Below are 72,089 nucleotides of genomic sequence, written 5' to 3'. Positions count from 1 at the left end.
ATTCCATTCCTAAGTCTCAGTTTCAAATACCTAGGGAAACATTTTACCCAGAACCCCCAGTGACTACACGTATAAGGACACCAGAAAATTTTCCTAGCAGGCAACACACAGTCATCACACTTTCCTCAGAACTAGAGAAAAAACAGAGAATGGGGTGGGGGATAAATCCACCCAACAAAGATATAACCAGATATCAGCACCTAGAACTGCAATCTTCCCAATCCCCAGAATCTAGATGCCAATGATAAGATAGTCAATAACATCCAGGACAATATGTCTCCAACAACCCTACCACAGCAGCCTTTGAATATTCCACCATAGCTGAAACACACATGCACACACACACAAAACCTTAAAGCAGTCTGTATGTATACGATAGAGGTTCTTTTTTTCTTTTGCTTCTCATTTTTATTGAATATAAGAAGAGAAACAAAATCTATAGGTTATTTATCAGAATATCTTCTTCTTTTATGAAAGAGATACATTTGTAGAATTCCATGCTTTGTGTAGAGATTTTACAGCACCACAGGCTTTATGGCCTCTTTACTCAACTAATAATTTCACTATGCTGGCCCAGTAGCCAACCCATCAGGAACTCCTGAGAACTTCCAATGTGTCCAGCACTGTGGTGTGAACAGATGACACAAATTATCGCGATAATAGTCTCTGGCCATCCAATGCCACAGAGTCCTATTAGAAAACAGCAAGAGTGGTATGGAACAAAGTTCCAAATTAGATAGAGTTAAGGCTGACTGATTTGGAAGACTATATTGTAGAAATAATAACGTGCCACCTTTTGAAGAAGCCCGGCTGTCTGATGACAATGTTGACTTTTGATCTTGTATAAGTCAGCCCTCACAGATTAAATGTGAAAAATAAAATCTATCCAATGATGCTTAAATTTATCTCAGTTAGGAAAGTGTTAAAGGCCGTTATAGAAGGGGAAGACCAATGACTAATGAAAGAACCGGAGAAGTCTTTTTGAGAATAAAAATATTCTAGACAGAATTTTAAGGAATGTTGCAGTTAGGGAAGTGGAAAAATTAGAAAACGCCACAATCAGGACATGAGCAATGTTTTGATGAAAATTTGAATACCTTATAAATTAAAATATCACCATACTAGAAAGATCTGGAAGAAAAAGAAGAAATTATACCCAAAAGGAGGAAATGGCAAGAAAATAATTAAACTTAGGGTTGAAATTAATAAAACAGAAACAAACAAGTAGTACAAAGAATTAATGAGGCAAAGAGTTGGTTCTTTGACAAAATCAATAAGACTGGCAAACCCTTATCCAAATTAAGAAGAGTGAGAGAGAGAAAGAGAGAGAGAGAGAGAGAGAGAGGGAGAGAGAGAGGGAGGGAGGGAGGGAGGGAGGGAGGGAGGGAGAGAGAGAGAGAGAGAGAGAGAGAGAGGGAGAGAGAGAGGGAGGGAGGGAGGGAGGGAGGGAGGGAGGGAGGGAGAGAGAGAGAGAGAGAGAGAGAGAGAGAGAATCCAATTTAGAAAAATCAAAAAAAGACAACAGACACCAAAGAAATCCAGAGAATAATAAATGCATACTTTAAAAATCTACTTCAACAGACTGGAAAATCTAAAAGAAATAGATAATTTTTGCCACAGGTAACACTTTCCAAAGTTGAATCAAGCTCAAATAAGCAATTTAAAGAGGCATAGAACCCATAGCGAAATGGAAGCAGTTATTAAAGTTCTCCCAACCAAAAAATAAAAAAGGCCAGGGCCAGATGATTTTAGCACAAAATTCTACCAACTTTCAAAGAAGCATCATTGTCAATCCTCCTCAAATTTTTCCAAAACGTAGAAACAGAAGGAACATTTCCCAATTCATTTATGAGGTCACAGTTACCCTGATACCCAAACCACAGAAAGTCTCAGCAAAGAAAGAGAATTACAAACCAATGTCTCTTATTAACACAGATGCAAAAAATCTCAACAAAACACCTGCAAACCGAATCCAAGAACACACTGAAAAGATCATTCACCATGGTGTAGTAGGCTTTGTTCCAGAGAACCAGGAGTACTTCAACATATGTAAATAGATAAATGTAATTCACTATACAAGCAAACTGAAAGACAAAAACCACTTGCTCAGAAAAGCCTTTGACAAAAATCAAACACTATTTCATGATAAGAGTCTAAAGAAGTTAGGGATACAAGGGACATATCTCAACACAATAAAGGCAGTTTACAGCAAGTCTATAATCAATATTAACTTAATTTTGAGGGAAGTGAAACACTCTGCATGATACTGCAATAAGATATGATGTCATTTGTCCAAACACATAGAATGAACTTTAAGGGCCATTGGTGTTTACAGGTGATGGAGATGGGTTGACTTAGCTTCAGCCATAGCAAAAATGGTATTGAGGTGGAAAATGTTGATAGTGAGGAAGGCTGCAAACATGTGAGAACCAGAAGTAGATGATGGGGGCTGGGAGATGTCTCAGGGGTTGCTCTTCTTGCAGAGGACCTGGATTCAATTCCCAGGATTCACAGGATGGCTGACAACTGCCTGTAATTTCAGTTCCAAGGGATCTGATGTCTTCTTCTGTCTCTGGGGCACCAGGAATGGGCTTGGTGCTCATAACTACATTCAGCCAAAACATTCATATACATAAGCTAAAAATAAAATATTTATTATTTATTAAAGTAATAAAACCCGGTAGGAAATCAGAATTTTCTTCTTTCTGTGAATCTAAAATTTATATAATCTATAAGAAAGAGGTATCTGTATTGAGGCTTCATATTTGATCAATATACAAAATTTAGTTGCACATCGCTACCATCAATAAACATCTGGAAATCACAATTATAAAAAATTTTCTATAATTGATCTATATTTAAATATAAACATGGTGAGGTTGTTTCCACTATATTTTCCTCTAACACTTTCAAAAATGCTTGTTTTTTTATACACTAAAAATAACAAGATTTAGAGATGGAGGGAATTTTTACAAATTTGCCACTAACAAAACAATTCCAAACCTAGTTAAAATGCAATATACCTTAAAAAAGATACTACAAGAGCTAGGAAAATGACTCAGAGGGTGAGAACTTGCTGAGCAAGCATGAGTTCCTCTGCCAGCCTAGCTCAGGACAAGTGAGAGACCCTGTCTCAGGGGAATAGCGTAGAGAGCAACATCTTCATCTAAGCCCCACATGTCCGTGTGAGCACATGTACCTGCACAGATGCACTTGTAGTTATGAGCTAGGGCTACAAATCAATGGGAAAACACTTGCCTAGCCTATGTTGAGGCATTATGTTAATTGCTTTTATCACAAAAGTACATATTGTTTCTATATAAAGATACCCTATAACAAACCTTATTTATTAAAATGGCAAAAGGGAAAAATAAATATATACTATAGGGAAATGTTGAAGGTATTATGGAGATATGAACATAAATTATGGAGATAAGAACAAACTGAGCAAAAACAGCAAAATGCATCAGAAGCAGCACAGGCAAGAGCACGGAGCAAGGCTGGCATCTCAGTCCATCTGCGCTGCTATAACAAAGTATATGAGGCATGGAAACAAACTAAGCAAGGAAATTTGCTTGTCTGACTGTTCTGGTGACTGAAATTGCCAAAAGCTTCTCTGGTAACATCACAGCACGCTGGTGATGCAGGATGAGAACTGGCCATGTACAGTAGTCACTCTGCTTAGCTTCACTTTCTAACAACCCAAATGAGTCCACTTCTGCAGGTGAGCACCCTTCACTGCCACTTTGGGAACCCAGTTTTCAGCACATGAGGAAATCCATTCAAACGTGTCCAGTCTATCACTGGGTCAAAGGGTGATGAAGGGGAGTTGTTTGGAGTCATGTTTTCTCAATTGCTTCCTGTGCTCACATAAGCTGATCTACTTTGTGTTCAATGCTGCTAACAGGCGATTATAGAACACAAACCTGCTGGAATCCCCATGAACCAGTGTGAGCTCACTCTAAACGATTGCCATCACTCTGCTTGCATTAATCACTCAGGAACTATTTTTGTTGCATTTACAAATATGGATTGGACAGACTCTACCTGGGAACACATCCAATAAATGTTGTTCAACAACAATTTGGGAAAGTTACATGGTGTTTTTAATAAACTGAATTTTGGATTGTATTTATAAATATGAACACCCCAAATTCGAAAGGTTTCCCAAAATTGATGAATTGATAGATGCAGAACAATGAAAATTATAATAGGCTTGTTTAAAAAATATTTAAAATTGATCATAGGATTTGTGTGAAAAAATGAAAATCTCCAGGAGTCCAACCTCTGTAGGTTTAAGACAAGAATTCTTTTTTTCTTTTTTTGACTTTTCAGGACCGGGTTTTTCTGTAGCTTTGGAGCCTGTCCTGGAACTAGCTCTTGTAGACCAGGCTGGCCCCAACATCACAGAGATCCGCCTGCCTCTGCCTCTCAAGTGCTGGGAATAAAGGCGTGTGCCAGCACCGCCCCGGACTGAGAATTCTTGACACGCATGTGGTTCATATACATATCTGCAGTCAAGCACGCAAATGCATAAAATTAAAATAAACAAATCTTTTTATAAGGATTAAAGGATAAGAGGTCATGCCCTACTGCTATAAAAGCTAAATGGTAGTAATTAAGAAACTACCTAGTGTGGTGTGATGTAGTGTTTGGTTAGTGAAGAAGGGCAAAGGTCTCAGAAAGAGGTTTAAGTACACATTTAAATTGGACAACTGATATTGTAGCTTCTTGTAGAGAGGATCCTAAATCAGTAAGTGATTAGGAGGCTGGAACCAAAATGATATTCAATCCCGCTTTTCCCATACACAAAAATCAACTGCTGACAGAATCAAAGTAAAACTATGAAAGAAAAAAAATAAACTTTTAGAGGAAAATTGTTTTATTTAAAGCAATTTTGATAACAAATGAGAAATTTCTGAAATAAGAGAAATTAAAATAAATCATAAGCGGAAAAGATGAATAGCTTCACTTTTATCAGAATCGATAGTTCTGTTTTCCTAAAGACATGTAAAGAACATGGAAGGACAAGTCATACATGAACAAATGATATTTGAAACCCATGAATCACTTAAGGACTGCTGTTGACTAGTGATTTAACAACAAAGATAAAGAATGCAGAAAAGAAAATAGACAAAAGCGTGGGAAGGCACGTCACAGAAGACAAGATACAAATGCTGGACTGAGCTCCCAAGGTCCAAATGAGGAGCAAAAGGAGGGAGAACATGAGCAAGGAAGTCAGGACTGTGAGGGGTGCACCCACCCACTGTGATGGTGGGGCTTACCAAGGCCAGCTGGACTGGGACTGATGGAGCATGTGATCAAACCGGACTCTCTGAACGTGGCTGACAAGGAGGGCTGACTGAGAAGCCAAGGACAATAGCACTGGGTTTTGATTCTACTTCATGTACTGGCTTTGTGGGAGCCTAGTCTGTTTGGATTCACACCTTCCTAGACCTGGATGGAAGAGGGAGGACCTTGGACTCTCCACAGGGCAGAAACCCTGACTGCTCTTTGAACTGGAGAAGGAGGGGAGGGGGAATAAAGGGAGGGGGAGGGAGATGGGAGGAGGTGGAAATTTTTAATAATAATAATAAAACAAAATTACAACTAAGAGTAAAAAAGAAGACAAATGGCCACGAAACACAGAAAAAGATGCTCAACCTTATTAATCATCATAAGAACCTGCATTATGATCACATACCATTTTCTATCAACATATTCATACAAGTAAAACGTGTTATGGTTTATCTCTGTCAACTTGACTGCACTGAAAGATGAGTAGGTTTGTAGAGTTTGCCCTCTCAGGATGTGTGTGAGGAGGATCACAGAGGCAGCCAGGCTGTTCACGCTTTGACCAAGCCAAAGGTTTAACACACTGATGGATTTCCACTCTGAACAGTTCCTGAGAAGCTGGTAGACTGTGGAGACGGAGCCAGGCCCCTTATTTCTCCTGTCTGCTTCCCGGCTTCCACAAGGCAAACAAAGCAGCCTTCCTCCCTGATGTCCTTCTGCCAGGATTTGCTGCCTCCTGAAGGGGCAAGCAAGGCAGTCAGCTGGCCACAGACAGTAACCTCTTACTGTCTGAGCCAAACTTTCTTCTTTCTTTTAAATGGCTGTTTTTGTATGCTCTTCAGGGTAAGAAAATGCTAACTAATACCATCTGAACCAAATTCTGGAGAGTGTATTTGCCCAATGAGGCTGTTCTATCAAAATACTTTAGATTGTAAGGTATTCATTTTCTAAAGTTCTGGGTGCTGTAAGGACAAGGTTAATGTTATCATGGATGTGAACTGCTTCCCTACAGGCATGTATAGGAATGTATGGGTACCAATTGGTGGTGCCATTTTAGAAGGTTCTGGAACATTTTAGGAGGCAGGGCCCACTGGCAGAAGTAGGACAATAGGGGCTGGTCTTTGAATATGATATCAGGTTCTGGTTCCTGTCACAATCTGGAATTACTGGTTTGCAATGCAAGAACAGCCTTTGCCACATACTCTGGTCTCTGTGAATCTGGCTGCTCCCCACACCCTCTCTGCCATAGTGGAATGAAACTCTTAGAAACCATGAGCCAAAATAGACTTAGTCCTCCATGAAGTCGTTTCTTTCAGCGGTTGGGATCCTAGAGAAGTAGGCAACACCGCGGTGCCACTAACAGGTTGTTTTCTGGGGAGCCCTTCCCACCTCACATGCATGAGGCCATCCTTCCGCCACCGTCTCAAGGCCTGTCCCTTCTATACAGGTGCAGTGAGGCCTCTGATTTCTTTTTTCTTTCTGGACAGACTCATTACAATACAACCTATTGCATTACAAGCACATCCTCATGGTATCATTTAGCGCTAATTTGTTCCACTGGAGAGTCTACCCCTAAAAGCAGTAACATTGGGGGTTCATTGGTAAGTATATGAAATTTGAGGCACACAAATAAGTCCATAACAATGATATGAAACCACACAAACTCACACTCTTCCAGGGGTGAGGTGTGTGCAGAAAATTGTTTCTGTTATTTTTGAGAACATTTGGACAACCCTAGGAGAACTGAAGTAGTGTGTTCCCTGTGGCTTAGCAATTTCCTTCTCAGGATGAGAATTTCACAGACTGGTCAGATTTATGAAATAGAAATACAGGGATTTTTAGGCTAAACTAAAAATTTTAGCATAAATGTGCCCCAAATATTACATGTGGTATATTTATTTAAAATATTTCATTCATCAGGTGACTTATATTTTGTGTGTTTACTCTAGGTACTTGGGAAACACATAGAAAATATCTATGACCATGGAATCATCATTTGTAACACAAAAACTCTATGAACTGGGAAAATCCACACCAGATGCCTGGATACAAACTCAGCATGGGTTGTTGGGAAGTAAACTGTTTGTGATATCCTAGATGAATACCCTCTACTTGATACAGAGAGGAAGAAAACAAACACCAGAATAAATGAAACAGGGAGTGATTATGTGGTTGCAGCGCAAAACGACATGAAGGGAAATAACTCATTGTTTAAAATTTGTGGAAATGCCAGAAAACTGTGCAGCAAAGCAAAAGGAAGATGAATAAATGCTCAAAGCAGCGATTGCTCCTTGGAGAAAAAGGAGATGTGCTGTGTGCCAACACACGGGACTTCCGAAGTGTGGGTCATATTTTATTACTGAAAATATGAATTTATGTTTTTGTTTTTATAATTTTAAAACACATTCATATATACACACCCATATACATTTTGGAATGTTTGAAAAACAGCTTTATATTTAGGAATAAATCATCTCCTGTTTAATGAAAGCTTAGCGGATGCCTCTAGTGAGTGTATTTCTTATTCATTATTTCTGAACTGTTATATTCCAGACCATTTTCAAGGGTCTATCCTATTTCTCCACAAACATTAATCCTGATTTGGCATTGTGTGTCCACTTGCTCATTTTGTTGTTTGCACCATCAACCTGCCTGGAATGAAGACAATCCTGACTGGGTGAGCACTCCGTTGCTGTCTCGTGTCCCTGAGGAAGACCTAGTGTCACACAGAACATGCTTGAGAAATTGTGAACCAGGTTTCAGAGCCTAGGTCTCTTCCTATATATCGCCTATGAGATGCTTCCTATTCTAGAGAACACACTCCAGTTCTCAGGCACTCCTTGCTCCTTACATTGAATTTTTGTATCCACAACCATCAAATGTACTCTGCTGTGAAGAGATGACAAAAAGGCAGCCGAATAGGAAACACTGAAGTGCGTTATACATAATGAGGGTAATTACTGTTTCGTAGAGACTTTTGTTTCCATTTTGTGTATCTTTGTATATTAATGTAAAATATACTTGTTACTATGGCTGCAATCAAAACACATGTAATCTTCTGATACAGATAACTCAATTTTTTCCTACCCTAGTGGACTTTTTCTAATTCCTCACTTCTTTTAACTTTTAACAAGATTAAGAATGGTGGTAAAAGTAACACAAGAATTATAGATGTCTTTCAGTTTTGTTACTAATTCAAATGTTTACTCTCCCAAATGGAGCTCACAAATTGTTACATTAGTCCAGTCTGCTCTGTTGAATGGAAACACAGAGCAGTACTTGCAACCTGTGTCTTGCCTGACTTAGTTAGGGTTTCAATTGCTGCCATAAAACATCATGGCCATTATCACATGGCAAGGAAAGAGTTTGCTTTGGCTTACAACTTCTCCATCATTCAGGAAAGCCAGGGCTGGAACCCAGGGTCCGGAATACGGGGGCAGGAACCCAGCGGCAGGCTAATTCTCACATCCTTTAAAAAGGAAATGATGGAGGAAGGTCATTGGTTAAAAAATAAAGAAACTGACGCCATGAAGCAAGCTCCCAGGTCAGACATGCTGAATCTTTCCCGGTAAGACTGATGCTACTCAGATTATTAGAGATGGGTTGATCGGGATGTGAGAATTAGCCTGTAAGGGCTAGAGTTAATGGGCCAAGCAGTGTTTAAAAGAATACAGTTTGTGTATTGTTATTTTGGGTAAAGCTAGCCAGTGGCGGGAGCTGGGTGGTGGAACACAGCCTGCAGCTCCTATCACAACAGGGAAAGGCAAGTTCTCTGTGTTCAGAAGCTTCCAAGGATTGTAACTGCAGCTCCAAGAGCTTTCTAAAACTCAGTCTTGCTTGGTTTTCTAGTGCTGTGATGAGGGTCACAGCTAAAGACAACTTTGGGAAGAAATGATGGATCGGGCATACAGATAGCAGTCCACCACAGAAAGAATACGAGGCAAAACGCTGAACACAAGAACTCAGTCAGAGACCACCAAGAAACACTGGCTTGCTCTCCATAGCTTGCTCAGCCTGCTTTATTATACAAGCCAGGATGACCTTCCCAGAGGTGGCACTGCCAAAAATGGGCTGAGCTTTCCCACATTAATCATTAATCAAGAAAATTCTCCATAGACTTGCCTATAAGCCAAAGCGATGGATTTATTTTCTCAATTGAGGTTCCCTCTTCAATACAGATTTGGTTCAAGATGACAAACCATGACCAGCATAGGCACAGTTCTTTCCTTATATTGATTATGGAATTTAACTCTTTGGCATAGACAGACTCCCCTCTCAAAAGCCCCACCTCCCCCTCCTCATTTCCTCTCCCAGCATCTTTCTCTACCTTGACTCAGTGTAGTAAACTCCTCACAGGACTCTTAAAGCTCCCATCACCTGTCCTCACTCACAACTCCAGAAAAACAGCCCTGAAATAGAATTTGCTGTCACTTCCTTCCTAGATCCTAGGACATAGCTGGACTGCAACTTCTAACCCCCTGTATTCCCTTGCCACCAGCTTGCCATCATCTCTCTGAGGACATGAAAGATTTATTCACTATGTTCTCCCAACACCCAGCCCACTTCTGTGTGAATATTTCATTTTGGAATTGACTGAAAAAGTACATAAATAAATTCCAAATACAATCATAAAAAATTAATTCTGAAAAAAACATTGGATCAGATCCTCTGTAACTAGTTATTCCAAATGTATCTGTTATTAAGCAGCTTCTGTGAATATGCACCCTTCAGGGATAACAGCAGCTTACACAGACTTCTCGGAGGTACACGAAAAAGCTGTGGAATTACACGGTGGTGGGTTGTTTAATCTCTTCCAGAATCACACTGATCCCATCGGTGGATGGACCACTCTTGCCATGGTAACAGTCCCTCGAGCACAAAAGCTCAGCACTCTGAAAGCAATCACTCAGGGATACAATTCTTGCCAAATGCAAATCCTGATTAGCTGGGAACGTGGACCAGAGAGAGAGCCCACGGAACAAGTGATACCTCGTGTTGTGCTTACTGATGAAATGAAAAGATGACCAAACTGTGAATCTGTATTGTAATTATCACCACAAAGACTGCTACACAATACTCGGTCCAAACAAAAACCAAATATGAACAGTGTGTTCTTTTGGGGGGAATCATGATGTAGCAACAGAGTCAACATGTTCTAATGTCCTTTCACCCTGCTCAAAGATTTGGCGCCTCCAACCTGCAAAAGAATTTACAACTTCTTAAGGTAAACACTCGAGAAATCTTTAATACTTTGAAACCAAGAGTTACAGAGGCATGCAAATACTGCTATGTATGTGGAATGGTGGACAGATAGGAAGGGCCACTCTTAATCTACAGCGCAGCTGCAATGCTGGAGTACTAGAACAACTGGGAAGGGGATGTGCCCCTAGAGACACCTAGCCATCAGCTAGAGCGATTGCACGCATCAAGACTGAAATACTTGCTTTTGAACATACTTAGGCCCTCTGCTTTGGAAAATTTCAAATTCATGAGAGGAATAAAGATTATTGTGTGATTTATAAAATCTATAACAATGAACTATAAATGTTTGGAAGGAACTAGGATGCTAAATTGCTACCACATGTATTCCTCCTTGCCTGTGTGGGAGTGTCTCAGGTTTCATTTTATTTTTGTCAATTTGGTATATTCTAAAAATGAAATAAACTAAATTAATTACTTCATTCAGCAAACATCTGTTGGGTACCTATTACTCTATCCTCTTTTTTGGTGTTTAAAATTATTTAATTCTATTTATTTTTATTCATGTGTGGGAATCAGTTCTCTCCTTTTGCCATGTAGGTCCTGGGTTTGAATTCAGATCATCAGGCCTGAAAGCAAACCCTTACTGCTGAACCATCTGACCAGAACACTGGTCTATAATATCTGAGACCTTCTTTATGGTCAGAATGTCTTTGTAGACTGGTGTTCTAGTGCAAGAAGTAAGACAGTCAATAAACAACAAGTTTAAGAAAAGACAGTAAGTGGTAAAGGATCATAAAATAAAGATAATATCATGGTGAAAGAACATAAAAATAGAGCAGGAAATTGCCTGATAGCTTGAGTTGGGTCTAAGTGCCATACAAATCTTAAGCAAAGAATGAATAAAAATTAAAATTGTGCAGTTGCCTATAAAGGGAAATTCTGCATCGCTAGGGGCCTTTTAAAGCTCTGTATTATTTATGCTTCTCTGGAACAATAGAACTGGTAGAATGACTGCATGTATACCTGCATATCTCTCTCTCTCTCTCTCTCTCTCTCTCTCTCTCTCTCTCTCTCTCTCTCTCTCTCTCACACACACACACACACACACACACACACACACAGAGAGAGAGAGAGAGAGAGAGAGAGAGAGAGAGAGAGAGAGAGAGAATTTATTAGAGTGTCTTCCAGACTGTCATCTGACTAGTACAACAATGTTGCTCTCCCAGCAGAAAGACCAATAATCTGAGAGCTGTTCAGTCCAGACGGCTGGATGTCCTTGCTGGTCTTCAGTCTGTATTGGAATCCTGAAGACTTACATGAAGTGATTCCTCAGCATCAGGGTCTATGTACTTACCAGTGAGAGTGAGGACAACCAGGCCCAAAGCAAAAACTACTTCTTCCATGTCCTTCTGTAGAGGCTGCCGCTAGAAGTGTATCCCTTACTTAGGATGGGTCTTCTTACCTCAAATGATCCAGTCACAGAAGTCCTCCACAGATATGACACATGCTTGGTATTTAGCTGATTTCAGATGTGGTGAGGATGACAACCACCATTAATCACCAGAACATCTTTAATCTTTTTTGAGGGAACAAAAGCCCATATGGTTAGTTTGATCATTAAGTTAGTGCAATGGAAAGTTAATGTCTTATCAGAGCACAAATTTATTTTTGTTGCAAAAAGCACAATGAGAAGAGAAGCAGTAACCCAGCAAGTGGAGAAGCCAGGCTCGTGGAGATATTTTTTCCTGACTGTCAAGGTCACCCTCCATCCTGATATCCAGCAGATGATAGAGTATGGAGAGCTAATGGATGTTTGTAGGTCTGGGTTAGGTTACTGACTCCCCACATCCAGAGTAGGGGTACTCAAGGATGTGAGGTTTTCTGTGTTAAAATGGGATTGGCCCTGTGCAAACAAGGAAAGTTAGTGGCCATTGGACAGTTATGGTCATGCTACACAGGTCAGGGTCAGAAGTCAGTTATGTGAACTGCTATAAAATAAAGGGGCTTAAAATTACAATTAAAGCAAGTGCCAGAACAGAGGGGATGGAGTCGGACAGGAATGGGAACAGATCAGGGGTGACAAGCTACTGGAAGAGCTTTGTATTTTAACTTCAATGAGGGAAGAGAAAATTAGAGAAATTAAAATAACAGAATGTTATACATGATTGTACCACCGTTTATTAAAACATGAACCATATTTTAAATAGTAAGGATTCCTGTGAACATTTAAAAGTATGCACACAGTTGATGTCATTTGGTGACGTTATTACCTCACCCAATAAGAGACCCTGTGAGGATTGGTAAAATGTCTTGCATAGGCTCATGTATTTGGACATTTGCTCCTGAGCTAGTGCTGCCACTTGGAACATTCTGGAACCTTTAAGAGGTAACACTTGACCAGAGTAACTCATGTGTCCCAACTTTCTAAGCTGGTATTACCTCCTTGCTGTTTTCTGCTTGTGAGTTAAAGTCAGTGTAACTGCTTCATCTCCTTAAAGCAATACAGCCATCTCATCTCCTTAGAGCAATGCAACTGACAATCTCATCTTCCTGTACCATGACTTCCCTTCTGGTGGGGTATGTCCTCTCAAACTGGGAGCTGAAATAAACCTTCACCTTGCAGTTTCTTCTAGAGAGATATTTAGTCACAACACGAAAGGGACTAACACACCCTTGCTACTCTTTCTTACAGAGGTAGAAACTGAGATACACTGAGATTCAACAACTTGTTTGGAGTCATTAAGCTAATTGGTGGAGCCCTCAGGAAAGGAAGTGATGTAGTTTTGTTTGTCCTGTGTGTGACCCTTCTTGCCTAGCACAGCTTTAGCTCTCCTTTAAGAGAGATGTGTTCAAATGACCATGCCATTGCTCAGTGTCCTCCAGAGGAAGAATGGCCAACACAGGAACACACTAGATGACATTGCGATGAATCAGAAAGGGAACTGTGTGACAATGTAAACTCCATCTCACTCCACCCCAACACCTTCTTGCTGTTTTTCCTCTTCTTTTATAGTGTCAAGTTATCCTAGCTGGGCATTGGTGGCACACACCTGCAATCCAAATATTTGGGACATGGAGACAGGATGGTTGGGAGTTTACCAGCATCCTCAGTTACACTGAGAGTTTGAGATCTTCTTGGACTTCATGAGAACCTCTCTCAAAAATCAATCAACCAATTCCCTTGCTTCTTATTATGAAACGCTTGCTTTAATTCCATATAAATTTTGCTCTATTCTCATCTTATTAAATATGACTTTGTAACTTTAAGTTCATGCTATTGCGAGGAATTTAAATAACAAAATCAAAATTTTGGAGAATCGTGCCATCTGCTCTCATATGCCATGAATTATAAAACAAAGGTAAATAATCTCTGGGAATCTAATCAGCTGAATTCCATAGTAGGGAGAGTAAACATTAATTATAACTTCTAACCAAGAAATGCTAAAGGCACCGAAGGATAATATGACACACAGCTCACTACCTAGTTAAACTCACACAAATGAGACACCCAGGAAAGAGCCTCAATCAATACTTTTGACTCAGCATGAGTGGTGTTTAGCAATGCTAACATTAAGAACAAAACAGTCAGAAAAAAATCCACACAGGCAACAGGAAAGAAAATTTACAGACAAGGCTAGGACAAGACAGCCAGAGAAGCTGAGCAGAGGCAACAAAGACAAAATATGAATCTTGAAATGAATGAGTGGTCCAGAAGTACAAGTCCTGAGAACTGTGCATGAAATGACGAAGATCACCAAGTCCCACAAAATCTCCATCAAGGAACGTGATATTTTTCATTTGATTTCTGAAAAAAAATCAGTTGGCATTTTTTATTGACAGATAAAACATGTGTATGTACATGGAAAACAATTCATGCTCATCTCTCATAGGATTTCCCCCTTCATAGAAACAGGAGAATTCTGCCTCTGGTAAGCTTGAACACTAGGGAATGTTCTAGTACCTATCTAAAATTTCTAAACCTCCCTCTAAGCATTGATGAGGGTATTTAGTTACCTGAGCACAAATGACACATTGCAGGGACGTAATTAGTGCACTTTCATTGCCTTTGGAAATTAGAGGAAGCATGCCTTTGACAACCTGATTAGTGGGCCATGGACTTGGCTCCAGGGTGGGCAGCAAATCTGTTAAGCATAAGAATTTATTTATTTTTATCAGTATATAATTACCAGGGAGTGATGGAATTAGGATGCATTCATGGACTTTATAACATTAATTAGCTTCTTGTATGGTGAAATTGCTGGTGGCCATTAGTAATCAGGCAAAAACAAGTTTGAAGCAGGAGTTAATCAATGCAGGCTAGCTTCCTTATTTTAGGCCTTAATTGTGAGAGGAAAAGAAAAATATGTTTATATAAATACCAAAACTTCTCCAATATGTCAGATGATATACTGAGGTTAGAAAAACATGATTATACTTCCATTAACTTAAACCATTAAATTATTATCTGTATGACAGTGTTTTTACAGCTTCCTGCTGTGCACGCACTCATAGACACACAGATATAAATAGTTTGAGATTGAATACCGAGTTTTTAAAATTTGACAGTATGCATATTGTAAAAAGTGTGGTGACACCTAATGTCACTGACACGTGACTCACATTCTGTCTGCTGGCCTTTTTAGTTGTTTTAGCATAAGAATATGGAAAGTAAGGCATCCTAAAGGGGGAATGGGAGGGCAGAGAGCAGCTGACTTGGGGACATTTTGGCTGGTTCTGAAGGCATAAGCCTTGCTTGTGCATCTGCAGCAGACGGTCCTGCTGTCCCAAGGCACAACCCTTTTCCAACTTCTGATTTCAGCTACCACTGTGGGGTTCCCCCAACAGAGGCTTAGCCTCACCCTGGCATCTGGCACCTCCAGTTTCTTCCTGGGTTGTCCAGCTTCCTGCCTGAGGTCTTCCCCAAAGCGTTTCTTTTTTAATTTAGGAAAAAACAAGACAAAACATGATGTAGCTGAGACCAATTAAGTACTACTGTCTAATCCCATTTGTTTTGTTAGAGAATAGATTCTGGCAAGTATTAGACATTTCTGGTTTAACAATATGGGCATCAAGAGAGGGTGGCAGAAGAAGTGTATTGTGAAATCAGAAGGGGAACTGCTACAGGGCCGGAAGGAACCCAGCAGGAGGAGCTGGGGAAGCAGGGAGTAGTTTGGGCAAATAAGAACAACATATAAAGCCGGGCGGTGGTGGCACATGCCTTTAATCCCAGCACTCGGGAGGCAGAGGCAGGCGGATCTCTGTGAGTTCAACACCAGCCTGGTCTACAAGAGCTAGTTCCAGGACAGGCTCCAAAACCACAGAGAAACCCTGTCTCGAAAAACCACACACACACAAAAAGAACAACATATAATATACAAACGTATGAAATGTCACAGTGAAACTCATGTCTTTGTATGGTAACTAAATACTTGATTGAAAAAATAATATGGGTGTCAATAATCATTTATGGTTAAGTAACAATGTGAGCAAGAGCCATGGGTCCCAGCATTTGTGCGAATTGAACCAATTGATTCTTAACTAGACTTCAAATGAAGAAACTAAGCAGTATTTTCTAGTGAAAGCAACAAATATCACAGTGAATGAAAAGTTTCACCAGTTGAAAATCCCAGCACCAACAAACGAAGGCTTCTCCAGAAACACATGGCAGGAGCCAACCAACAGGCCACACATTTGCACAGAGGAGCTTTACAGAAGCCAACTGACTGGCATTACATATGCACAGAGAAGGCCATCAGCATCCTGCTTTGTATGACACTTAAAGCCAAAGGAAGCCTTAAGTGCTGTGGATGTCCTTTATCCAAGTGTGGAATGCCCAAACTACACATCACTCTAAACCCTAGACACATGACACTTGCCCTGTATCCATGCTTCTGAAGAAGTCCATTTCACACGTTAGGTTTAGTAAGAAATTAACAACAGCAACAATAAAACAAATCCATTATAACCATACACTGTTCTGAAAGTTCTGTGTATCCTTTCACTGAAGACATGGTTCTCTCCTGTACTATATTTACAGAGTGTGGCTGACTAGGTTGCTTTATTGCAGTTGAGCGCAAACTCAACTAGGCTATGTGGAGACTAACCAATATGACAAGTTAGACCATTCAGTGTGCTCCTTGCAAGCTAAAGAAGTGACTCCATGGGTAATAACACTTGTTCTGTAAGCATTAAGTCATGAGTTCACATCCCCAGGACCAACGTAAAACCCAGATGTAGCTTCCCATGCTTGTAGCTCCAGTGTTGGGGGTGGAGATAGGCGTGTTTCAGGAGATGGCTGGTATCTAATGAAGAGTGGATTAAGAATATATGTTACATTTACACAACAGAGTACAACACAGCAGAAAAAAATAATGACATCTTGAAATTTGCAGGCAAATTGATGGACTTAGAAAACATCTTATTGAGTCAAATAACCCAGACCCAGAAAGACAAATATCACATGTACTCACTCATAAGTGGCTTTTAGACATAAAGTAAAGAAAACCGGCCTACAATTCAGCCAGAGAATTTAGACAATAAAGAGAACCCTAAGATCTAATTGGAAGTAGAAAAATAAATTGGGAGCATGGGGATCATGGAAGAGGGTAGAAGGGAAAGAAGAGTGGAAGGGAAGAGTGCCAATAAAAAAATACATAGTTCAATAAAACCAAGAAAAAATAAAACATTAGTTAGCATAGCACTTGTATATTTGGAAATCTGGGGGGGCAGGGAGGGTGGGGAGAGGAAAGCACGTGTGAAGTAACTGGGTAGCATTGTCTCCTCAGCTGCACCTTAGTCCCCCGTTCTATCATGCTTCGTGAGACTCCAGTTTGACAGCTTCTTTTTTTTTAATTAATCAATTTATTTATTTATTAAAGATTTCTGCCTCCTCCCTGCCGCCGCCTCCCATTTCCCTCCCCCTCCCCCCGATCAAGTCCCCCTCCCTCATCAGCTCGAAGAGCAATCACGGTTCCTTGACATATGGAAAGTCCAAGGACCACCCACCTCAATCCAGGTCTAGTAAGGTGAGCATCCAAACTGCCTAGGCTCCCACAAAGCCAGTACGTGCAGTAGGATCAAAAACCCATTGCCATTGTTCTTGAGTTCTCAGTAGTCCTCATTGTCCGCTATGTTCAGCAAGTCCGGTTTGCTGAACATAGCGGACAATGGGATAAAACCGGACTTGACAGCTTCTTACAACTAGCCATTCCCTTCCCTTGTCTCCATTCTGTGCGCTATTTTCTCTTCTTCCATTTTCCTGGAGACACCCTTCTCTTCCATTGTTTTCTAAAACACATTTTCTGATGCTTACATTTCTCAGCAAGCTGCTTTGAGAGCATAGTTTCCCACACTCACACCTCATTCTGTATTTGGGGAGGGGAGATCAGGGAAAGAATCTTTATTTGAGGTGAAGGGAGCAGTTCTTGGTTGAGTATTGTCTCCAGAGTGGGCCTGAAGCACGCATGTGGCTCTTCCTGCCTGAGAATCGTAAGGAACCATGGAGGATAGCAATGTGTTCCACTCAGTCCTACACAGAGCTGCCTGGCCACACTTGACCCCAGTGAACTCCATGTCCTTGAATTTGTGCCTACCAACAAGTTCAACATGCATTGATTTATAGGCGTGTATATCTCTGTCCCCTCGGGGAGCGGGTAGAAATCTTGAGATGTACTGTACGAAGTCTCACACAGCATCCTGCATTTGCAGGAGCTTTTAACCTAATTTTTTGGGGAATGGAAGGTGTTGAGGAGTTTGAGCAAGTGACTAAACTACCGGGAAGAAGCAAAATGGGGTGGGGGGTGGGGCCTGTGGATTTTGTACTTCTTGCTGGGTCCAAATCTGCAAGCTGTGTTTCTGCCATACATTATACATCGAGGTACTGGCTCACATGCTAACATACTGACATCTCCATGCTTTTATTAATTGGCAATTAATGCCAAAAGTGAGAAGCGGGCATTCACAAGGAGCCTAATTAAAGACTACATCATTGTCAAAATGTCTAAAAGTCAGAAACCCAACAGGCAGGAGTCACGGCCCACTGAGAATTTGTTCATGTTCAAATCCTCTGCACTATGGAAACTTGTCAAGCAGCCTGGAAAATATATTTTCCTGGGTTAATATTGGTGTATTTAACACAATCTTAGTCAAGTCCATGAAAGAAAGAGAGAAAAACTCTTCTTGTTTTGTTTTATTTTTTTTTTTTTGAAACAGGATTTCTCTGTGTATTCCTGACTGTCCTGGAACTTACTCTTTAGACCACGCTGGCCTTGAACTCACAGAAATCTGCCTGCCTCTGTCTCCTGAGTGCTGGGATCAAGGGCATGCACCAATACTTCCAAGCAAATAAAACCTTTTTAAAGCAAAAACATTTGACATATATACCTATACTTCAGGCCCAAGCCATGTTGAGGAAGCTTCATTCTCATAATTAAAAAGAAGTGCAATAATGAATACATTAATGTTTTCATTATTATGTAATAATTTATTAATATATAATGAACAAATACATTAGATGCTCAAAGGTATACTCTGCCACTCTATGGTATAACTTAATTTTTTAAATGCCATAATTTATTGAGAATTTTGGCATTTTTCAGAAGTATAATTGAATCTCTAGTGTGTTAGTTAATTGTAGCCCCCCCAAAAAATTACTTCTCTATTTTTAACCACTCTGAATTTAAATTTTCCTATTTAAAGTTGGCATGGAAGCATGCTGCCCTGCATCACGATGCTAGAAGTAAAGGAAGTCACTTTGTCCTCTTGTAATGTTTCTTTACTTTTCTCCCTTTTGCCCTTTGTGAGGGTCTGAATCCCTCAGTCTCCTGCAGGCGATGCTGGGGACGATGTGTAGCAGAGCTGCCTGCCACTCTACATGGATCATTTTTCTAAATGATTGCTTAGAAACTTACAGATATTAAATAAGGAAAAGGAAGAGGGGCTGTGGGAAAGGGAAGAAGTTGGAGAACCTGGAGAAAGAAGAAATTCTCTCCATCTCCACAAATATCTCAGCGTGCCAAAGGAGCAAAGGAGAAGCCTGTGGATGAGGAAAGCAGGGGTGTTTGCTGCTCCCTGGAGGTATCCAGGAAGGGGGACATGCTCCCAAGAGGAAAGGCTGCATGCCCCAGGCAGACTACTGAGAATACGAGAGCCCTTGCTGTAGCCCCCAGCTAGGGTGAAGCATGGAGAGAGCTGAGTACACTAGGCCAGAGGAGCTACATGGGTTAGAGGCGACACACTTGTCAGTGATCAGTGAGCGAGGGCCCCTCACCTTATTTTCTTCGTTTTTTTATCTGGCCCCAGGCAGTGGCATGACTCAAAGTTTGGGGGTGAGAAAATCAGGAAATGACTGACCTTAAAGTTTCCTGCTATGCAGAGAGATGAGCATTAAATAAAAGTGAATTGATTTATTTATAATAGAGACAGGAAATACTTATGGTATGTGTGAACACGTGAAATGAAATTTGAATTCAGCTCATATATAAACGAGGTAGTGTTATTTCAGGTGTGCAGAAGTTGCTCTGTGAATAGTACCCATTACTTGTTTCTCAACTGACATTGACAAATGCAAAAAGAACAATAGTGGTAGTTTGAATGTAATTGGCCCCCATTGATCTCAAAGGAAGTGGCACTATTAGGAGGTGTAGCCTTGTTGTATGAAGTGTATCACTGTCGGAGTGAGCTTTGAGGTCTCCTATGCTCAAGCTATGCCCAGTGTCATAGTTTACTTCCTGCTACCTGTGGATCAAGAATTCTCAGCTCCTTCTCCAGCACCATGTCTGCCTACACACCATCATGCCCCACGATGATGATAATGGATTAAATTTCTAATCTGTAAGCCTCCCCAATTAAATGTTTTTCTTTATAAGAGTTGTCATGATTATGGTGTCTCTTCACAGCAATAGAGACCTAAAGAACCATATTAAGAAATAAGGGGCCTCTCAGTTCCCTTGGGCAGACTCCCCCTGCCCAAGGCCACAGGCCACACCTGCCAGAATTAGAGTAACCCTAACCAAGCAAGTGAAAGACTTGTATGAATATACTTCCACTCTTTTAAGAAATAAAGTGAAGAAGATATCAGAAGATAAAAAGATCTCCCAAGTTCATGGGTCAGTAGAATTAACATAGTAAAAATGGTCATGCTACCCAAAGCAATCTGCAGATTCAATACAATTCTCATCAAAATTCCAACAGAATTCTTTATAGACGTCGGAAGAACAATACTCAATTTCCTATAGAGAAACAAAATACTACATATAACTACAATAATCTTGAATGATAAATCTTGAATGAGGTATCAATACCCCTAATTTCAAGCTGTACTATATAGCTACAGTAATAAAAACCACATGCTGTTAACATAAAATCAGACATGTTGATCATTACATTATTGAATCAAAGACCCAGACATAAATCCACATACTTATAGACACCTGATTTTTTATAATGAGGCCAGAAATATACAATGGAAAAAGAAAAGCATCCTCAACAAATGGTGCTGGTCTAACTGAAGGTCTAACTGTATAGGAGAATGCAAATATATCCATTTCTATCACTGTGCACAAAATTCAAGTCTAAGTAGATAAAAAACTTCAATGTAAAACTAGACACTTAGTCTGACTGAAGAGAAAGTGGGAAATGGTCTTGAACATACTTATAGAGGAAGCAACTTCCTAAACAGAACATCAATAACATAGACCAACAATTATTAAATGGGACCTCAGGAAACTAAAAAGATTCTGTAAGGCAAAGGACACTGTCAACAGGACAAAATGACAGCCTACAAAATGGGAAAAGATTTTCATCAATCTCACATCTGACAAAGTGCTAATTTCCAAAATATATAAAGAACTCAAGAAACCGGACATCAAAAAACAAAAAAACAATCCATTATGAAATGGAATACCAGATCTAAACACAGAAATCTCAACAGAATGGCAGAGTAAAGAAATGTTCAACCTTCTTAGTCATTAGGGAAATGCATGCCTTTAATCTCAGCACTCAGGAGGCAGAGGCAGGCAGATCTCTGTGAGTTTGAGACCAGTCTGGAATACAAAGTGATTCAAGGACAGCCAGAGCTGTTACACAGAGAAAACCTGTCTCAAAAAACAAAAACAAAACAAAATAAAATAACAAAACAAAACAAACAAAAAGACTCTGAGATCCCATTTTACTTCTGTTAGAATGGCTAAGATCAATAACACAGGTAACAGCTCCTGACTCATGCTGACAAGGCTGTGGAGCAAGAGAAACACTCCTCTATTGCTGGTGGAAAAGCAAACTTGAACAGCCATTGGAAACCAATACAGCAGTTCCTCAGAAAACCGAGAATAAGTCTACCTTGAGACACAGCTATGCTGCTCTCGGGCATGTATTGAAAAGATGATCTACTCTACCATAAGGGCGTTTATTCAGCTATGTTCATAGTAGCTGCTTTCATAGTAGCCAGAAACTGGAAATAACTTAGGCGTCCCTCGAACAAATGAATAAAGAAAATGTAGCATATTTACTAAGCTATTAAAAAGAAAAAGAAAAAAAGAAGACACCATAAAATTTGCAGGCAAATGGATGGGACTAGAAAAAAATCATCATGAAGGAGACAACAAAGACCTGGAAATATAAGCACTATGTGTACTCACTTACAAGTGGATATTAGTTGTTAAGTAAAGGATACTCATTCTACAATCCGCAGACCCAGAGAGGCTTAATAATAAGGAGGGCTCAAGGGGGAATGCCTTGATTTCCTTGAGAAGGGCAAACAGAGTATATTTTGTTGGTGTACCTGGGGTTGGTCGAAATGAAACAGGAGGGAACCGGGGGGTATCAGGTAGGGGATGGAAGGACAGAGGGTGAGATTATAGGGAGATAAAACCGGAATTGGGGGGCATTGGGAGCAATGTGGAGACGTTGTGCAATGGAACTTCCTGAAACCTCTAAGGATGACTCTAGTGGGGACTTCTAGTTATGGAGGATGTAGAGTCTGAACTGGTCATCTTCTGTAAACAGGCAAGGCTTCTAGAGGTGGAACTGGGACACAATCTAGACACAATACCTTTGACCTACAACCTGCCCTGCATAAAAGATATCAGCTCAGAACTTGTGGGAATGGCCAGCCAATGACTGGTCTAACTTGAGGCTCACACCACCCTCACAAGAAGAAGAAGCCCGTACAGAGTACTCACTGCCTGAATGGCTAAGAAGTAGACATTGATTGGCCCAGAAACGTAGGATAGAACCAAACTCAACTGGCCAAAAGGGGGGAGAGAGAGAGAGAGAGAGAGAGAGAGAGAGAGAGAGAGAGAGAGAGAGGGAGAGAGAGAAAGGAGGGAGGGAGGGAGGGAGGAGCACTGGGAGGGAGGGAGGGAGGAGCACTGGGAGGAAGGGAGGGAGGGAGGAAAAGAGGGAGGGAGGGAGGGAGGGAGGGAGGAAAGGAAGAAGGGAAGGGAGGAAGGGAAGGAAGAAGGGAAGGAAGGAAAAAAGAAGGAAGGAAGGAAAGTAGAGGAAGGGAGAGAGGGTGAAATGATTCTTAATGACATTTTGCAATACTCATGGACTGGTGCCTAACTCATAGGCAACAAAAAGGCTTCATCCAGCAGTCAATGAGATTAGATGAATAGACCCACAGTCAAAAAGTAGGTGGAGCTCAGAGAACCGCTTGGAAGAGGAAGAATTTCAGGAAGCAGAGGTGTAAAGGACACTATGAGAATGTAGTTCACAGAACCAATTAAGCAGGTCTCCTAGGGACTCACAGAGACTGGCAATCAAGGAGCCTACACGAGTCTGTCCTCTCTCTATATAGATGTTGTGGCTTTTTAGTTTGGGGATTTTGTGAGACTCCTAACAGTGGGCGTGGGGGCATCATAAAAGGTGCAGTAAGACCTTTTTATACCACATTGCTTGATGTCCCTGGGAGTCTGCTCTTTTTTTGAAGGAAAACAGATGAGCAGGGGATCTAGGGGAGAAGGGAGGTGGGGAAAAACTGGGAAGAGTAGAGACAGGAGAGACTGTGTTGGGATATATTATATGAAAGAAGAATAAATAAAAAGAAAAAATAAATAAAGGACATTCAAATATTTTCCTTATTTCTCACTATGAGACTGAATTCTAAGAGCCAAGTTTGGATATAGTGAACATATTTTCTGTGAGCTTGAGTTTATCATTCATTCTGGCTATGATAATTAACTGATATCTTGAATCTGTTCATTGGAGATATGTTTTAATGTCTTGGAGGAGGGAGAAGAGAGTCAGGACAAAAGAGATTGTATATCTTGACTTCAAAAGCTTTGACTTTCCTTAGTGGATAATGCAGAACCTTAACAATATATCCAAGGGCTTTCTAAACTCTTTGCTTTGGTTTTGGGTATTTCCCTCTGTTAACTTAAGCAGTGAGAATCTTACAAGGGTTAAAAAATAGCTTGGAGTAAGTGACACATTGGAGAGGTTTAACACAGAGATTGAGTACTAGGGAATCTGGGGCTTGGTTATGACCTCGGATGTGTATGAGTATTGAGGTATAACACTGAGTGGATACCTGTAGCTTCCAGGAATGGTTTGTATTTTATCCATTTTCACTGCCTCCCCTGCAAATATCTTCTATCCTGGCATTTCTTTTAACTTTCCAAGCTATAGAAGCTCTGAAGGTCGAGGGGCCTGAGGACGTAACTTAGTAGAGTGCTCTGCTAACATTCATAAAGCCCTAGGTTCAACCATTAGTAACACAGAAATTGCATATGTTGGTATGTGTCTAGAATTCTAGCACATGGGGGTTGAAGGCAAAAACATCAGAAAATCGAGGCCTTTCTCTGCTATATAGTGAGTTCTAAGACAGCCTAAGACACATGATGCCTTGTCTCAAAAAGAAAAAGAAAAGTCTGGAGCTCTGTCCTGGGGTGTACATACCAAGTTACTAAAATAACTGACCTTGTACTTGCATCAAAAATAAAAAAAACAATTACAGCTTTTCCATCTGAATTCTTCCAACATCTGCTTGGTTCTTGGATCCAGGTTCAGAACATTCTTTTGCATGCTTAGAAATAAAAACATGGACAAAATGATGAGGAAGCAGATACCACTTTTCAGCAGAGTTCATCCCTCTTGCCCAGTTTTACCCTCCTGAAACCCAGGTTCCTTAGGAAGTCTTTGGTTATCTCAAATCCTTTTAATACAAGCCCTCGCTGTGCTTGAGGGGTGATCATAACACTTTGTTTACCTAGCATAGCTTCAGTTTGCTTGTGAAAATTATTTATCTTTCATTTTCAGTTCCTTTACTGCTTTCTAAAATGACAATCAACCAATCTGATATGTCCATTGTTACTTCTTTTAATAACAGAGGTATCTCATCGATTATAAATCAATTGCATCTATGCTTGTAGATGGACCTTTCTCTCCCTTAAAGCTCAGCAAACGGAGAGAGGTAATCACCAATGCCCTACAAGTGCTTTATTCCACTCAAAATGACAACCAAGATGAATCATCCCAGGTAAGGATCTATCATCATGCTCAGTACATAGTGAAATCTCAGCGTCATAAAGGTTCATAACGTTGATCCCAGGCAGGATGATGCTATGGCCCAGTCAATAGTTTTCCCATCAGTGAACTTTCCCTGCTCTTCCTATTTTGAAATGGTCTGAAAAATATGCAGATGCTGGGCTTCTAAGATAACATTTTCATTCCTTTGATATCATTTGCTCTTTAATATGACATCTTATGGGAAATATTTTTCAGTTCAAATTCATAGCTATTGGAAATTCATAAAATGAAAAGTCAAAAGTAATACAAATTGTATATAAACAACTAAGGAAAACTCCCAGAAACATTTTTTGCTTCCTTAGAGTCTTTTCGTCTATGCTAGCATATTTCTATGCTAGTCTGCAACAGTGGCATAGAGGACACTAATTTCACACAATAGATTAACTATGTATGGCACTTTACAATGAAATTTGGTTGAACTTTTTTTTGTTTGTTTGTTTGCTTTTTGTTACTGGAGACAGGGTTTCTCTGTAGCTTTGGAGCCTGTCCTGGAACTAGCTCTTGTAGATCAGGCTGACCTCAAACTCACAGAGATCTGCCTGCCTCTGCCTCCTGAGTGCTGGGATTAAAGGCGTGCGCCACTACTGCCTGGCTGAAGTTTGGTTGAATTTTTATGAATTTAACAATATTTTAATTAAATATTTAGCTTTTTATTTTGAACAACTTAAAAATGCATTCAAACTACTTATTATCATAACTGTTCACTTAGAATTTGGGAAGCAGTTCTTGAAGAATTTACAAGTTTGGTGTAAGGGTTTTGGAAATGTAATTGAGATGAAAAAGCAGTGAAGGGTTTAAGGTAGAGGCTGACAGAAGCATGAATGTGAGCAAAGGTTGAAGGTAAAGAAAGCGTGGATGCGGGGGACAGACACTGTGGAGGGTGGAGATTTCTGTCTCTTTGCTCGAATGTTCTGTGAGGGTTGAAACTAAGGTTGGAGGCACTGAATGTACAGAGAAGAAGATGCTGAGTGCAACTTTCAGGCCACATGGGCAGGATTAGGTCATGGACGAGTGTTGAAGTTGAGTGACTGAAAATGGCAAGAGGTCATAAGGGTTCAGTTGGCCTCACTGGTGGATGGAGAAGCCATGTATAGGACGGGAAACATGGAAGAGAGTGATGATTGCAGGAAAAGATTAGGAGTTCATCCAGGGACAAAACATGTTTCCAAATTGCTCTCCTACTTTAGATTCAAGGCCACCCTATGTCTTCCCAGGGCTGGAGCAGTACAAAGGTCATACTCTACTAGTTACAGTTGAGAAAGTGTTGCTAAATGAATCTGCGGTGCAGTGTTAATGATTAATGGTCAGGTTCTCTTTGTTTTAGCTTGTTAAAACTCAGTTTTAAACATGCTTTGTTAGTTTTTTCATGTGTCAGCAACTCAAGAATGCCCCAGGCACAGCTGGCTACTCAAATGCACAGAATGCTCTATTGCCACCCTCCCTTCGTCTGCCACACTGCCCTTCTGCATTGTTCTGTTCTCAAACCCTCCTCTCCTATTGTCAAAGCTAACTTTCAGCATCAGGTCAATAAGGTCCTCAGAGCTCACAGCCTCATGGAAGTATGAGTAAAATAAGCCACCTCTCAGGTGCCCTGTTTCCAATTGCTACAAAATTGGAGTCCTTTGACTGAATAGACTGAATCGAGTCTTCATTCCAGGCAGGACACAGTTGCCCTTCTAGGAGTGTTTGTGTTCCCAGAAAGGAGTGGAGATCAAAGGTAGTTGATGACAAGATGCAATGGCTTTGTTTTCAGAACTGTTACCTGCAGTTCTCTTTTGGAAAGAATTTTGTTTCTGGGCTTATGTCTTAAAGAAAGGTTGTGACAAGGCCTTCTCTTCCCTCTGTATGAATGCTGAGATTTCTATTGGTTACAGTAAAAGATGTGACCTCATAATCTAGAGGTGACATCAAGTAGTCATATTATGTTTGAAAGGGTAGTGAAACAAAGTAACTTTTGAGAGACAAAATACTAAAATTCAAGTGGGAAAGTTGGGGAGGTAGATTGAAGAATAAGAAGAGAGAAAGTGGATGGCTCTCGGGACTGGGTCACAAGCATCCAGCAGCTTGTGGGAACCACTGCATCTTATTGATTTACATTCGAATTTTCATAAATAAAGGATGCAAGTGGGTATCTTTAATAAATAATGAGAACAATATATCATTATAAAAGAAACCTAGAAATTATTGTTTTATATGCCAGTGTATCATTCTCACTGTGCTCTGGGGTTAATTTAGAGGTCAGACGTAAGTCTGCACTGAATTAATCCATCCCAGTGCATGAGTAACCAATTATCTGAGGGAAGCTCTGAAGAATAAATTTTAAAACCTAAAAGTCATCTTTTAGCAGATAGCACTGCACAAATGTTCTGTGGTAGGTTTGCCTTTATTTTGTTTAAAATTTGGATCCAATAAATTTTCTTTTTTTTTTTAAAAAAAGACAAAAGTTGTAATAGAATGTGCTGTGTTGTTGGCTGTAACAGCTGAGTAATATGCTATTTCTCTTCTTAAACCATGAGATAGAGTATACTCAAAGTTGGAATTATGACTGAAAAGGAGCAAGAAAATAAATAAAACTAAGTCACAAATGTAGATTTGTTTTTGTTTTTCTCTTTACTCTTTGGGAGTATTTACTCACAGCTCGCAAATATATAGAGAGATGTATTATTACTTATAAAACAATGATTGTTTTTCCTGCTATGAACCAAAGGAGAAAAGATAATCAAGAGATGGCTTGCGAGTCTCAGACAGATGGTTGCTCATCATACCCATTCTCACTTCCTTGACATTGATTGGACCAGAGAGGAGAGAATCTGAGAGGTGTGCCATACTGTCCAGTTTCCTTTGCCTTTTGTTTCCATTTGTAATTGATACGGTTTGCATGCCCAGAGGGACTTTTAAGTACTCAGCCCAAATCCCACCCCCCAAAGTAAGTGGATAAAAATATCCTAAACAATTCAATTGAATAAGGATGGTCATGTGGGATAGAACCACACCGTGGACATGTGGCAAACATCCCTACACCACTGTATTTGCTACTGTGCTGCATTTGGTACCTACCCCAAATCCCTCTCAATTTAGCAATTTCAATGTCTTCCATTAAACTCTATATTCATCCCCTTTGCTTGTCAGACCATCTGTATTCAGGATGTTTTAATCACAAAATTTGTAAATATCTTTCCTAAACTGAACAAACTATTGTTTCTGACAAATTAAGGAGAGAAACCTCCAAACCCCACAGAATAAGTTTAAAACCAGGAAGAAAAAATAGCATTTATTCCCTGGAACTTACAATGATAGGTGAATGGAGGGCACATATTTTTGGAATATTATTGATTCTCACCAGTTTTGCAGGCATACCATTTGACCTATAGTTATTTAAAGAGACTGTGGTAAATCTTGTTCCAAGAATTTTAGGGTTTTTTTTCTTTTAAAAATTTTATTTATTCATTTATTTAACATCCCAACAACAGTTTCTCCTCTCTCTTCTCCAATTCCCTTTTTTTTCCAACCTCCCATCCCATCCTCTTCCCTTTCTGTTCAGAAAGGGGTAGGCCTTCCGTGGGTATCAACAAAGTATGGCATATCAAATTGCAGTAAGACTAAGCATCCCTGCCCCTTGTACTAAGGCTGGGCAAGACAACCCAGAATGAGGAATAAGCTCCCAAAAGCCCATCAAAGAATTAGGGACAACCCCTGCTTCTATTGTTCGGAGTTCCACAAAAAGATCAAGCTACACATCTCTAGCATATATGTATGTAGAGGATGTCGGTCAGATCCAAGCAGGATCCCTGGTTGCCTGGTTGTGCGCAGCTATGAGCCCAGGTTAGTTGATTCTGTGCATTCTCTTGTGATGACCTTGACCTGTCTGACTTATACAGTATTTCTTTCCTCTCTTGAGCAGGATTTCCTGAGCTCAGCCCAATGCTTGGCTGTGGGTCTCTGCATCTATTTCTGTCAGTTACTGAATGATGACAATTGTGGTAACCACCAATCTATGAGTATAGCAGAATGTAATTAGGTGTCATTACACTGATTTTTTTTCCTCCAGTCATATTTGCTTCTGTCCTAGGTCTCTGGTCCATCCAGCTTCTGGGTACATACAGTCTAGGCAGTGGCATGGGTCTGAGTCTGGACCAGTCCTTGGTTGGCCACTCCCACAAATTCTGTGCCTCACTCATCCTAGCTCATCCCATAGTTAGGCCAAAGATTGTATGACTGGGTTGGTGTCCTAATCCCTCCACTGGCTGTTTTTCTTGGTCACAGGAGTTGGGCAGTTCAGGTTATGTATCCTCTTTTGCTAGGAATTTTAGCTTGGGTCATCCTTGTAGATTTCCAGGAGTTTCCTTTGCATCAGGTTTCTACCTGACCCCAAATCTCCACCCACTTCCCAATCATCTTTTTGATATTCTCCCCCTCCATCCACCCCCACAACCTAATCTCTCATAGTCCTATCCCCACCCCCAGTTCACCTACAAGATCTCTTCTCTTTTCCCTTCTGAGGGAGATCCATGTGTCCCCCCTTGGGCCTTCTTTGTTACCTAGCCTCTCTGGGTCTGTGAGTTATAGCAGTGTTATCCTTTGCTTTATATCTAACACCCACAGTCGAGGTTATCTCACTCAGGATAATTTTTTTCTAGGTCTGCCCATTTGTCTTCAAATTTCATGATGTCATTATTTTTAATAGCTCAATAATACTCCATTATGAAAATGTACCACATTTTTTGATCCATTCTTCACTTAGGGACTTTTAGGTTGTTTCCAGTTTCTGGATATTATGAATAAAATTACTATGAACATAGTTGAGCAAGAGTCCTTGCGGTATGATTGAGCATCATTTGGGTATATGACCAAGAGTGGTACAGCTATGTTTTGAGGTAAATTGATTCCAAATTTTCTGAGAAACCTCCATATTGATTTCCAAAGTGGTTTTACAAGTTTGCACTCCCACCAGCAATGGATGAATGTTCCCCTTGCTCCACAATCTCACCATCATAAGCTGTCTCTTGTACTTTTGATCTTACTCTTTTTGACAGGTGTAAGGTAGAAGTGTTTTGATTTGCAGTTCCCTGATGACTAAGGATTTTGGTTATTTTTTTTTAATTTATTTATTTATTAAGGATTTCTGCCTCCTCCCCGCCACCGCCTCCCATTTCCCTCCCGCTCCCCCAATCAAGTCACCCTCCCTCATCTGCTCAAAGAGCAATCAGGGTTCCCTGACCTGTGGGAAGCCCAAGGACCACCCACCTGCATCCAGGTCTCATAAGGTGAGCATCCAAACTGCCTAGGCTCCCCCAAAGCCAGTACGTGCAGTAGGATCAAAAACGCACTGCGATTGTTCTTGAGTTCCCATTCTTCCTCATTGTCCGCTATGTTCAGCTAGTCCAAATTTATCCCATGCTTTTTCAGACCCAGGCCAGCTGGTCTTGGTGAGTTCCCGATAGAACATCCCCATTGTCTCAGTGTGTGGGTGCACCCCTCGTGGTCCTGAGTTCCTTGCTCATGCTCCCTCTCCTTCTGCTCCTGATTTGGACCTTGAGATTTCTGTCCGGTAAACCATGTGGGTCTCTGTCTCTGTCTCCTTTCATCGCCTGATGAAGGTTAATATTCAGGAGGATGCCTATGTGTTTGTCTTTGGATTCACCTTATTTAGCTTCTCTAGGATCACTAATTATAGGCTCAATGTCCTTGGTTTATGGCTAGAAATCAAATATGAGTGAGTACATCCCATGTTCCTCTTTTTGGGTCTGGCTTACCTCACTCAGGATAGTGTTTTCTATTTCCACCCATTTGCATGTAAAATTCAAGAAGTTCTTGTTTTATACTGCTGAGTAATACTCTAATATGTATATATTCCATACTTTCTTCATCCATTCTTCCATTGAAGGGCATCTAGGTTGTTTCCAGGTTCTGGCTATCACAAACAATGCTGCTATAAACATAGCTGAGCATATACTTTTGTTGTATGATAGGGCCTCTCTTGGGTATATTCCCAAGAGTGGTATTGCTGAATCCAGGGGTAGGTTGATCCCGAATTTCCGGAGAAACTGCCACAATGCTTTCCAGAGTGGTTGCACAAGTTTGCATTCCCACCAGCAATGGGTGAGCGTACCCCTTTCTCCACAACCTCTCCAGCAAAGGCTATCATTGGTGTTTTTTATTTTAGCCATTCTGACAGGTGTAAGATGGTATCTTAAAGTTGTCTTGATTTGAATTTCCCTGATCGCTAAGGAAGTTGAGCATGACCTTAAGTGTCTTTTGGCCATTTGAAGTTCTTTTGTTGAGAATTCTCTGTTCAGCTCAGTGCCCCATTTTATAATTGGGTTGATTAGCCTTTTATGGTCTAGTTTCTTGATTTCTTTATATATTTTGGAGATCAGACCTTTGTCAGTTGCGAGGTTGGTGAAAATCTTCTCCCAGTAAGTGGATTGCCTTTGTGTCTTAGTGACAGTGTCCTTTGCTTTACAGAAGCTTCTCAGTCTCAGGAGGTCCCATTTATTCAATGATGCCCTTAGTGTCTGTGCTGCTGGGGTTATACGTAGGAAGTGGTCTCCTGTGCCCATGTGTTGTAGAGTACTTCCCACTTTCTATTCTATCAGGTTCAGTGTGTTCAGACTGATATTGAGGTCTTTAATCCATTTGGACTTGAGTTTTGTGCATGGTGATAGATATGGATCTATTTTCATTCTTCTACAGATTGATATCCAGTTTTGCCAGCACAATTTGTTGAAGATGCTCTCTTTTTTCCATTGCATACTTTTAGCTCCTTTATCGAAAATCAGGTGTTCATAGGATTGTGGGTTAAAGTCAGGGTCTTCTATTCGATTCCATTGGTCGACTTCTCTGTTTTTATGCCAATACCAAGCTGTTTTCAATACTGTAGCTCTGTAATAGAATTTGAAGTCAGGGATGGTAATGCCTCCAGAAGATCCTTTATTGTATAGGATTGTTTTGGCTATCCTGGGTTTTTTGTTTTTCCATATAAAGTTGATTATTGTCCTCTCCTGATCCGTGAAGAATTTTGATGGGATCTTGATGGGGATTGCAATGAATCTATAAATAGTCTTTGGTAGAATTGCCATTTTTAATATGTTAATCCTCCCAATCCAAGAGCAAGGGAGGTCCTTCCATTTTCTGGTGTCCTCTTCAATTTCTTTCTTCAATGCCTTATAGTTCTTGTCAAATAGATCTTTCACTTCCTTGGTCAGAGTTACCCCAAGATATTTTATACTATTTGCGGCTATCGTGAAAGGTGAAGCTTTTCTGGTTTCCTTCTCTGCTTCCTTATCCTTAGTGTATAGGAAGGCAACTGATTTTTTGGACTTGAGCTTGTATCCTGCCACATTACTAAAGGTGTTTATCAGCTGTAGGAGTTCTTTGGTAGAATTTTTGGGGTAGCTTATGTATACTATCATATCATTTGCAAATAACAAAAGCTTAACTTCTTCCTTTCCAATACGAATACCTTTGATCTCCTTATGTTGTCTTATTGCTATTGTTAGAACTTCAAGCACTATATTGAAGAGGTATGGAGAGAGTGGACATCCTTGTCGTGTTCCTGATTTTAGTGGGATGGCTTTGAGTTTTTCTCCGTTTAATTTAATGTTAGCTGTAGGCTTGCTGTAAATAGCTTTTATTATATTTAGGTATGACCCTTGTATCCCTAATCTCTCCAAGACTTTTATCATCAAATGTTTTTTCAGCATCTAATGAAATGATCATATGGTTTTTTCTTTCAGTTTATTTATATGGTGGATTACATTGATAGATTTGCGTATGTTGAACCAGCCCTGCATCTCTGGGATGAAGCCTACTTGATCATAATGGATAATTTTTCTAATGTGTTCTTGGATTCGGATTGCCAATATTTTATTGAGAATTTTTGCGTCGATATTCATGAGTGAGATAGGCCTGTAATTCTCTTTCTTGGTTGGGTCTTTGTGTGGTTTTGGTATCAGGGTAACTGTAGCTTCATAAAAGGAATTTGGCAATGACTCTTCTGTTTCTATATTGTGAAATACATTAAGGAGTATAGGTATTAGTTCTTCTTGGAAGTTCTGGTAAAATTCTGCATTGAAACCATCTGGTCCTGGGCTTTTTTTGGAAGGGAAATTTTTGATAACCATTTCTAATTCTTCGCGAGTAACAGGTCTATTTAGATCATTCACCTGGTCTTGGTTTAGCTTTGGTATATGGTACTTATTTTAAAAAATGTCCATTTCTTTTGTATTTTCCAGTTTTGTGGCATACAGGCTTTTGTAGTAAGATCTATTGATTCTCTGAATTTCCTCTGTGTCTGTGGTTATGTCCCCCTTTTCATTTCTGATCTTATTTATTTGTGTGTTCTCTCTGTGTCGTTTAATTAGTTTGGATAGGGGTTTGTCGATCTTGTTGATTTTCTCCAAGAACCAGCTTTCTGTTTCATTGATTCTTTGGACTGTTTTTCTGTGTTTCTATTTTGATGATTTCCGCCCTCAGTTTGATTATATCCAGTCTTCTACTCCTCCTGGGCGCATCTGCTTCTTTTTTTTTCTAAAGCTTTCAGGTGTGCTGTTAAGTCTCCCATGTATGTTTTCTCCTTTTTCTTTAAGTGGGCACTTAGTGCTATGAACTTTCCTCTTAGCACTGCATTCATAGTGTTCCGTAGGTTTGAGTACGTTGTCCCTTTATTTTCATTAAGTTCAAGGAAGACTTTAATTTCTTTCTTTATTTCTTCCTTGACCCAGGTGTGGTTCAGTAGTTGACTGTTCAGTTTCCATGAGTTTGTCGGCTTTCTGGAGGTAGGATTGTTGTTGAATTCTAACTTTAATCTGTGGTGATCTGATAAGACACAAGTGGACACTGATATTATTTTGTATCTGTGGACGTTTCCTTTGTTTCCGAGTATGTGGTCAATTTTCAATAAGGTTCCATGAGCTGCAGAGAAGAAGGTATATTCTTTCCTATTTGGGTGGAATGTTCTATAGATGTCTGTTAAGTCCATTTGCTTCATTACCTCCAATAATTCTCTTAATTCTCTATTAGGTTTCTGTCTGATTGCCCTGTCCCTTGGAGAGAGAGGTGTGTTGAAGTCTCCTACTACTTGTGTGTGTGGTTTGATGTCTGCCTTGAGTTTTAGTAATATTTCTTTTATATAAGTGGGTGCTTTTATATTAGGGGCATAAATATTCAGGATTGAGACGTCATCCTGACGAATTGTTCCTGTTATGAGTATAAAGTGACCATCTTGGTCTCTTCTGATTGATTTTAGTTTGAAGTCAGTTTTGTTAGAAATTGGTATGGCCACACATGCTTTTTTCTTGGGATCATTTGCTTGAAAGACCTTTTCCCAACCCTTTACTCTGAGTAGATGCCTGTCTTTGTGGTTGAGATGTGTTTCTTGCAAACAGCAGAATGTTGGATCCTGTTTTCATATCCAATCTCTTAGCCTGTGCCTTTTTATAGGTGAATTGAGACCATTAATATTAAGTGATATTAATGACCAGTGGTTGTTAAGTCGGGTTATTCTTATTGTTTTTGGTAGTAGAGATTGTGTGTCTCCCTTCTTTGAGATGTGCTGGTGAAGGGTCGCTAGATGCCTGAGTTATTGTAGGCAGTGTTTGCAGTGTTGGATTCCTTGGGTTGCGATTTTCCTTCTACTACTTTCTGTAGGGCTGGATTTGTGGCTACATCTTGTTTAAATTTGTTCTTATCCTGGAATGTCTTGTTTTCTCCATTAATAGTGAACGATAGCTTGGCTGGGTATAGTAGTTTGCGTTTGCATCCATGGTCTCTTAGCTTCTGCAGTACATCTATCCAGGACCTTCTGGCTTTCATTGTTTCCATAGAGAAGTCAGGTGTAAGTCTGATCGATTTACCTTTATAAGTTACTTGCCATTTTTCCTTTGCAGCTCTTAATATTCTTTCTTTAACCTGTATATTTTGTGTTTTGATTATCATATGGTGAGGAGATGTTTTTCTTTGATCCAGTCTGTTTGGTGTTCTGTATGCTTCTTGAATATTTAAATGTATATTTTTCTTTATGTTGGGAAAGTTTTCTTCCATAATTTTGTTAAAAATATTTTCTGGGCCTTTGAGCTGTGACTCTTCTTCTTCTTCTATTCCTATTATTCTTAGGTTTGGTCTTTTTATTGTATCCCATAATTCCTGAATGTTTTGTGTTGAGAATTTGTTGGCTTGCTGTTTTCTTTGATCAGTTCGTTTATTTTCTCTATGGTGTCCTCAGAATCTGAGATTCTTTCTTCTATCTCTTGTATTCTATTGATTATGCTTGTTTCTGTACACTCTGCTCGTTGACCTAGATTTTCCATATCCAGCTGGTCCTCAGTTTGTATTTTCTTCCTTGCCGTCATTTCAGTTTTCAATTCTTGAACTGTTTCCATTACCTGTTTGATTGTTTTTTCTTGGTTTTTTAGGGTATCATGTACATATTTACTCATTTTTTCAAACTTTTTGTTATACTTCTCATCCATTTCTATAAGGGCGTTTTTTACATATTGTTTAAGGGACTCTATTGGTTTCATAAAGTCAATTTTTTCCACTTCTGTGTTAGGTTGTTGAAATACCTCTGTTGTAAGATCATTGGGTTCTGGCGTTTTCATGTTGTTTTTTAGATTATTGGGTGAATTCTTGCCTTGGTGCCTGCCCATCTCCTCCTATTGATCCTATCTAATGAGTCTTTTAAAAACCGGATCAGGTTTTCCTGCTGGCCAAGGGCTCCGCTTACAAAATGCTCTTGCTCTTTTATCTGTTCCTGCCGCAGGCCAAGAACCCTCTCCCCCCTCCGAAGTGTCTTCAGGACAGGACCAGGCTCCCGTTTGCCAGTGACCTTGCCAACAAAAGGCATACCTCTTTGATTTAATTGTAGTAGGGTGATCTGCTCTCATTATTGCATGCCCGTCCCCGCCGCTTGCGTCTGCCCCCGCGCAGGTCCCCACCACTTGCGTCTGCTGCCGCGCTGGTCCCCCAAAGCCTCTTCCTGATTGCGGTGCCTCTCTGCCGCATCTGGACGCCGCACCTCTCCCGTCTCTGGATCTCTTATGAGAACATCATGGCAACAAAATCATGTGTAGAAAGAGGCTGTTGACTCAGGACAGGCAACTGGGAACCAAGCATTCAAAACATGGTACAGTGGGGGACATTTTGTACTTAAATCATAACAGACACCTCATGAAAGGGCTCAAAGGAACTAGCAAGTCATTTTTTTCTACTGGTTTAGATGGAGACTTGCAGTGGGATAATGCTCTTGTAACACTGTAAAGATCTGTCATTCATTAATAAAACACTTATTGGCCAGTAGCCAGGCAGGAAGTATAGGTGGGGCAACCTGACGGAGAGAGTTCTGGAAGAGGAAAAACTCAGTTTGCAGTCACCAGCCAGATGCAGAGGAAGCAAGATGAGAATGCCTCACTAAGAAAAGGTACCAAGCCATGAGGCGACATAGACAGGAATTATGAGTTAATTTAAGTTGTAAAAGCTAGATAATAATAAGCCTGAGCTAATTGGCCAAGCAGTTTATAATTAATATAAGCCTCTGTGTGTTTCTTTGGGACTAAAAGCTGTGTTCCCACGTGGAACAGAAACTTTCAACTACAAAGACTGAGATTCTTCACCTCTGGAGGATGTAGTTACAAGGAGATATCTTGGAGGCAGCAACTAAGCTCTTAGAAAACACTGAAGTTGCAAGCACCTTGATTCTGAACTTCCAGCTTCAAGAATGGAGAAAAATTGAATTTGTCTTCTGTATAAGTGAAACAAACAAGTACACAATTGGACTCCTGAGTCTTTTTGCTGTGTGAGCACATTACTTTTCTTAATTTCACAAAGACAATTTTTTTTGTTTAAGGAAGAAGACTCATTCAAGTGGGAGGAATATATACATATATATATTCCACAGTATTTCAAACTGCCATCATGACATTGCCTGCTACAACTCCTCCTCATGAAGAAAATACTTCCAAGGACTTATACTTACTGCATTCTTCAGCACTTCCATAACAAACAAATACAAACAAACAAGCAAAAAAGGCATATAGTTCATTCAAACAAGAAAATAAAGGTAGTATCAACAGACTGTTATTAATCACTGGATAAAAATTTGAGCAACAAGATGCAACTATGTCCACAGAAATGATAAAAGTTAATGCTTTTGCGTGAGTTTCCTAGGGCTAAAACAACAAAGTATCATAAATACTGGAGTTTGAATACCAAAATCTTGTTTACGTAGTTCTGGCAGCTGGAAGCCTAAGGATAAATATCAGCAGGGTTGGTTCTTTCCAAGGCCTGTGGGGGATTGCACTAGCTTTCCTTAGTTTTTTTCAGAAAACTTTGGTGTTGACTGAATTATAGATATACAACTCCAATCTCCCTCTTCAGGTCCAAAGTCATTGTCCCTGTATGTACCTCTGTCTCTGGGATCAATTTTCCCTATTTTGTAAGGGCAAAGTCATAGTAACTTAGAGTCCATCCCAGTATCTTTATTTTCCTAATCATTTCTTCAATGAGCCATGTTTATTTCTGCAGATGGTCACATCCTAAGATATATGTTAGAACTCCAGCACCTTTTGGGGGTTTAAAATTTTCACATAACAAATGCCAAGTGTTCATGAGTATGTGGCACAGTCAGACTTCTTTTTTTTGTACTATTTAGAGGAAGTACAAAACGGACATACAACTTTGGAAAACACTTGAACAATTTTTACAAAACTGAACATTTGCTTGCTTATGATACAGCAAGTCTATGCCCAGATCCTTACTCACAGGTTTGCTGAATAAATACCAATCTGTGAGATCCAACTGTTAAATTTTCATAGATACTGTGTTTTACAAGAGAAAGAAACATTCCAATCCACAAAGCATGATTAGTTTGGAATTGTCTGCATCTACAGTGAGGGATTCCCATGGCTGCTGGCAGGAGGCTCCATCTCCTCACACTTAGGACACTACAGAGTGCAGACTATCTTCCCAGCATGGCGGTGGCTTCTATCCAAAATATGGGATTGGATAATCTGAGAAAGGAAGATGTCACTATTTCTTTCATGAACTACTCTTAGAATTCATATATGCCCACTTCTACTATTAAAAGCAACTTATTCATTCCAGCTCATACTTCAAGGAACATAGCAGACCCATATATCAAGGGGTCTTGAATAACTAGGACTAAGATTTAAAGCTACTCTATCATTTTTCTATTCTATGCTGAAGACTATACCCTTAATTGTGAGAGGGCAAACAACAAATAACAATAATCAATTAAAAAATTGATCTTTTTTATTCCAGATAACATAATAGTTAGGACAGAAGCAAATGTCATTTGAAAATAAAAATCTCATTTTAAGTGGTTTTAATAGCAACAAGCTATTTGAACCCAAATTGGAGCTGACCTATTAACCAATGAAGATCAGTGAGGGAAAATGTAAAATATAGCACCCATCTGAATGGTGTGTGCGTACTAAATCTACAGCTGAAGAGGCACCATGGTTTTGAAACCCAGTGGCTATAAAGCATGTGGCACTCCGTAGAGCAAAGACTAAGGTACAATAGGTTTTCATGAGACCTGACAAGGAAGAAGGGTAGCTAAAATTGAGCTTTTGCAACTCCGGAATGACCACTGGGAACTAGAGGAGTGAGACAGTACCATAATATCCAAATTGTAAACAGAAACTACCACCAAATTACAAAAGATACACTGTCATTTTGTCATTGTCTCCGCAGGTGTGCTACACTGAGAGGCCTGCTTACATTTGCAAATGAGTAAGAGGTCCTGGCTAGAGAGCCCAGAGTACATGGTTTTCCTATTTAAAGATTATGGTGCTAACAGGACTTCAGAATAGGGAAACCAATGCTAATTCTATTGCTGTGGGTTTTCACATCAGCAGTTCAAGGCAGACTTACAATAAACCAGCCAGAATTCAATTACCTTTAGAACACACACACACACACACACACACACACACACACACCCCATGCTGTTAGCACTAAATAATAATAATAGCAACAAATTAAACTAATGTAAAAAACAGTTATAGAAGCTGTCAACTAAACAATGACCATATTCACAGAAAGGACAGAAAGTGCACCTTGACATTGAGGCCTCTATAGGCTTTTCACTTCATTAACATAATGAATACATTGTATTGACAGGCTGAGGAGTTTTAGGACTTCCTGCTCCAAAGAATAGTGAAGCCAGTAATTTATCAGTTACTTATTAAGGGCACTAATAGTTCCAGGACACACACCCATACATACACACATCTCAGAAATGGGTGTTTATGGTTTCTGCAATTAGGATACAGGCAAATCTTCTTATTGAAGAAACGAACAATTATTTGAATGGATTCTTTTTGAAATAACTTTTTAAAACCCCTTCTTATAGAATTCTTACATAATAGAAGGTACTGGTTTCAACATTTCTGAATTCTCTGAGATTCTCTGAAAAGATTAGAGAAGAATCATTTCTTTGATGTAATATAGCTTCATTTTGAAGAGTTGAAATAAGCTAACACACTCAAAAGATTTCTCAAAGGCTAAGACCATTGGAGCAACATAAGAAAACTAAATCCAAGTAAGAAAAACTCAATAATTCAGAACAAAGCCCTGCTCTCCTAGAAATTGCCCTTTAGTAACTTTGGCCTCTTGGAAAAGGCCAGCCACAGTGGCAATATTGCCTGCACTCAGCAGGAGAACACGATGGGGCTGGAAGACATGAATAATTTACTAACTGGAGCCTTTGGAAAGAAAAGAGCATTTTAAACAAGAGAATCAGAAGAACAAGAAAAAAAAACAGCAAAACAAAACAAAAAACCCAGATGTATATAATCCATGCAATTTCCTTTCCAACTTGATTTTTTATCTCAACTATTTGCACAATTATTTTTTATAAAAATTCCACAAGAATTCAATTTTCTAGACTTTTTTTTGATTCGGAACAATAATGGTAAGAGTAGTTGTAAACTTAGGAAGGGACCCAAGGGTTAAATTTCCCAGCAGCAGTTGGCTTTTCAGATGTTCTTCAATGTGATGTCCCCAATTTGCACATTCTAAGCTTTCTGCCACTCCTTTAAAGAGGTTGGAAAAGAAAAGGAGAAGCTTCTTCTTCCTTGCTTTTCTACAGGGAGCGTTGAACCGTTTTCTTCCTTCCTTCCTTCCTTCCTTCCTTCCTTCCTTCCTTCCTCCCTTCCTTTCTTTCTTTCTTTCTTTTTGCAAAATTTCTTTTCCTTTTGAAACACTTCTGCTTGTCAGTACATTGCTCCACACAAAAACCTCTGTTTCCAAGAGAGCTTCAACAACTCCATTTTAACTTAGGAGGAAAAGGGAAGGCAGAATCATTAGGGTTATCAGACCACAGGCAGGACAGAATGCCCTCCACACCACCCACCATCCTATAAGCACTTTCTCAATAATGGAGCGTGATGTTATGAACAATGGTGGCGACAGACCCGGGACGATGGCACTTGAAAAGTCGTCGGATTGAAAGAGAGAGAGAGAGTGCTTTATTCTGTAAAAATACCTGGTGGTTACTACCAAGAACGACAATCAAAAAATGGACCAGGGAGGCCTGAGAAGTCTTAATGAGCATTTGCAAACCACTCTAGAATCTTGTCTGAATTTATGTTGCTGTTCCTTAAGAGTTGCAAGAACCGTGATTAATAGGGATTCTAACAAAGTTGAATCATATCCAGTTTAGAAAAACAATGTCATTTATTTGATAAAATTATTATCTGTCTTTTCTGTCAAAGACAAATTTATATTTGGTCAAAGATTAAAGAAAAAGAGGGGAAATAGAAAACGTACTTCACAGGCTATTAAAACAATGTTAATTATATCTAGACTCCAAGTTCCTAAAACTGGCACACAAACACAAAGACTTTGTACATATGTATGGGAAACAATAATTTTTAAACTACCAATAAATAAATATTCTCCACAGAACTTATGGAAAGTAATCAGCCTAGCCCTACAATACCCTTGTACGTTCAGCATCATAACAAAAGAGATTTCTCCAGATGTACTGTCACGTGGCTGTAATGTACCCAGGAGCTGAAACTAGGAGGAATAGCAGTTGGAGGCTATCCTCACCTACAGAGTGAATCACAAGCCAGCCCTGAGATCTTGATGCAAAGGGAAATCCAAACAGTATACCATCCCACATTCCCTCCCAGACCCTGTTTTCAATGACCTCGTTTAGTTCATTTGTTCTCCTGTGATGTCAGACATCCCAGAGTATTCTGAGTCCTAGTGTGTGATAGGTCATAAACAATACCAGGGAGGGTAAATTGGACACAGTTCCTGACCACAAGAAGCATACATTCCCGTGAAGTATCAAGCAATCAGCCAACCCCACAGAAAAGGAAAGGAAGGAGAGAAGGGAGGCCAGGAGGGAGGGGGAAGGAAGGGAGGGAGGAAGGGAGAAAGGAAGGAAAGGGAGAAAGGGAGAAAAAGAAGAAAGAAGGAAGGAAGAAAGGGAGGGAGGGGGAGAGGAAAAGAAAGGGAAGGAGGGAGGGAGAGAGGGAGGGAGGAAAGAAGGAAACCGTGCATGTATCCTGAGGGAAATGGCATGTATTTTGAGAAGGAAACCTGTTGTTTGTGGCAAGGTGATCAGGGATGGTCCCTCAGTGACACAGGGATTGAGGAATCTCCTAGGAAGAAGGAACAACAGGTGAGACAAGCAAAAAAAGAACAAGAAGGGACAGCTGTAAACCAAGTGGTGGTGGCCTTTGCTAGGTGGAGTGAGTGACAGGGGACAATCAAGGATTTATTTCTAGTTAGCATGGAGAACATATATCCGAGAATATGCAACGGTGTGGACAGGGGTGATCCTTAAGAAAAACGATGCTGAAGAGAGTGAAGGTGTGGTGTGGTGGGGCTTGGAAGGAGGCAGCTGGGAGCAGCACAATAGCACAGGCGGTGAGAAGAGAAGATGCAGGACTGAGCTGGGTAGACATCACCAAGTAGGATCCAGGAGTGAGCAGTGCAGCTTGGACAGAAGGAAGGCATTTGAGTCTGACAGTTTTACTTGCCCCTAGAGTTATGAGAAGGGGTTATGAGTCGTGATGGGCAGTGGAAGTCAGACTGGGAGAGATTGAAACCACGGAGCCCCACCCCCCACCCCCACCCTGAGCAATGCTGAGATGCTGTCATTACAGCTATTCTTTCATCCCCTGGCTAAAGACTTAATGCACAATGAGGCTCTAGCTGAAAAAAAAAATAGGCCTTGATTGAGGGCTTAGCAGAAGATTCAGTGTAGAAAATTATGGCTTGTCTCTTGCTTACAATTTAAGCTCTAGACCTTTTTCTCTCTTGCATTGGGTTTTACAGTCCAAGAATTTGGGAAAAAGACATAGGAATATGTGACCAATTTTTACTAAGATGTGTGGTTTCATCTCAACATGGCACATCTGAGAGGGACAAACCTCAGTGGAGAAACTGCCTTTTGGGCTCTGGTGCCTCAGGCACGGGGACAGAACTGTCAGCAGTGCATTTTCTCTTCATAGAGGAAGAGCACCAGGAACATAACTGACCAAACTGGAAGGCTATGCCAGTGTCCCCTAAACCAGGAGATGGAGGAACTGGGGTAGCAGAGCCTGGTGTTTCCCCAGTACTCGGATTTCTACACAGGGAGCCTGAATGAGACCAGAGCTATACTCAGAGGAGAGGGGAAGAAAAAGAGTGTCTAAGGAGACACTAGAGGTAGATGGTGAAGTGGATGATGGGGGCAAGGAAGCCACTACAGTGTCATGAAGTCAACAAAACAGTTGCAATTCAAGACAACCACTCCATGTACTAAGGCATTGACATTTAACACTGTGTCATCCCGACATTTCAAGACGATCTCACTGGGGACAAAGGAGTTTCCTAAGTCTGTGTTGATTGTCGGGAAGGGAGCGCCAATAATGTTTTAAGAAAGCAATGTGATAGCCTTGCTTCTGATGAAGACGTAGAAAGTTCCAGGACACTGTCACTACCATAAACTGTGAGAAGACTCTATTTCCATGGCACATAAAATATGCTTATCAAGTTGTCTATTTGTGGGGGCCAGCCATGACAAGCTAAGTCTGGGCAGGTCACTCAAAGGAAGTTCTTTACTTCAAACCATTATCACCTGCCAGAGTAGAACTCAGCTCTCGATAAATTTAATCAGAGGCCCGAGTCTCAGTAGTTTACCCTGAAGCAATACCTGGTAGCAGGAAAAAAAAAACAAGCTGAGATTACCAGACCACTGCCCAGGAGCAGACCATTCAAAAGAAATGCCTAACATTCCAACCACTGTAGATAGGATCACCTGCCAGGGCACACTCACCAGGACAGCCCTAGACAAACGTCAGCCAATCAGGGGTCCTGAATCTCAGAGTCCCCTCACCACCACCTTTACTACTATAAAAACCCAAGTCTAACTGAGCTCAGGGCTCTTCGGTTATTCCAATACACTGGACATGCAAAGAGACCAAGTTTGCAAACTTGATTAAAATAAAGGCTCTTTGCTTTTACATATGGGCCTCGGTTTCCTTGTTGGCTTTTGTGGGACTTTGCAGATTTGGGCATAACACTTTCAGAGCATTTTATAACCTGGGTCTAAAGAGTAGCAATCCTTCTTGAGGACTCAGCCTCTAGACAGAGCGAGGAAGGTCTCTCCTTCTTGTGCTATGATCTCCTGGCATAAGAAGCTTCTCAGCTATTTCTGGTCATACAAAACATTTTGCAAAGTAACTCTCTGCTTTAAAAACAAATACACCTGTTTCCCCCTTTTTGTCAGTAAAGAATGCTTTCCATGACAAACAGCAGGATTAATTGTGTAATAAAAATTATAATGTAACTAGACACCCTCCTAAGGTTTTTAAACCCTGAAGTGTCTCATGAGTTGTTACCTTCATTCTTTTTTTATATATGACAGTCAATGGACACAGAAGGGTTGAATAACAGCTAATCCTGCCTCAGAACTGATGACAGGAACCATGATGAGAAGATCAATGACAGGATCTTCAGAAAGCTTGTCTGTGCTTGATTCTCTGTGTATAATCAACTAAGCAGGACACAGTAGAAACCAATCACGTGATAATGAACTCGGCTACAGAAAATGAACTATCATAAACACAGAGTTTCTACTAACTTGCTGACTCATGCTAACCACTCTGTTGATTAATGAAAAAGTATTTATTGCGAGCTTACCAAACCCTGGACACTGAGAACACAGTGACACAGCACGAAGTCCAGTGGATGGGGTGGATGTTAGGGGACATATTTATGAGGGATGTTAGAGAACATATTTATGTGATAGCCCAACCTTTAATCCCAACGCTTAGGAGGTAGAGACAGGCGGAGCTCTCTGTGAGTTCAAAGTCAGCTTGGAACTTATTTTACAATTATAAATAGTTACGATGATAGCAGTAGCTTGAAAGAGTACTGTTGTTGAATGGAGTGTAATAACAGGAGTTACTAATTTAGAAGGATTTATACAATGAGACTAGAATGGTTGACATACATGTTGTAGGGTAAAAACCCAAGCCAGTGAAAGAAACACTTTAGCCTTGAATCCTGACTCTGAAACTAGAGCCAAAGACAGACACTTCGGCCCTGGAACCAGAATGAGGGAAAGAAACACACCCTGGCCCCAAAACTAGAGCCAAAAGCTAAAAGGGGCCAGTAAAATAAAAAATACAGTTTGACCCTGAATGAAGGTTCAGCTCTGCTCCTGACCAACTGAGCCAGAGAAAGAAACACTTTAGCTCTGAACCAAGAACCAAAGAAACACACCCTGACTCTGAAAGCAGAGTTACAGGAATGCACTTTTGGTTCTAGAACCCGAGCCTATGAAAGAAATAGGCTTTAGCCCTGAAAATAGAGCCAAAAGACTAAAAAGGGCCAATGAAAAAGAAAAACAGTTTGACCCTAAAATCAGAGTCACTTCTGACCCTGACCAACTAAACCAACCAATCCCTGAACAGGAAAACTAAACAATCCCTAAGCAGAAAATCTCCTCCCTGGGGAAAGTCTGCCTCTAAGAAGCCTTATATAAGCCTTCTGTCTGTTCAGCTGCTGACTGTCACCACCCTGGCAGAGGTAGGCACTCTCCTTGACTCCTCCTTTCTAAATAAATCTTTTTCTTAAAAGGGTTTTGGGTGGAGATCTTCTTTCAGCAGCATGGTGCAGAAGAACCTTTGCTGGGACATTTCCTTAGGGGGCTGAGCAGAAACAAAACAAAACAAAATAACAACAAAAAAAAAATAGAAAAAACAGTTACAACTGTTGGGAAACTTCCTTAGGAGTGGAGCAGACAAAGTAACTTTTCGCCTGAGCCAAAGGAGTTTGCTACATTTCTGCAGGGGTTTTCCGTTTAGCAGACTGAAGCGGAAGAAGTGACGTCTTGGGCGACAGCTGAGCAGAACAGAAGAAATGGATAGCTCTGCTAGGAAGTTCCCTTAGGGAAACAGAGTAAAGCTCAGCTGTATGGGTTCTCTCAGGAGCAGCAGGATTGCTCCATCCTACACGGAGATGTTTCCTACTGTGCTATAGCACCTCGGTATCACCTGACTTCCCAACAAGTAAGAATATCTTTCCTTTCGCATGCAGTAGCAGCACAACCTTGAGCATCTCCTTAATCTCCAGCTAGAGTGACATTACTACTTACAAATCAGAAATGTTAAATTCACAGAACTGTGATTGTTTTTTTTTTTTTTTTTTCAGGGCTGAAAACTTGTCTAATTGAGTATTTGGGATAGCCCAATTCTTCGCCTTTGAGATACTTCATGCTGCCTTCCTGAAGCGCTCTTCCCACTTTCCAGACATATGGTTGACTTTTTTCCTGCCCTGGGCAGTCTAGACAGCAATCAAGTAGTGAACAGGAGCATAAAGCAGGGCACCACAGAGTGCTGCTCGCATCTGCAAAGCATCCTCTTGCGCTGACCGCATTACCCACAGGTGGAAGTCTGGTTCAAAACATACACCCCTCAGGATGATGATAAGTGGTTCCAACCTGTCTGAGACGGATATCAGTGTGAAGGAAACGGCATGGCCGTGTCCCCACTGAGAGGACCCATGAAAGCTGCAACTTCGTCGGAGTCACCAAATGAACAGACAGTGCTTAGTCTTACAGATCCAGATAATCTTACTGGAAAGAAAGCTAGAGTTTCTTAGACCTGACAGAAAGTTGTCCACCAAGTTATTCATGAACACTAAGAAAACCAATGGTCCAAATAAAGCATTTTCTAAGTAAGAAGATCTTCTCCCAGTAAAACAAACATTTCTGGCAACTAAATTTTACCATGGTGATGGAAAATGTGATGATTGAACCTGTGGAGTAGTCTAGAAGATTCCATAAGTTTCACCTCGAAACAGTCTATTCTTTTTCCTTCTTCACAATCCTTCTAGACAACTCCATTTCTGAAGGCTTTATGGCCACAGTTCACCCCCTGTCACATTGGTTAGGGGAACTGACTGGCGTGCAAGACTGATCATCTAACTGTGTATCGTTTCCTGGTATTAGCATCCTGTTCCCTTTAATGGCCCCAGTTCCTCCATCAGCTCTTAAACACCTGCTGAATGATGAGCCTCTGCCAAGAACTGCAGTTACTGCAACTGAGCACCTGGCCTTCACTCAAGCTCACTACACTAATATCCCAATGGTCTCTAGTTTACATGGCCACCCTTACTTCTACGATTTTTGATCACTAACTTCAGACTGCCCCTTTTTCCAGAGTCCCCACTTTCTATTGTCCTGGATAGCATTGACTGATTATTGGAACTCCTTTATTCTTCTAGACTGTTCCTTTAACTCCGATTCTTGCTAAGATGCTCCTGCTTTTCTCCCAAAGAAACATTTTCCTAGTTAATTGTCTTGTCTACTCTATGGCATGGCCAATGAAGTCAAGGAGCCATGTCAATCTCTTAGACGTCCGTAGACAGGCACCGTGTCACTCTCATCAGCTGCTGCCACTAGAGTACTCACAAATCAACACACAAGACAAACGTAATGCATTGCTAAGTAAATCCACACATTTCTATGCCATTTGCATCAGGCTGTATAAAATGATTATACATTTTTATTCTTGCCAAGGAACTTGCTCTTCTTCCTTGACCCAATGTCAAAGTACAACTCCCCAGTTGCCCACCACTTTTAATCTTAAGATAAAAATCTATGAGCATTTAGCTACCTTATTGGCAGAAATGAGTATATAGACAAGTTCTTGTCCTCATTTGTGGAATTAGAAAGTGTCGATTCCAGAGAACATTTTGATAATTGTGTGCTGCTATCATTGTGGGTTCATTCTGTTCTTTAAACATTAGGTGTTTGTTTGTGTCTTTCCTTCTTCTTCCTTCTTCTTCCTGTCACCCATGCCAGCTGACAGTGCCACTGGGCTCTTCACTGGCAGAGTGGTGGAGCATCTGATTCCTGCTATTCTGAGGTAAGAAAGAAAACACTAATTAGGGAAGAGAAGAATGAGCTTGGAAGGTAATGGATGCATATTAGAAGGCAAGTAATGGCTTCTGTGTCTGAGTCTTCATTAGCTGTTCCCAGTTCTCACTCCTAAAAGGTTTTCTCTCGTGCTCCTTAAGAAAACTAAAATGTTTAAGACTGGAAAAAGAGTAAGTTAGCAAGGCAGGCCACTTCCCTATGGTGTGCAGACATGATCCTCTTGGCCTTGTTTGAAAGAAGCTTTTCATTGCCCTCAGGCTCTGCGTATGTGTGTATATACATATACATATGTATACATATATATATTCATATATATATATGAATGTATACATACACACATCCTTGTGGCATGAAGACAGTCCTCTAGACAGAGTTTGAAAGTAACTTTTCATTGCTTTCAGGGTCAGAGTGTGTGTGTATGTAAATATACATTTCATATATACATGAGTGAATATACACTCATATACATACATACACATATATATGAGAAGCTTTGAAATCATTAAATGCTTACAAAGATTATTTATATACACATATACACATGAAGCTTTGACAATCATTAAATATGTACAAAGATTTCCAACACTATAGTATTCTAAGACAAAAATGATTTCGGATCAATCCTTGCTGAAATAATGAACTTAGAATCACACTTCGCTTCCTGATCCCACTATTGTGAGCTTGGGTACTGCATCTCCAGTTCTTTCATTTTGAGTCCTGGCTTGAAGAAAGTCACCAACACAGAAACATCAGAGGCCAAAGTCCTCCTGTGACTTTGTATTGATGCTTCAACAAGGCTGAAGGTCATGTCTCATCTCTTCACATTCCATTGGTCCACACTAGTCAAGTGACTGCATCCAGAACCAAAGGAGGGAGGGTGTAGGCATCACAGCGGAGAGAGTGAATTGGGAAAAAGAGCTTCATCAGCACAACGGCTTGCCCAACATTGCCTTGAATACCATTTTCATTCAGGAGGATTTTTAAATAGATCCAAATCACATAGTTCTTATTTTAGTAAATAATCACATGCAATTTCAGATTGCAAACATTAGCTTAATAGCATAGTTTTCATTAAAAATTTCTTTTGGTGCTATATCATATTTCATTAAATCCGGGAACCATAATTTCTCAATAGTTTGGCCATTTAGATCCCTCCCAATCTTTTGTTCTTTGTAACGATCATTTCTGGTCTTATGAAAACCTTTGTAATTTTTTTCTACTCATAAAATCCTTTCTTTTGACTAGACGCCCAGACGAATAATAACTGGGTCAAAGAGTGTGAATATTTTTAGAGTTCTTAAAATACTTTGACAAATTGCATTTCAAAGGGTGCTAACAATTTTGACTCCCATTTGGAGTGCATAGGAAGGTCCCTCTGCACCAAATTCCTACAAACGGTAGTCTTAGGAATGGAAGGAAATGCCTTTGATAATTCCCGCCCCAGGTATCTATCTATCTATCTATCTATCTATCTATCTATCTATCTATCTATCTATCTATCTATCCATCCATCCTCCCTCCCTCTCTTTCTCTCTCTCCCTTTCTTTCTTTCTTTCTTTCTTTCTTTCTTTCTTTCTTTCTTTCTTTCTTTCCTTCTTTCTCCTTCCTTCCTTGCTTCCTTCCTTGCTTGCTTCCTTCATTCCTTGCTTCCTCTTTCTTTCTTTACACCACTCTCTACTTGTTTGAGTCTTTATCCCATGAATTCCAGTAGCCCCACTGAGGGCAGGGATTCTGTGTGTCTTAGTAGCTAAATCCTCCACACACTGTTCAATAAATGCTGGTGGAGTGAATCACTATGGAATGGGCACACAGAGAAGGGAGTTACTGCTGACTTTTTCCCCCTTGGTCACTATAAGCTGAGTTGTTTTCTCTATTTCTATCACAAGAGTGTGATCTCTTTCTTCTTGGTTGAGCATTCTTACCCTTGAAGCTCACTTGGCTATCAGGACCTAGCACCTCTTACCAATGTAGATCAGCTCCTTAGGTTGAGGATGTTGCTCACTGGTACAGAAGCTCTCATTAGTCCTCCACTGCAATATCTCAATTACTTTGGCGTATTTTAAATTTTTATGTCACATTCATCTTTCAGTCTGCTGTAACGTAACTTTTCCTTCCATTGCTTCCTCATTTCATTTTTTCCCTAAAAGTTTAATAAGTAAATCACCTAGTGTCTTTTAGTCTTTCATTTTATGTTTGGTCTTTTGATCTATTCATAATTTTCCAGGTTGTGGGGAGTGGGATGAAATTGTGACCTGGTTATTTTTCCTACATGACTGATAAATTCCTTCCCTTTAAACATGGCAGAGCCATCTTAATGGATATAGAATGCGTCTACTGTCTAACACACAGAAATAAATGAATGGTGTGCTTTTGTGTCTTATACTATTTAACTTCTTAATGTTTCTTATATAATTAAGGGATAAGTCAGCATGGATGGATTAACATTTATTCTCTGTGATCACTGGACTGTGGCCCTGACCTACATCCATGGTTTGTAATAATTTTCCTGCCAAGCACAAGAAGAACTGGATGGACAAACACAAATCTATCCCAATAAAGATAGATCCCAAGCACACCCTATAAAGTGCCCGTACTTTAATGAATCAGGAGTGCCCATTCAGCATTACATAATCTAAGTCCACTGTAACGTTAACTGTGAGGTCAAGACCAGATGCCCTGTAGTACTGTGCGGCAACTGGTGATTGTCAGTGAACATTTCTTCTGCCAGCCACTGAGGAATCATAATCACTTCTTCCCTTCTAGGATAACTTTGCCAGAGAGGAAAGGTAGGGAGGTCTGGGGGCAAATGGCTGCTTCAGAGACACTGTGAAAGGTACTTGAAGACCAATGACTCCATTTGGGGACTCCGAAAGAAGCACAAGGATATAATTGCCCCTTGAGAAGACTATACAATCTACTGTTTGCATAATACTATGCTCACTAAAGGGCAAACAATATAATATTGTGCAGTTAAACATTTAAATGGGTGGATCTCATGTTAAGTACTCTTATGACAATATTTAGATTCTAGTAAGAGAACTAAGCTATCAGACACAAAGATCAATGCCATCTGGCAAATAGCAAGATGTTAAGGACAGCCCAGGTCTAACCTGGAACCCCTCTCCAGGAGGGAACAGGTACCATGGATCAGGTAAGCTCAGGTGAAGCTCTGAAGTGTGTGACACAGAAGCTCTATCCAGAGATGTAGTTGGCACAACACTTGGCTTTTATTGCTAGTAAAGCCATTTGAAGTTGACAAGTGTAGAAGCATCAGGCTGTCCAGAAAGACTTACCTAGAGCACTCAACACTTATTTGGTATGATGCAGTAGATACTCCCTCATGTACAATATATTCTCAGAGAGAAATCGCATCACAAAGTAAGGGTAAAACAGGAAGGAACCAGTCAAGGTGACAAGGCAGCGTTGGTGTCATGGGAGCTCAGAGGCAAATATTTTTTCCTGTGTTTCTTCAGGTAGACTTAGTCTTGGTCAATGTTAGCACAGGCTGTGCACTTGCCCAACTTTTCAAAAACAATAGGCATTCTATCCTTATCACTTCCTACTTCAAAGGAATGACCACATTTCCAATGTCATTAAATAAAAACAGAATGAAGAATTCGGTCCAAGTTTCTTTTATTTCCCATCTGGGAAGGGCAGAGTAGGGGACACTTAAAGATGTTCCATGTCTTGAGTTCTAGGTGAATGATGATGTGAAGGGAGACTAAGATAGATTTCACATGGTCTTTAATCAGTGGACATCACCCAGGTATGCCCATCATAGTCATGGGGCCTTTCAGTTTGGAAAAAGAAAGCAGAACAATTAGTGTCAGCAGAGGTGATGAGAAACTTGCCCCAACGACAATGACCTTGAAGAAGGAGAAAAAGAACCAGGGCCTAAAAACACAATATCATCTAGAAATTTGAAAAGAAACTAAATAGATCCTCTCCACAGTGCCTGCCAGCATCTTCATTTTAGCTTAACAAGACTGGCAGATTTTGAACCCACAGAACCAGAGGAAATGAATTTGCCTTGCTTGAAGCCACTGAGTTTATAGTCATTCGGTTTTGTAGACATAAAGAATGGATAAATTTGTCTTGTGTGTCATGTTTCTAACCCTAAGATCGGTTCCTAATTCTAAGAAATGCCATTTGCCTCATTTCCAAGGTGAGCTCTGAAACTGCTGACACTGTTTTATTGACTATTTTCTCTTTGTTCTATAATGTCAAGACAGTCATGCTGCTCCTGGTTCTATCTTGAGGAGCTCTATTTTCTTGCCTTTTAAAGTTACAAAGGATTCTTGATAAAAATAAATACAAAAATCTTCATGAATTTATCCTTTCATGTGTAACTAAGTTTTCTTGAATTCTTGTCAGAAGAAAAGAGGGGAGTGAGGGAGAAAAGGAGGGGAGAGAGAGAGAGAATGAACATGAGTAAAACTGTATGTAACACAGCAGGAACAAGAAGATGGGTCACTTCCTGAGTGAAGGAGACCTTGGTCATTTCAGTTCAGTTATTAAATTTGGAAACATTGGAGAGGTCAGAAGGCCATATGTTTATGGAATTTGAGCTCAAATGATCGCTGAATCATCTGCTTATTTTCACTATCAACAACTTACCTGCAGTGACCTGTACTCTGTACAGGAATGGAATGGAGGGGAAATAGCTGCTCCATTGTAGGATTTTATCACTGTATGTTCAGTAGCAACCTTTTATTGGTGCCAGATTTTCCCCTGGCCCCCACACTCGGTTTTGCAACCCAATTTGAGGTCATAACTCAGAGTTTGAGAAGCTGGTGTCTAAATTCAGTTTACATTTTCCCTTGCTCTCAAGGAAACAGAAACTCTGTTGTATTTTAACATGTTATGAACTAGCGAAACCAGATCAATCCTCCATTTGTCCTTCACTATCCTCTGCTTCTTCTTTCCATCTATTGTAAATCTGTTGATATCACTGACCTCGTAAGCAGCGATTGTCAGATTCATCTGCGTTATTTGCTGCCCAACGCTAATGATATTATGCTGCCCTAGAGGACCAGAACATGCAATCCTGGAGACTTCCACCTAATGGTAGCCTGTAAGGAAGGCCAGTGAGTCACCTCATAGGTAAACAAATCTGATCAATAATGATTTTGCTGCTGAACTAAAGACATTTTCTATCACCAAAAAATGAGAAAATTAATACATGCAAATTCAATCTTACTATTATTAATGCATTAAAAATAATATATATTCTTTGTCCAAGAAATAATGCTTATGGATTTCTATAAAGTTAAGAAATAAAGAGTACAGGGATCCTAAGAGACAACTTTCTGAAAAGTAGACACAAGGTATAATCCAATTAAACAGTCTTTTATGTCTTTTATGTGCATAACAAGATACCAAACCAATTCATTTCATAGCATTGTCTTGACAGAAGAGTGCCATACTGCATCAGAAAGAAGTTCCCAGTAGTAAGATTTCTATCCCTGAAGCTTTAGCCCCCTCATAAGAAGTTATATCTAAACTAAGAATTCATTAGTTGATAATTAGAACCCAAGGTAGAGAGGCACAAATCAGCAAGGTGACCTAACACATTAGCAAGCCATTTATTCTGATATTTATGGGCCATCTCTTTGCATAGAAGGGCCTTGGATGAGTTGCTGTCATAGTGTCATGATGAAAGAAGTGAAGGAGGGGACATTTATTTTGGCTCATGGTGTCAGTGGTGTCATCTCACTAACACTGGAATGCATAGTACATCAGAGCATGTCCCATCAGAGAATCTAGAAACAAAGGCGAGGGAGAATGGCGCCTTAGGAGACACAGGCAAGGATGTGCTCCAAAGCCTATTTCCTCTACCTGGTCTCCATCTCCAACTTTTTAGGGCTCACCAATAAGGTCATCCACTGAGGGATTAACTCACTGATTAGCAAGCACAGAGCCCCCAGATCAATCACTTCCTGAAAGCCCATCGACTGACAACCCCTGAACACATAGACCTATAAGGAATGTTCAAGCCTTAGCATGTCCCATGAGGCATTAGTGGTGGTTAATCTTTCTTGACAATTGGACTGACTCTGGAGTCAAAAATAAGGTAAGCTGCTGATCATATCTGTGAGGATTTTGTTTTTTGTTTTGCTAATCAGAGTATCTGAAGTGGGAAGGTCCACCCTAAATATGAGCTATCCTATCTGCTGACAGGAGATCCGAGATAAAAGCTTTGATTTATATCTGCTTGCCTTGGCTCTCTCTAGAAAATCTATCTGCTTTGTTTCTGCTGCTGCATACCTTCCCTGGAATCAGAATTGAGCTTTCTTGGGCTTACAATGTGGACTGCAGACCAGAGGACTCCAAAAACTTCCAGCTCTTTAGAACTTGGTGGGGAGGGGACTCCTGAAGTGCCAAGCCTCATGGGGTGAGTAGTTACGGGGTCCTCAACCTTTCTAGTGAGATTGGATTGCCCAGATTCAGTCATGCAACACAACCTAACAAATATCTTTTCGATATATATTCATTCTGTCAGTCTTGTTCCTCTAGAGAACCCCAACTAATACTGTATTAGTGATTCAAGTCAAATAAGACCCCTGGAATATAACAGGAATTTGGCATTTCCCTTAACATTAAGGAGCTTAGATTCTTATACTTTTTGTGGGAGAATTTTTATTTCTCATACATTCTGAGCCGTGAATGTGCTAGTACCTGTATTCCTACCCCCCACAGCAGGTCAAATTCTCTCCTCTGCTATCTACAGCCACAGACAACATGGCAGGCAGTGAGCACCACATCTCATATCACAGTCTCACCGAGAATCTCTAGTTGTTATTCTACCTGAAAAGCTTGCATCTTGACTGTTCTGCAAAAAAAGCAGAATGGTCTGCTTCTAGGTACAGAGTGTGTGCTTATTTTTGAGAAAGGGCATAGGTTTCTCAGCATAGGTTTGCCTTTCATGTGGCTTTTTTCCTCAGCCCCAGGGGCAGATCTCAATCCTGAGTGTCCAGCAGAGAGGGAACATCGTTCTCTGGTGATTGATCTGGGAAACTGATACAGAAAAAAAGGCCCCCTTTGGCTGTGAACCAAAAAGTTTCCTGTGTGGTGTTGGCATGATACACAGGTTCTCTCCAGTTCCCAAGGAAAGCCAGTCAGTCAGAGCAACATGGGCACTGATTTATAACACAAAGTCAACTTTCCTTCCTGGCATAGGCTCTTTTTTTTTCCTAAGGGGATTTATGATGATCCCAGACACTCAGCCGACATCAGAGTATAAAAGAAACACAATCTAACAATCAGCACTGACTAGGGGATAGCTCTTTTCTTAGGCATAAACATCCCAAATGGATGCCTCTTATCAGCAGCTCATCAGCAAGCAGAAGTGATACATTACAAAACCATCCACATTCCAGGCTTTCCTCAGCTCGTCAGTGAAATCAGCCACCTGAGGCATCAGCCCATATTTATTGCTTTACATAGGAACACTCTTTGCATAGGAATGTCAGAACGCTTACCACTATTTTCCACTATAAGAAGGAATTTCCTTTTGTAGGAAATTTTCTTTTTGGTGCTTACAGGCATGGCAATTCCCCACTGGAAACTTCTAGTCAGCTTCATGTATACCCAGCTCTCTTTAGTTTTTGAATATTCCCAGCTGTACTGCATCTGCAATCATGACACTCACAGTAAGCATTATGGGAGGTTAGTACATGGTGATGCTCATGCTATGCTAAATCCAGGCCACAAATATGAAGCCACCACTAAATCATTCATGGATTTAAATTTTTTTTTGAAATTTGTTTATTTTTTAATTTCTCTTTTATTCTTAATAATATCTTTTTAGATAGTTGTATTGAAAGTGACTAATATTTAAAACCTAAATCTATTTAATGAATACAACTGGATGAATCTGAGCATGTACACTTACAGTTACCCCAGTTGAGGTAATAAATTGGTCCATTAATATGCATAATGCACTTGTATTCCTTTGCTGTCTTCTGCTCTTCTTCCTCCTTTTTCTTTGTGATTAAATAAAAAATGCAATATTTATCCTCTTTAGCAGATGCTTGCATGTATAACACCATACTGTCAGCTACTGGTACCACACTGTACAGCACATCTCTAGAACTTATTTGTTTAGTTATAGTTTTATGACCCCTGGACACTATTTCCTCCTTCCCACCCTAGCCCCTCTTGCTGGGCAACAACAATTCTACTTTGTGCTCCTATGAGCTGAATTGTCTAAGGTTCTTTAGATAAGTGGTATGATCTAGTCAGTTCACAGCAGTTAGGATGGTTATTATTTTTTTAAGTCAGCAAGTATTGGTGAGAATGTACAGAAACTGTCATCCAGTACTATTAGTGACAATGAAAGTGGTTTATCAGTCATGGAATACAGAACAGAGACTCTTCAGAAATGCTAAAACCAGGATTGCCATGGGATTCTACTCCAGAATTATTGAAACATGTGCCTTGAGAATTCTGTACTCCTGCATTAATTCCAACACCATTCAGAATTGTTAAGTAGAACAACTCATTTTTGCTACTTTTTCTCACCATTATGGCAAGTGACCTATAAGAGCAAATTAAAGAAAGAAGCATTTATTTGCACCTGCAGTTGAAGAAGCTGTGGAGTTTAGCATGACCATTATCTGTTTTTATTTGTGCAGGTATACCCATGATGGCCATAACTTCTAATAAATGTATGATTGCTGAATTAGCCTTTTTAGAACTCAAGGCAGTTTCCCATTGAAAACCTGAATAAGTGTCAATGGTGTGGTATACATATTTTATTTCAAATTCTGTAAAGTGGAACACGTCCATCTGTCAGATTTCATTATTTTTGAGTACCCTTTGGGTTACTCCTTGCAGGTAATGGTATTTGGTTATAGAAAGCACAAGTAGGACATCTCTTTATAATCTCCTTAGCTTCTTGCCATATAATAGAAAACTCTTGAGTTGCTGAGGAATCTCATCAGGACGGGTGAGTGTGTGCTATCCAGGGGCGGACTGTCCCGGAAGAGAGCACAAACCCCCTCCCCCAGCTCCTTCTGCAGGGCTGTCTCTCTTTCCCACGATCCAGCCCCCCCTGCACCCCTCCCCAACCCTGCCCTGCTGTATGCTAGGACCAGTGCTCAAGTACAGTTTTAAGCTCCTAAACCAAGGCGACCCACCCAGAGTGGTGAGTGCCTGCCTACCGGGCAGACCTCAGGGTCCCCTGTAAGGGAGCCGGGCACCTTCAGCTCTGGCGCCAGGCTTCCTGCGTGCTCCTGGATACCATCCCCCCCTTGCTCCATTCATCCTGTTGGCCCTGGATCATTGGGCTACTGGCGGCCCTGCTTAGTTGCTGAGGAATCTCATCAGGACGGGTGAGTGTGTGCTATCCAGGGGCGGACTGTCCCGGAAGAGAGCACAAACCCCCTCCCCCAGCTCCTTCTGCAGGGCTGTCTCTCTTTCCCACGATCCAGCCCCCCCTGCACCCCTCCCCAACCCTGCCCTGCTGTATGTTAGGACCAGTGCTCAAGTACAGTTTTAAGCTCCTAAACCAAGGCGACCCACCCAGAGCGGTGAGTGCCTGCCTACCGGGCAGACCTCAGGGTCCCCTGTAAGGGAGCTGGGCACCTTCAGCTCTGGCGCCAGGCTTCCTGCGCGCTCCTGGATACCATCCCCCCCTTGCTCCATTCATCCTGTTGGCCCTGGATCATTGGGCTACTGGCGGCCCTGCTTAGTTGCTGAGGAATCTCATCAGGACGGGTGAGTGTGTGCTATCCAGGGGCGGACTGTCCCGGAAGAGAGCACAAACCCCCTCCCCCAGCTCCTTCTGCAGGGCTGTCTCTCTTTCCCACGATCCAGCCCCCCCTGCACCCCTCCCCAACCCTGCCCTGCTGTATGCTAGGACCAGTGCTCAAGTACAGTTTTAAGCTCCTAAACTAAGGCGACCCACCCAGAGCCAGGTGAGTGCCTGCCTACCGGGCAGACCTCAGGGTCCCCTGTAAGGGAGCCGGGCACCTTCAGCTCTGGCGCCAGGCTTCCTGCGTGCTCCTGGATACCATCCCCCCCTTGCTCCATTCATCCTGTTGGCCCTGGATCATTGGGCTACTGGCGGCCCTGTTTAGTTGCTGAGGAACCCCATCAGGACGGGTGAGTGTGTGCTATCCAGGGGCGGGAACGGTTCCTACTTCTACACTGAAGAGATATACCCAGAGAGTCAATCACAGCAAAGACTGGACCAAGAGACCAGGCCTCTCCTGGCTCCATTTGAAGGAAGAGATGGGAAGGCGCCAATACAAGAATTCCTCCAACAACCTGAAAGGCAACATGTCACCACCAGAAACCAGGGATCCCGAAATAAGAAGAATTGTACACCCTACTCCTGAAGAAATAGAAGAAATCGACTCAAAAGTTAACTATATGAAAATAATAGAGGACCTTAAACAGGAAGTGAAAAACTGCCATAAACAATTAGAGATTACAAACAAAAAGGTAGAGGAAATGAATAAATCGCTCAAAGACACGCAAGAAAACCAAGAGAAACAAGAAAAAGCAATCAAACAGGTTAGGGAAGCGGTTCAAGACATGAAGAATGAAATGGAAGCATTGAAGAAAGCACAAACCGAGGGAAGAATGGAGATGGAAAATCTGGGTAAACGAACAGGAACGGCAGAGACAGGTACTAACAACAGATTACAAGAGATTGAAGAGAGAATATCAGACACTGAAGATACCATAGAGAAAATAAACACACTGATCAAAGAAAACAGCAAAACCAACAAATTCTCATCACAAAACATTCAGGAAATTTGGGACACAATAAAAAGACCAAACCTAAGAATAATTGGAGTAGAAGAAGGAGAAGAAGTGCAGCTCAACGGTACAGAAAATATACTTAATAAAATTATAGAAGAAAACTTTCCCAACCTGAAGAAAGAGGTACCTATGAAGGTTCAAGAAGCATACAGAACACCAAATAGGCTGGATCAAAAGAAAACATCCCCTCGCCATATAATAATCAAAACACAAAATATACAGAATAAAGAAAGAATATTAAGAGCCGCAAAGGAAAAAGGCCAAGTTACTTATAAAGGTAAACCTATCAGACTTACACCTGACTTCTCTATGGAAACCATGAAAGCCAGAAGGTCCTGGATAGATGTACTGCAAAAACTAAGAGATCATGGATGCAAGCCCAGACTACTATATCCAGCCAAGCTTTCGTTCACTATAAATGGAGAAAACAAAACTTTCCAGGATAAAAACAAATTTAAACAATACGTAGCCACAAATCCAGCCTTACAGAAAATAATAGAAGGAAAATCACTAACCAAGGAGTCCAACAATGCCCACAATAACTCAGTCATCTAGAGACCTTTCACCAGCCGCATCTCAAAGAAGGGAAACACACAAACCCTACTACTAAAAAAGTGACCGGAGTTAACAACCACTGGTCATTAATATCACTTAATGTCAATGGGCTCAACTCACCTATAAAAAGGCACAGACTAAGGGATTGGATTCGAAAACAGGATCCAACATTCTGCTGTCTACAAGAAACACACCTCAACCACAAAGACAGGCACCTACTCAGAGTAAAGGGCTGGGAAAAGGCCTATCAAGCAAATGGACCTAAGAAACAAGCAGGTGTGGCCATACTAATTTCTAACAAAGTGGACTTCAAACTTAAATCAATCAGAAGAGATGGAGAGGGACATTATATACTCATAACAGGAACAATTCATCAGGATGAAGTCTCAATTCTGAATATCTACGCCCCTAATATAAAAGCACCCACGTATGTAAAAGAAACATTACTAAAACTCAAGGCAGCCATCAAACCACACACACTAATAGTAGGAGACTTCAACACTCCTCTCTCACCAATGGACAGGTCAATCAAACAGAAACCTAACAGAGAAATTAGAGAATTAATGGAGGTAATGAAGCAAATGGACTTAACAGACATCTATAGATTATTCCACCCGAACAGGAAAGAATATACCTTCTTCTCTGCAGCTCACGGAACCTTCTCGAAAATTGACCACATACTCGGTAGCAAAGCTAACTTACACAGTTACAAAAAAATATTAGTAACCACCTGCGTCTTATCAGATCACCATGGATTAAAGTTAGAATTCAACAACAATGCTACCCCCAGAAAGCCTACAAACTCATGGAAACTGAACAGTCAACTACTGAACCATACCTGGATTAAGGAAGAAATAAAGAAAGAAATTAAAGTCTTCCTTGAATTCAATGAAAATAAAGAAACAACATACTCAAACTTATGGGACACTATGAAAGCAGTGCTAAGAGGAAAGTTCATCACACTAAGTGCCCACTTAAAGAAAACAGAGAAAGCACATATTGAAGACTTAACAGCCCACCTGAAAGCTCTAGAAAAAAAAGAAGCAGACTCACCTAGGAGGAGTAGAAGATTGGAAATAATCAAACTGAGGGCTGAAATCAACAAAATAGAAACACAGAAAACAGTCCAAAGAATCAATGAAACAAAAAGCTGGTTCCTGGAGAAAATCAACAAGATTGATAAACCCCTTTCCAAACTAATCAAACGGCAGAGAGAGAACACGCAAATTAATAAGATCAGGAATGAAAAGGGGGACATAACCACAAACACAGAGGAAATTCAGAGAGTCATTAGATCTTACTACAAAAGCCTGTATGCCACTAAACTGGAAAATGTAAAAGAAATGGACACTTTTTTAGATAAATACGATTTACCAAAATTAAACCAGGACCAGGTGAACAATCTAAACAGACCTGTAAGTCGCGAAGAATTAGAAGCTATTATCAAAAACCTCCCTACCAAAAAAAGCCCAGGACCAGATGGGTTCAATGCGGAATTCTACCAGAACTTCCAAGAAGACCTAATTCCTATTCTCCTCAATGTATTCCACAATATAGAAACAGAAGGGTCACTACCAAATTCCTTTTATGAAGCTACAGTTACTCTGATACCAAAACCACACAAAGACTCAACCAGGAAAGAGAATTACAGGCCGATCTCACTCATGAATATCGACGCAAAAATCCTCAACAAAATACTGGCAAACCGAATCCAAGAACACATCCGAAAAATTATACATTATGATCAAGTAGGCTTCATTCCTGAGATGCAGGGCTGGTTCAACATACGAAAATCTATCAATGTAATCCAGCATATAAACAAACTGAAAGAAAAAAACCACATGATCATTTCATTAGATGCTGAAAAAGCATTTGACAAAATTCAACATCCATTTATGTTAAAAGTCTTGGAGAGATTAGGGATACAAGGGTCATACCTAAATATAATAAAAGCTATATACAGCAAACCGACAGCTAACATCAAATTAAACGGAGAGAAACTCAAAGCCATCCCGCTTAACTCAGGAACACGACAAGGCTGTCCACTTTCACCATACCTCTTCAATATAGTGCTGGAAGTTCTAGCAATAGCAATAAGACAACATAATGGGATCAAGGGGATTCGAATTGGAAAGGAAGAAGTTAAACTTTCGTTATTCGCAGATGATATGATAGTGTACATAAGTGACCCCCAAAACTCCACCAAAGAACTTTTACAGCTGATAAACAGCTTTAGTAATGTGGCAGGATACAAGATCAACTCCAAAAAATCAGTCGCCCTCTTATACACAAAGGATATGGAAGCAGAGAGGGAAATCAGAGAAGCTTCTCCATTCACGATAGCCACAAATAGCATAAAATATCTTGGGGTAAATCTAACCAAGGAAGTGAAAGATCTATTTGATAAGAACTTTAAGGCATTGAAGAAAGAAATTGAGGAGGATACCAAAAAATGGATGGACATCCCCTGCTCTTGGATTGGGAGGATCAACATAGTAAAAATGGCAATTCTACCAAAGGCAATTTATAGATTCAATGCAATCCCCATCAAGATCCCATCAAAATTCTTCACAGATCTGGAGAGGACAATAATCAACTTTATATGGAAAAACAAAAAACCCAGGATAGCCAAAACAATCCTATACAATAAAGGATTGTCTGGAGGCATTACCATCCCTGACTTCAAACTCTATTACAGAGCTACAGTAATGAAAACAGGGTGGTACTGGCATAAAAACAGAGAAGTCGACCAATGGAATCGTATAGAAGACCCGGATTTAATCCCACAAACCTATGAACACCTCATATTCGATAAAGGAGCTAATAGTATACAATGGAAGAAAGAAAGCATCTTCAACAAATGGTGCTGGCACAACTGGATGTCAACCTGTAGAAGAATGAAAATAGACCCATATCTATCACCGTGCACAAAACTCAAGTCCAAATGGATTAAAGACCTCAATATCAGCCCGATAACACTGAACCTGATAGAAGAGAAAGTGGGAAATACCCTACAACAGATGGGCACCGGTGATCGCTTCTTAGGTATAACCCCAGAAGCACAGACATTAAGGGCAACATTGAATAAATGGGACCTACTAAAACTGAGAAGCTTCTGTAAAGCAAAGGACACTGTCACTAAGACACAAAGGCAACCTACTGACTGGGAGAAGATCTTCACCAACCCCACAACAGACAAAGGTCTGATCTCCAAAATATATAGAGAACTCAAGAAACTAGACTTTAAAAGGCTAATTAACCCAATTAAAAAATGGGGCACTGAACTGAACAGAGAATTCTCAACAGAAGAAGTTCAAATGGCCAAAAGACACTTAAGGTCATGTTCAACCTCCTTAGCGATCAGGGAAATGCAAATCAAAACAACTTTGAGATATCATCTTACACCTGTCAGAATGGCTAAAGTCAAAAACACCAAGGATAGCCTTTGCTGGAGAGGCTGTGGAGGAAGGGGTACACTCATCCATTGCTGGTGGGAATGCAATCTTGTGCAACCACTGTGGAAGTCAGTGTTTCGGTTTCTCAGGAAATTCGGGATCAACCTACCCCTCGACCCAGCAATACCACTCTTGGGAATTTACCCAAGAGATGCTCTATCATATGTCAAAAGCATTTGTTCAACTATGTTCATAGCAGTATTATTTGTAATAGCCAGAACCTGGAAACAACCTAGATGCCCTTCAATGGAAGAATGGATGAAGAAAGTATGGAATATATACACATTAGAGTACTACGCTGCGGTAAAAAACAATGACTTCTCGAATTTTGCATGCAAATGGATGGAAATAGAAAACACTATCCTGAGTGAGGTATCCCAGACCCAAAAAGATGAACATGGGATGTACTCACTCATAATTGGTTTCTAGCCATAAATAGGGACCACGGAGTCTACAATAGGCGAATCTAAAGAAGCTAAGTAAGAAGGTGAACTCAAGGAAAAACATATAGTTATCCTCTTGGATAAGGGAAGTATACAAAATTGCCGGGGAGAAAAGTGGGATGTTGGGGGTGGGGTGGGATGGGGGTAAGGGGAGATGGGGAGAGAAAAGGTAGAAGGAAAGGAGGGGGGACTTGGGGAAACAGGAAGGATCGGGATAAAGGAAGGTTGGATAGGGGAGCACGGAACCCCATTTCTTAGTTAAAGGACCCACTTTAGGATGGGCAGGAGACTTGACCCTAGAGGGGATCCCAGGTGCCCAAGCTGAGGCCCCCAGTTAGTTCCTTGGGCAGCTGAGGATAGGGAACCTGAAATGACCCTATCCTAGAGCAATACTGACGAATATCATGCATATCATCCTAGAACTTTCATCTGGCGATGGATGGAGATAGAGACAGAGACCCACACTGGAACACTGGATAGAGCTCCCAAGGTCCCAAGGAGGAGCAGAAGGAGGGAGAACATGAGCAAAGAAGTCGGGACCACGAGGGGTGCACCCACCCACTGAGACAATGGAGCTGATCTACTGGGAGCTCACCAAGGCCAGCTGGACTGTTACCAAAAAAAGCATGGGATAAAACTGGACTCTCTGAACATGACGAACAATGAGGGCTGATGAGACGCCAAGGACAATGGCACGCGGTTTTGATCCAAGCAATGTGCTGGCTTGGTGGGAGCCTAGCCAGTTTGGATGTTCACCTTCCTAGATATGGACGGAGGGGGGAGGACCTAGGACTTACCACAGGGCAGGGAACCCTGACTGCTCTTTGGACTGGAGAGGGAGGGGGAGAAAAGTGGGGGGAAGGGGAGAGGGGTGGGAGGAGGGGGAGAAGAATGGGAGGAGGGGGAGGGAAATGGGAGGCTGGGAGGAGGTGGAAATTTGTTTTTTTTTCTTTCTTTTCTTTATTCTCCTTTTATCAATTAAAAAAAAAACAAAAAAAAAAAAGAAAACTCTTTAAACCTTTGCTATTGACATCATGTTTCCTATGAAATTCTGAGGCCTTCAGCATACTTCCAATCAATAATTGATCAATTTCTGTATTACCTTGTCCTACAGGACCTGGCAGACCTGTATGGGATTGGATGTGTGTGATGTATATGAATCAAAACCTATTTCTGATTATATCTTGAACCTGATGAATAATGAAGTCACTTCTGTATCATCTGGTATAAATTCAGTGCTTTTGATATGCAAGACAACTCTTTCTGCATATTGTGAATCAATAACTATATTGAGAGGCTCTTTAAAATCTCTTAGTACCATGAAAATAACATATAGTTCTATCTTTTGTACAGAATTATAAGGGCTTTGTTCCAACTTATTTACATCTTCTGACTTGTAACCTGTCTTTCCTGATTTATTTGCATCAATATAAAATGTACAGGCCCCAGTTATTGGTGTGTCACATAAAATTTGGGGAGAAATCCAAATAGTTCTTTTTATAAGGTTAATTCAATTGCTTTGGGGATAATTGCTATTAATTAAAAAAAATTAGCAGAAGCTTTTTGCCAGGGTTTACTGTCTTTCCATAACTTTTCAATTTCATCAGTAGTAAATGGCACTATAATTCCTGCTGAGTCTACACCTGCTAGTTGATGAAGTCTCAATTTTCCTTTTATAAGACCCTTTCCACATAAGTTTTCCTTTTTTCTCAGTTTTTGTGGTAAAAAATCTATTTTAAGATATTACCTTCCCTCTTCATTAAAATTCCTGTAGAGGAAATTCTGGAGGGCAATATTACTAGAATGCAATTAAGATTTGAATCTACCTAATCCACATGTGTCTCTTGTAATTTTTTTTAAACCACAGTTAATTCTTTCTCAGCTTGAGCTGTTAATTTCCTGGGACTATGAAGTCTTTGTCACCATCTAAGGTTTTGTTTAAATAAATTATTAGATCAGGTGTGATCCTAACAGCTGGTCATAGACTGGAAATGTGTCCTAAAAATCTTTGAAAGTCATTAAGAATCCACAGTTACTCTCTCCTAATTTGTACATTTTTTGTGTTTTAATTTTCTGTAAACCTATTTTATAACTTAAGTAATTGACTGAACCTCCTCTCTATATTTTTCAGGATGAATTTATAATCCCCATTTGGGCAAAACTTTCTTTAAATAATCTTTCCTCTTTTGGGGGGGGGGTCTAGCTTACCTCACTCAGGATAGTGTTTTCTATTTCCATCCATTTGCATGCAAAATTTAAGAAGTCCTTGTTTTTTACTGCTGAGTAATACTCTAATATGTATATATTCCATACTTTCTTCATCCATTCTTCCACTGAAGGGCATCCAGGTTGTTTCCAGGTTCTGGCTATTACAAACAATGCTGCTATGAACATAGTTGAGCATATACTTTTGTTGTATGATAGGGCCTCTCTTGGGTATATTCCCAAGAGTGGTATTGCTGGGTCCAGGGGTAGGTTGATCCCGAATTTCCGGAGAAACTGCCACAATGCTTTCCAGAGTGGTTGCACAAGTTTGCATTCCCACCAGCAATGGAGGAGTGTACTCCTTTCTCCACAACCTCTCCAGCAAAGGCTATCATTGGTGTTTTTTATTTTAGCCATTCTGACAGGTGTAAGATGGTATCTTAAAGTTGTCTTGATTTGCATTTCCCTGATCTCTAAGGAAGTTGAGCAAGACCTTAAGTGTCTTTTGGCCATTTGAAGTTCTTCTGTTGAGAATTCTCTGTTCAGCTCAGTGCCCCATTTTATAATTGGGCTGATTAGCCTTTTGCGGTCTAGTTTCTTGATTTCTTTATATATTTTGGAGATCAGACACACTGAACCTGATAGAAGAGAAAGTGGGAAGTACTCTACAACACATGGGCACAGGAGACCACTTCCTACGTATAACCTCAGCAGCACAGACATTAAGGGCATCATTGAATAACTGGGACCTCCTGAGACTGAGAAGCTTCTGTAAAGCAAAGGACACTGTCACTAAGACACAAAGGCAACCCACCAACTGGGAGAAGATCTTCACCAACCCCGCAACTGAAAAAGGTCTGATCTCCAAAATATATAAAGAACTCAAGAAACTAAATAATCTTTCTATAGTATTTACATTTGAATCTGATAGCAAAATGTCATCCATGTAATGGTAAATTATAGACTTAGAAAATTGCTTACATATTATTTCCCATGACTGACTAACAAAGTATTGGCACAGGGTGGGGCTACTGAGCATTCCCTGTGGGAGGGAGGTCCATTGATATATTCTAGCATGCTGAGAATTATTATAAGTAGGCACTATGAAGAAACAATCTTTTAAATCATGAGAAGCCATCCTTTTGGTAATAGAGAAGACAGAGGATTCCAGATTGTAGAGGGCCCATAGATTGAATAACCTTGTTGACAGATCTTAGATCTGTCACCATTCTCCATTTTCCAGATTTCCTTTTAACAGCAAATATAGGAGAATTTCAAGATCTGGTTGATTCTTCAATATGGCAAGCATCTAGTTGCTCCTCAGCTGTTCTAAAGTCTGCAGTTTATCTTCTGTTAAAGGCCATTGTTTAACACATATTGTTTTCTCAGTTAACCATTTTAAAGGAAGGGCCATTAGTACCTCTAAAGGTTTGTTAGTTGCTTTGTGTTCTTGTACAGCCCAGATGGCTGGTGACCTTTGTGTATAGTAGCTGATAATATCATTTCCAGAAACATGAGTTTTTGGCACTGTAGAATAAAAATACCTTACACAAAATGGAATATTATTCAGCATTTAAAAATATTCATACCCTACCATTTTGACAACATATAGGCTTAGAATACATTATACTTAGTGAATTAAGTCACAGGAACACAGACACAGCTTTTAAAAACAGAAATAGTATTTAAAACTAAGGCCTATAACTGATCATGTTTCTGGTTCTCTTTCAAGGTGACTTTGAATCTGACATCTTTGAACTGCTACCCAAGGCAGCAGTGGCTATAAAGATTTCAGGAAGCCCCTGGATTCACATCCCTCTAATCCCACAAGCAAACTTGCTCTCCTCCTTTGTTTTATGCTCACTGCAGACCTTGAAGATCTGCCTGCAATCTCCATCCCACCTTCATGATGCTTCCTCCCTTTTGGTTTCCAATTTTGACTTCTTGATTGATAGTTTACTTGGTAAATGACTACTCCATCATTCACCAAGTTCCTGGCTTCTGATCATCATTGTCTAGGACGTTTATGAAAACATTAGAGCCACCTTCTCTCCTGCACCCTGTTCTAGGGCAGAAAGACAAAACCCACTCAGGCTCCACTGCCTCACTGACCTCAAGCACCAGATAACAGACACTGGAACACTAAATCCATATCTGTAGACAAGCATAGAAATCAGGCTATGTCTGGGAGATATACTGTGATAAAAGATCTAGGATAGATTCTTCAGAACCTATGTAAATGAAAGTGTTTTGTGGTGATGACACTTCATTGATGGGAATCTCTCTGCATGATTAGATACCATCTTCTCTAGGATGCACTCCAAAGAGTGAGAATCATCCATCATTACTGTAAGAAATGTCACCTGGGGAAACCTTTCTAGAAAACAAGCTGGCAAGCGCCCATTGAAATTTGTGCCCCACCCAGTATTATTGTACTCCAAAGGACTAACTCACCAGGAAGACCAAAAGCACTTCACAGAGGTTTTATTTAAACATTACTTATTGTGATAAGGATTGAGAATGATCTTAAAAGGCATTCTCTAGTTATTTGACAAGCAAGACAAACCACATCTACTAAGAGGATTATTATATACCTGCTGAAAGTGGTTCTTCTGAAGCAATTATAATCATAAAAGAGAAAAGTTCATGGCATAAAGGTGGAATTTTTTCTTTCAAAAGAAGTTTCATGCTTAGAACAGTCTCTATGATGTACATTTTTATAAAGAGGAGCATGTCTCTGTGGTACTAACCACAGAGCAGTAGTAACACAGGAGGGGACTTTGGTAGTAGTATACTTTGGGCACACATCCAATGGACACTGGTCCTCTTTTCCTGATGAATGACCCACTACTCTCACTTAAGACTGAGTCTTAACAGGCAAGTTATCCCATGTGACTGACTCCTTGCCACATAGGCTGAACCACAAACAGACTCTCAGCATGAACTCAGGAAAGCAGATTGATCCTGAGAAGAACCGGGGGCTGTTTTCATGAAGAGAGGATGGAATTGTAACGAGTGTGGTGTCATGCTTGGGTACACGGTATGATGTGAATGTGGAGAAAGCCATGGTGCAACAGCAAAAAAGGGTAAGGGTGGAACCTCTTATACCCTAATTTTCAGAATCTCTGCAGTTCTTGTGACATCTGTCCTAGTCCTATTGTGTGTTTCACATGAATTGCTAATTTCATTGAAGTCAAATCAACATGGGTTTCTGTCATTAGCAGCCAGGAGAGTCTGACGTAAACAAACCAGCAAGAGCTTCTCAGAATAGTAAGAATGGTGAAAAATTACATAGAAATTTATTTTCTTCTTTATGCTTTTGTGAAAATTTATAGTTTTTCTAAAGAAAGCAAGATATTTCCATAATAAAAAGAATGAAGTGTATTATGAAAAGGGGAAATATTTATTTCTAAAGGCATGTTTTGTTTTTCCTCTCACTACAGAGAGATCCTCACTACTCAAGTATTCTGACACATAATTCTTGTGGAGGAAAATAAAACTTACTTTTTAAGCAACTTAGTGTGCTGTTAGGTGCTGGCGTTCCCACCAGCCCGAGGACCTTATATTAAGCAAATACCACATCTAGAGATGAGCTCTGTTGATCAGGTGATGGGATGAGTCTCTGTCAACAATTGCTTTAGTCATGTGATCTGATCTGAGGTGATAGAACTCAAAAAGAAATTTCGTTATATTTTTTCCTGAAGAGGTTCAAGAGATTACCCTCCTAACAGATGGAGATGGAAGCAATTACCGCCATTCTGTTCACACTTGTTCTCCAACACCTAGATGACAGGATAGGTAAAAGAATGAAGACACCACCCGTTCAATCAGTGCTGATCTCAGCTTAACTTTGGACATCCTCTTAGTGACTTCTATTGACTTTTAGCTAGCTTGAATTTGGTCATACGTCTTTTGGATCCAAAGCTTCTAGACATGGCTGTGAAATCAGGGCTATTACTATGTTCCCCCTCAGTTCTTAAGCCCTAGTCTATCTTCCCAGTTATTTCCACATTGCCCTATCTCTTAGCCAATTTCCTGATTTCCTGCTGGTTTTAGGGTAGTTCATCTCATAATTAGCACACATAATTAGAACCTACTTCTTGGCATCTCTAAACTTCTACCATTCTTCCTGTTGCTCCCTTGATCACACAGAAGACACTGATACTCTTGCAGATGACTGCCCAGTCAGCCCACACTTTGCCTTTATGTTCCAGCATGTGTTTTAGAGAAGTGTACCCTGGGATGTATCTCTTGGCACCTTGATATGACCCGTGCAAATTAATTCTACAGAAGAGTGTTACATTCAGTAGTAATTTATTCTGTCTTGGTTTGTGCTGGTTTATACAAAATACCTCATGAAGAAGTAGGTAGACTTTAGCAGCAATTAAATCAAAATTCTCATGCTGCAGCTTCTAGGGTATAATCAACACTGATGAAGCTTCTGAACAAATTTAGTTGCAAGAGCCCTTAGGATATATGAGTGTACAGAGTCCCTGTAAATCAACCCCACTTATGCAAGAAGTGTTGACTCAAGCAAGGGCTTTTTGTCAGTTTTACCCGCTAGTCGACTGAGGAAAAAAAATGTAACTGGCAAAGGATGAAGTAAGTCAAGAGGGCAAAGAGCAGACCACAACATATTCCCCAGTGGCAAATGAAGGCAAACTACATCTAAGACTTCAACATCCTAACAATCCCTTAAAACATTACAGAAAGGCAAGGGGTATTTGTTTGTTTGTTGTTTCTTTTAGGTACTGAAGATTCAATTTAGGATCTAACACATGCTAGACAAGGGTTCCACCACTGAGTTATACCCCAAGGCACAAACACAAGAGTTTTGCATAGCTTCAAAGTCTAGGTTTGCAACACTCTAAAATAAATACAAAACTTTATTGTTTTCCATAGACATTTTTTTCAACATCTTAATGCTATTCAAGTCTTTTGTGATAATATTCTTCTGTCCCTGTCTATATATTCCTGTCTATAAAATATATACAAGTGTCTCTATTATAGTGCTTGATGGATCATAGACCTTGGAGAAAATGAGTCCATAGGTGTCACATTTCACAAGGGTTGTGGTAATGACTAAAGTAAAAAGTAGAAATAAATATACCTTGTAAAATTCTCTAACAGAAAGGTGTGTGTGTGTGTGTTTGAGTGTGTGTGTGTAAGAGAGAGAGACAGAGAGAGAGATAGAGAGAGAGGATGACACTGAACTCACAGTTCTCCTGTCTTCTCCTTGTGATACTTTTCCTTCTATTCCTATCATTCTTAGGTTTGATCTTTATATAGTATCACAGATTTCCTAGATGTTTTGTGTCAGGAATTTTTTTATGTAACATTTTCTTTGACTGATGTATCTATTTCTTTTAACATATCTTCAGTACCTGAGATTCTCTCTTATATTGTAATGATAAAGATTGTTTCTGCAGTTTGTGTTCAAATTCTTAAATTTGTCATTTCCAGAGTTGGCTGAGTTTATGTTTTCCTTTTTGCTTCAATTTCTATCTTCAGGTCTTGAATAGTTCTTTTTTGTTGTTTGTTTTGTTTTGCTTCCTTCAACTATTTGTTTTTTGTGTTTTCTTGACTTTCTTTAAGGAATTTATTCATTTCCTCTTTAAGGACCTCTATCATCTTTATATAATTAGTTTTAAAGTCCTTTTTGTGATTAAGCTATATTGAAATATTCGGGGTCTAAAGTGATAGAATAGCTGGGCTTTAGGAAAGACATCCTTCTCTGGCTTGTTATGGTGTTTTTATGCTGGTGTCTAGGCATCTGGGATTGGTATGATTATAGGTTTAGGTACTGACATCTGGGTTTGTCTTCATTGGGTAGGTGTTTTATTCATTAGTTTCTGTCTCCTTTCTGGATTTTTGGAGACTGTGATGGATTTGTGTTGCCTGTCTTCCTGGCCTGCTCAGGTGGTATGTTCACAATATTAATGCTGAGATTTGTTAGAGAAAAACTAATTCTACCATTTTGAGATGAATTTGAAGTAAGTTTTATTTAAATATCAAATATTGACCAAGATGAACTTTGGTCAGAAACACTCCCTAGAATATCCCAGCTGAGTGACCCTGGAACTCATATTGTAGGGGTTTTATGAACAAAACCATTTAGCCACTGTACTTTCCCATGAAACTTTATTGTTATTACTCAAGAACTACAAATCCAAGCATCCCAGGAATATACCTGGCTCTAGGGTAAGAGATGCTTACAACTACAGCTTCCATCATTCCATGAATTTTCCTGGTCCTAGGGAAGATGGGGCTAACAGGTTAATTTTGGATTTTACTATAGGGGTTGCCTTCTGGCACTGGAGGCTAGAATACTGGGATGAGTGTAGACTGACTTGTCTGTCCTGCCAGCCAGCTCCCAAATAATCACACAGAGACTTATTATTATTTGTAAATGCTTAGCTGATAGTTTAGACTTGTTATTTATTAGCTCTTTCAACTTAAATTAACCCAAATTTCATATCTATGTTCTACCCATATGATGGTACCTTTTTTTCAGCATGACATATTCATCTTTTTCTTCTTCATTTGGTTAGTGTCTCTGCCTTTCTTTCCAGCATTCTTTCAGTCTAGCTTTCCCACCTAACCCCTTCCTGCCTAGCTATAGGCCAGTTAGCTCTTTATTAAACCAATCAAAGCAACACATCTTCACAGTGTACGAAAAGATTGTTCCACAACAGTTGAGTTAAATGGAAGGAAGAATGGGGGAAAAGGTCTTCATGATCCTTTAGGGTTGGGATCAAAGAGGAAAGGGCAATTGCAGTCGATTTTCTGCTACAGAGATTGGAATGAGACTAGATGTGTTATATCTTAGAAGCAGTAGGGGAGGTGTGGGCCCTCTCTAGCCTACTTGTTACCCTTGGATAAGTGACCCATGGGTTAATAAAGGGTGCTTGGTAGGGTTAGGGCCTAGCACAAAGCAATGCATGGGGGAAGAGAGGCTAGATGTGGATGGCCTGTGGGATCCACAGGAGACATGGGTAGAGGATGGACTGTGGGCCTGGAACAGGAAGGCTGCAGCTGGTGTTGCAGTGTTGGGGATGCCACTGGGGGATTGATTGACACTGGAGAAGAGGGGAGGGTGGTGAGGGTCTTCATTTAGCTTGCCTCTTTTCCTGCTCTGCTCAGCTAGTGTGCTCCAGTGAATGCCTGCTGGTTTTGGAGACTGGATTACTGGGGTGACTTGGGGAAGGAAAGTTGGGGGAGAAGATCTTT

The sequence above is a fragment of the Microtus pennsylvanicus genome, chromosome 5, assembly GCF_037038515.1.
Source record: "Microtus pennsylvanicus isolate mMicPen1 chromosome 5, mMicPen1.hap1, whole genome shotgun sequence".
Classification (NCBI taxonomy): domain Eukaryota; kingdom Metazoa; phylum Chordata; class Mammalia; order Rodentia; family Cricetidae; genus Microtus; species Microtus pennsylvanicus.
The sequence above is the reverse complement of the archived record's forward strand: the minus strand, read 5'-3'. Positions refer to the sequence as shown.